At 36.0% G+C, this 63,105-nt stretch overlaps 3 protein-coding genes across 3 annotated transcripts; 2 read left to right on the top strand and 1 right to left on the bottom strand.

Moving 5' to 3' along the window:
- Positions 1–10,057: 10,057 nt before the first annotated feature.
- LOC127860073 (uncharacterized) lies at positions 10,058–11,564 on the bottom strand. Its single transcript, XM_052397867.1, has 2 exons — positions 11,473–11,564; positions 10,058–10,961 (listed from the first exon to the last, which is right to left on the bottom strand). Exons 1-2 carry the CDS (start codon positions 11,490–11,492, stop codon positions 10,145–10,147), a joined length of 837 nt encoding a protein of 278 aa, XP_052253827.1. The 5' UTR covers positions 11,493–11,564; the 3' UTR covers positions 10,058–10,144.
- Positions 11,565–16,169: 4,605 nt separating this feature from the next.
- LOC127859611 (coiled-coil domain-containing protein 13-like) lies at positions 16,170–62,752 on the top strand. Its single transcript, XM_052397113.1, has 18 exons — positions 16,170–16,271; positions 25,896–26,092; positions 26,448–26,516; positions 27,281–27,386; positions 28,982–29,135; positions 29,814–29,907; positions 30,492–30,611; positions 32,349–32,453; positions 33,559–33,717; positions 37,635–37,711; positions 38,445–38,544; positions 39,488–39,694; positions 44,268–44,443; positions 44,911–45,078; positions 49,137–49,262; positions 50,607–50,740; positions 57,115–57,229; positions 58,838–62,752. The coding sequence occupies exons 2-18, from the start codon at positions 25,910–25,912 to the stop codon at positions 59,001–59,003; spliced, it is 2,259 nt and encodes a 752-aa protein (XP_052253073.1). The 5' UTR covers positions 16,170–16,271; positions 25,896–25,909; the 3' UTR covers positions 59,004–62,752.
- LOC127860072 (uncharacterized) lies at positions 17,379–18,896 on the top strand. Its single transcript, XM_052397866.1, has one exon. It carries the CDS (start codon positions 17,416–17,418, stop codon positions 18,829–18,831), a length of 1,416 nt encoding a protein of 471 aa, XP_052253826.1. The 5' UTR covers positions 17,379–17,415; the 3' UTR covers positions 18,832–18,896.
- Positions 62,753–63,105: the final 353 nt, after the last annotated feature.

The raw sequence follows: 63,105 nt of genomic DNA, 5'->3' as shown, positions 1-63,105 counted from the left end.
CCCCTATTGATTTTCAGGTCACTAGGTCAAAGGTCAAGGTCACAGTGACAAAAAACGTATTCACACAATGGCTGCCACTACAACGGACAGCCCATATGGGTGGCATGCATGTTTTACATACAGCCCTTGTTACTATTTAGACGTGTAGGCGTAATAAAGATTTATATACTTAAACGTGTAGACGTACAGAGACTGTTTTTATTTTTATAATTACTTTTCCTGTAACTGAGTTATTTAAGAAAAAATACTAGGTCCGAATGTTCGTTTAATGCGATTTTCCTTATAACTTGCTTTTGCAGGGGAGGTAATTGTAACACGCCAAAATCTCAAAAACAGTCCTTTCCATACATATTTATGTTAGATATGAGTTGTTGTTTTTTGGTTTTTTATCGAGTGCACCGGGATTGTCTCCCATATGGCCATCGCCCCCAGAAAGACGTGTTGGTTACGGGGGATAGTGCAAGATACAGGAGACACCCCGTTCCAGAGGTGACCCTGGGTCTTTTAGTGCCCGGTGTATAGCACCTAGTACACTGCACATCGGTTTAACGTCTCATGCGAAAGACGAGTTAGTAGGTTAGGTACTGTTAGATATGATACGGCTATTATGCTGTTTATATACCATAGTCGCTACAACGTTTACAAATGGCAGGTTCGAAATAATTCGTTTTCTTTACACTCATGATCGCGTTGGAACTTAATTATACACGTTTTAATTCGCAATTTATTTACTGAATTACGACAAATGTCAAATATAATACAGAAAATGCATAGTTGTTTTATTGATCTATAAACATATAATGGATTGAATATAACTGATTTAAAATTAACGTTTTCAAACTATTATTAAATCTTTTCCCAGAATATGCTGTCCTATTTATAGGTGAGCTTCCTATACCTTTATCAATGATAATCAGCGAGGTATGCCGATTAGAAAAATCTCAATCGGACTGGCTCGGTCTTTTACATAGGTTGCCATTGTGAAGAATTTTTTCATAATATGATAACTTAGACGATGCTTCGCAGCATCGTCAAAAACGTGCGTTGACGTTCAATTAGTGATATATTATAGACATATCGATCATAATTGCACGCGGTCATTTAGCGAACAATTTTCATTTTTGCACCGAAAAGTAATTTAAAAAACAAAACAAAAAATGTACCAATACAAACTCTATGTGAAGTTAAATTGCGCATAAAATTTAAATTAATAAAGCAAAACTTACTGATACCTTTATTGAATCAAGGGGTTTATCTGTCTATTTTGGGAAAAGGAGTCTGACCAAATTGGGAATTTTTTCATCGACAAAATTGTCCATTTTGGGAATTGAATCGATGAAACGGCTCATTTAGGGAAAACATTGTGAATTTATCATGCTTAAATAAGTCAGTGGTTTAACAAATAAGTGTGTTTTTATTTGTTATTTTGTCTTTTTTACATAAACACATGCAACATTGGGCATGTTCAACGTTTATTTAAGTACTGCAATTTTGTCTTTCAGTGTCAGTTACACTCAGAGATAAGTACTGTACAGTCAAAAACTTATAGCAGATATTTTTTACCAAAACAAACACTGGTTAGTCACACAAGTTACAACATAATTTTTCTCTGCTTTCTCTTTTGAAAGCATCGCACAGCTCCAATGTTTTGTTATTCAGGTTTAGACCTTCAATGCAGGTACAATTAAAGTGCAAGCTTGCATCAGATGAGTAAGTTTGGTTTGTGTGGTAATGGGGAGCACAGCAGGTTAATAATAATCTAATAATCATAAGTCATAAGACACTTGTTTCTAAAAAAAAAAAAATTTTTTGGAAATTGGGATTAAAAAAAAATAATTTCGGTTTGGGATCGGGTCCGTTTGCTTTGGGAATGACTCCGTTTTCCGGAGGCGCAGACAGTATGCATACAGACAGTGCTGAAAACCACAGGTGGAAGTAACGTACCTTGGATAGTATTTTTTAGGAGCCCAATATATTCAAATAAATATATTAAATCATGTTTAATGAGAAAAAATTGACAAAGAGCCATGAAAAAAATACCCACCATCTGATATTGGAGTCATAATTATGATTCCAATATCAGAGGGTGGGTATTTTTTTTCATGACTCTTTGTCAATTTTTTTCTCATTAAACATGATTTTATATATTTATTTGAATATATTGGGCTCCTAAAAAATACTATCCAAGGTACGTTACTTTCACCTGTGCTGAAAACCCCTGGAATCCCACATCAATTCGAACAAAGATAAAGAAATACCGACCGTTACTTTGTGAAAGAGTTTCGAACATGCGTCCGAACTTCGTTGTGAAACTGTATCATTGACGTTAGACAATGAATCATAGGGTTAGAAGCAGTTATCACATATAACGTATTTTGAAGTTGACGAAGACCTTCCGCATTATAGCTTTAATGAATCGGGCTTTGTTTATAACATTTCCATCTAATAAATGCCACAGTAACAATGAAAGAACGGACCCGAGCTGGAAAAAATCAGAGGTGTCCGACAGGCATGCATGCACAGTTCTTATCCATGTATTTGGCTGCGATTATGCGCATCGAGCGTCGAATTTCGAAGTTTGACAAATACACGTTACAACAAAGATCTATATAAAAAATATTGATATATCTTTGTTTACAAGTTTACTGCGACCGATCGATTTGCTTTTGGACCAGAGAGTTCGAAAACACGTCGGTCTGTCCGCTTCCGATCGACGTAGGGCGTTTTTTTGCATCGGGTGGTGGCCATTTTACTTGTTTTCTTCGAAAACAAATTTCACTTCGGACATCCTTGCACTCGTAAAGGCACCGGTAATCTGCACTTATTGTTAGGGTCTCGGGCAGTGCATGAACGAACCTGCACCAAGCGCTTTCCGTTCTCTCGTTCGTCGGTAGGTCGATTTTAATAAACTCGATTACTTAATTGTTCAATGACTTTCAGTTGCAATACTGCACAATCTTCTGTACGACCGTTGAACGCAAAGTGTAACACATATTACCTGCGAATAAAACCAATAAAAGAAGAAGCTTAATATGTGCATATGGCCAGACTTGACTGTCTGATTCACTTTTCCATCGAAGAAGCACACCAGGCATTGACATACAAATTGATACATCTATATAAATTGTGCGGCTCCAGACATATAAGAAAAACCGCTGATCATTTTAAAACGGAGGACCATTGAAATCAGATAAGAGAGAAAAACTACCCCGAAGAAGTCCCAAACTAAACAATTTGCGATGCATAACGACGCATTTGAAAACTTACTGTGATATGCACATACGTTCCGCTGTACACCGTGACACGAAATAGGAAATTCGAGCCTCCCCTACCGCTTGACTACACACGCGGTTAAAACATGTTTTATGTTAGGAGTCGACAGAGAAATGTGTACATTAATATACATTTAAACACAAATATTCGAATTTGTTATCAAGCAATCACATTCGGTAAAATTGACGTTTAGAAAATTTGTTCACATCGGAACCTTTAACATTTCGCTAAGCTTTTTTAGAATCAAGTATAGTCGTTTGTAGCCGTTTCTTTAGCTCCGATTTTCTTTAGCTCAATTTTCTTACATCTCAATACCAGAATCTAACGGAATCTACCAAAATCTATCTAAATAACACCAAAATCCAGTAATAAAAGTTATATTTTACTCTGTCTGGAAATCGTTCCTGAAAAGCCAAATAGGCTACCGACAGTTTGCTTTAATAACACAGTCGGTCTTCAATTTTCTATCGAAAAGTATCGTGGTTATATGTTCTTTTCACAAGACGCCATTAGATTGTTAAAGACCGCGTCATGTGAAAATTGGTCTTATGCCATATTCGGCCAGCGTAGTTCGAGCCAAACCTGCGCATCCGCGTTAAAGTTGACAGCGATGCTCCTAAAGCTCCTGACATGATATAGATCCAGACACGTTACGTGTAACAAACATCAACAGCGTGTGACATAATGTGGTAAACCATGCTTTGTCTGGTACTAGCGTTCTTCAGGAGCCCGTCTTACTAAATATCGCCCGACAAATCCAATGCACGATACAAGTTTTGAAGATAAGTTGTTTTAAGTAATAAAAGCAATTAGTTTATTTCTGTTATTCTATTAATGCCCATGGTACCAGTAACACTAAAATGCAGTCGTGAATAATGTTTCTCGTCAGATAGTTGATATTACAGGGTCACGTAATCCAAGTCCGTAAGGTTTAATGTTATAGTTACTATTTGGTCTAGACCGGTTGTTTCCAATATATTATCATAAGAACTCACACAATTTCATTATAAAACAAACGAAATCGACTTTGTTCATGCAATGAATTTATTGCTATAAACAAAACTGTGAAAATTTGATTTCTCGAATAAAATATCATAGATTAATGCTAAAAAAAATCAACGCTTGCTTATACAGCAGGTAAACAAGCGCAGGAACCTCTCAAGTAAACTGGGCTGGTTGCTTGACATATCCGTCCGTCGCAATTTTGCCCAATAAATGCATCGGGCGCAGTAAAGTCTTCCTGTTGAGTTGTTGCATTTCGGATGGTATCATCATTGATGAAGCTGTCCAATGACATGTCGACACAGTCTAAACTGTGACCTCTCTTAATATGTTGACGGCACGCCGCGTGCTTGGCATCGGTTGGTCCACATACCATATCGGGCAAAGAAATAGAGCTGAGACTTCTATCTGCCATGGGAAACCTTTGCGGAGACAGACATCTGTAATTGAGAAGGGTCAGGCCAATGGAGCTCCTCTGATATGTATACTGGTGATCTGCATCCACAGAGGCGTCTGATGATGATGATGAAGCACTAAGTGACGCGCTGCACCAAATGTCGCCGCTTAATTTAGACGCCAGGTAATCAATGGCGGTGATGAAATTATTATTAGGACAAAATATTTAAACACAAAAAACTATTTCCAGATATATTACGCCTCAATATTTTTTCAAAACTTGGTTTTATAAATGGACTACCTTTTATGTTACTCAACAAAACAATTTTATATTGACACTAAAAAGCAAATAAACACAATAACATTTACCAGATGACAATATGGTGTTTACTGCTTTAGCTTGATTTCTACTTTGACGTTGTAACCAACGTTAACGAAGGGCCATTTAACGTCAGGTCATTTTACGTGATCGGTTTAAAGTTCGGTTGATGTGTTATGTGTATCTAATACTTTATCTATTTTCTTTAAATTATTGAGCAATAATTTTGCCAACATGACAGACTTTTAATGCAACATTAAGCCCCGTTTTCCCTGAAAGCAGCCCATATGTTCACATTTCAATGATAAACTGGCCAATGTCGTCGCACAAGCTTTTAAACCTATTGTTTGCATACAGGCTGTCTGCTGCAGTGTACCAGTGGTGAAGTATAAACAGGCAATGGTTATCGTTCCTAGCGTAGCTAATAGAAGACTGACTTGCAGTTATCGTTCCTAGCGTAGCTAACAGTAGACTAACTTGCAAAACTGCCTCTCTACATAAGTTGTGAGATAACGCTAACAACTAATAAACCACCCAATTACAGCTATGTAAGTCTTGGTGTTTAATTGAAAACAACAACAACAACAACAACGAAATACAGAGGCATTTCGATGAAACATTCAAGTCCAATAGAGGCACCTAGGCCGCTGCTTCCGGTTCAGTCTCGCCTTTATTGTGACATCAGTGACGTCGCACTGATGACAATGCTGTCCGACATGTTGGCATTCGGTGAAAATATAGAACTGTTACGCTAAGAACGGCGAAGGACTGTTTACCATCAAGATCATTGCCGTTTTTTAGATCCCACAGTCAAAAATCGTGTGCCGGGGTTGAAAGTTGCCGAAAGTACCGTTGGTCTGCATGAGTGAGAAAACTCGTATTCGCACTAAAACAAAATTAAGAAGACAACACAACTTTTACAGCTAGGATGCGGGCTTTTTCGCCTTAGTTATAAATAAGATATTGAGACATTTCGATGAAAATGTTCAGTCTTCTAGAGGCACTTGGGCCGCTGCTTCCAGTGCGGTCTTTCTTTCATGGTGACGTTTTGAAATCATTTTGCATTCTTCATCATATCACGTCGTACCTGTCTTCGTATGAGAATGGAATGAGACATCTCAAACATGCTTAGTTTTCAGCTATCATTTTGTCTTGGTCAAAGGTCAAGGTCAGACTTCAAGAACTGTACCAGAGATTTAAATAACAAATCTTACATTAAACATCGCCAATAATAACGATTATAATGCGAGCATGATCCGAATTTAAGAATCCGAAATTATGGCCTCTAAATAAGGACTTGGTGTTAAGTTAGTTTCTTATTCGAAAGCCTTTATTTCGGACTATCACTTTCGGATATGTTACATCTTAGATGTTGTGTGTGTTATTTAAGCTTAATTATATTATATGGACGTATAATATGTTCTCAATTGCTTAAACTAAAAAGTTTACCAAAATCATGGAAAATATATGTTGTTTGTGTCATTTGCGAAAAAAAACAGTACATGTATTTCCAATGTTTTTGGTCGGCTATCTTGGCGGCCATCTTGGATTTAGAACCCATGGGCAAAAAATTGTTCATGGGAAAAAATGTTCTTTTATCCAAGACAATGTAGAACATCATCAGCATATAAAAAAGGTTTCAATCATGCACCGTGGACCTCCGTTCCTACTAGACTAACTTGGTAGTAAACAAAATGCTAAAATGTTTGCATTTTTGGCTAACACTGTTTGCTTTGCAAAAGCTATGCAAACGTTATTTTTAAATTTGCATAAGCAAGTGGTAATAACTATTGTTATTGGCTTAATTACAACAGAAAGTCATCCTTATAGTAAATATAAATGTGTTTTAAAAGAAAAAAACACTAAAGAATATCTAAAAACACAACAACCAATTGTAAATGCACAAGCCATCTTTATAGGTAATACTTATGTGTAACATACAATTCCATATCAAAGTCTGATTTCCCCCTAGAGTTATCATCTCTGACTACAGCTATATAGTCAATTTCCAGTTTAAAGGGTCCAGGCACATCGTCTGCTATCGTGATGCCGATGTCGCGTATGTCACGTACCCCACGTAGTCCTACATATTCCTGTTTATTCTGCACACGCCCCGCAGCTGCCAGGACGAACTTTGAGAAAGGTATCTGCAATAAATTATCGGCATAAAAGAAAGTTGCAGTGGCAGATTTTTTTCATTTTCCTTTGAAACCACTACCACCACAAATTAAAACACAAATATTCATGACAGTAGTTCTTTTCATAAACAAATTATGTCATGTTTTACCCGAAACTTAAAATTTTTGCTTTTGATTTGCAAATATATGCTGCTAATGTTTAAGCTATATAATTTGACAAAAATGGCTGCATTTCATAAAAAAAGTAATAAAGGGTATAAAACGGCGAAAAATAACTGTCTCGACATAAACGTCGCCATCTCGACTATCACGAGATAACCCCTATGAGTAATGGCATGACAGACAACCATGAGAAATACGGACTTGTTCATGATTACATTGTATTTTACTTGGATATATACTTCAACTTAAAAAAACGGATTTTACCAATTAGTCGAACTTGCTATCTTTGCTAGTGACGCAACAAACTACAAGTGCGATTCTTAGAACCAGTCAAATTTTGTTTAGTGACGTAGGCGAAACGACACGTTTTTGATTGGTTGAAATGAACTTTACTTGTTTTAATCCTTGTGATTATCGTTAATCAGCAGCGGTAAACTACACGACCGTTACCGGTTCCGTGTCAAAATTTGATGCGAAAGTCAGCAGTACAAGGTCCGATAAAATCTGGTGAGGTCCGGTAATGTTTTCAAGTTATCGGACCTCATGCCCTGTAAGATTTTTATCGTTCGCCTGGGTTGGGAATAACATAGGGAATTTAGTTACCTGCTCCGTATCAGAAAGCGTTTATTACTTCACCAAAATCCCAGATATAAAACGCTATTTCAAATACACGTGGAAACAATGTTTTGTAAATATTTTCGTACATGACAACGGTGAATACCATTGAAGAGGGGTTATATATTTCTTAACACTACAATTGTATATTCAATTGTATTTCTGTGTCAGTTTACATTTAAAATCCCTACTGGATACGAAACTGAGTAATAGAAGTTAAATCAATCCAGCCGTTTTATGCGAATATTCGAATATTCGATTGAATGGATTTTGCGAATATTCGAATACCGATATAGGTATTCGATGCCATCCCTATTTATTACGTAAACCACTATTACACCTATTAACATGAATAATTTCGGAATGCGCGTAAGAGTTTGAGAGCGTGTTTAACTTACAGTAATACCCATTATAGATAGCTAATACTCTGTAATGTTTAACAACTATTAGTTTTTTGCATTTTCATAATACAAGCACTTTGAGCTGCGCGCACTGACTGCCTGAATATGCTGCATGCAGGACAGAGCCCGGCTACTGACACGCGGTCTCAAAGGTGGTGCTGGCGGGACATTAGCCGGCTTGTCATCATAAAGCATACGTGGCAGGACAAACATATGGGCAACAGCGCGTTTGGTCTCTCGTCTAAATACAATTAAGAATCTTAATTCAACCTTGCCACATAACGGTTTCACCAGTGCTATAGGGGATTTTAAAAAAAACGTCCATCAAAATAAATAAAATGTAAAATATCGCGTATTCTATTAGCATAGACGTCACTTTGGTGTTAGCTTTACTAGGTTTTCTAAACGCTAGGAAACGCGATTAAGTGGGCGAAGAGTGCGTCTTCAATGCGAGATTTCAATTCTTCTATACGAAAATTAATTGAATGCCCCCCTTGCAGCACAAAAGTAATGTTGATTAATCATTGTCACGCATTTACATTAATCAAGTATGTGTGTAAATACATATTTTATTTATCGCTTGCCTACGATCGATCGCATATTAATAGTTTTGGAGTTAAGATAAATATGAACAGAGGAATAAACTTATGTATTGAGAGTTTTTCGGCGTATCTGTCTTACCGAATTTTTCACCTTAAATGAACTTTATCAACAGCCTATAACATGGTGAGGAAATTTCTCGGCAGTAGACCCAAATGAATAAATCCGAATATTTCATCAGCTGATTTGACAGAAGTACCCCAAAACAATGGCCTCATCACTGCGTCTTTTTACAGCGTATAGGACGTAAAACTGTTAAGTATATGGAAATCCGGACTATTTTCTGCATGCTTATACGACACATAGAGACACATTTTGCCCAGTTACAATTATGCATTAATTTGCAGAATTTCAAGGTCAGTGTTCGGTCAGTAAACTGTCAGGAGAGGAACGAATGAACTATCGATACAGGCATTATGTTGCTTTCAACATATAAAAATCACTAATTTTAGGCAACTAACTATCGGTAAACGCCTCTAATCGGCATTGTGAGAATTCACTACCGAAAAGTATAGAGTCATGATAAGAGGGAAACCGCTTAGTTATCGTATCACACATGTGTGACATACACGGTCAGTCTGTCTGCAAATCATTCCAGAAAGCCAAAATAGGCTACCGATAGTTTGCTTTACTTACACAATCTGTCTTCAATTTTCTATCGAAAAGTATCGTGGTTATATGTTCTTTTCACAAGACGCCATAAGATTGTTAAAGACCGCGTCATGTGAAAATTGATTTTATGCCATATGCGGCCAGCGTAGCTCGAGCCAAGCCTGGGCATTCGGGTTATAGATGACAGCGATGCTCCTAAAGCTCCTTACACGATATACATTCAGACATGTTCCATGTAACAAACAACAACAACGTGCGTCATAATGTGGTAAACCATGTTTTGTCTGGTACGAGATTTTTTAGGAGCCCGTCTTACTAAATATAAATACTTTCGGTTATTCTATTAATGCTCATGGTATCTGTAACACTTTAATGCAGTCGTTAATTCTCGTTTCTCGTCAGATAGTTGATATTACAGGGCCACGTAATCCAAGTCCGCAAGGTTTAATGCTAGTGTTACTATTTGGTCGAGACCGGTTATTTTCAATATATAATAATAAGAACGCACACAATTTCATAATAAAACAAACGAAATTGACTGTGTTGATGCAATCAGTTTATTGCCATAAACAAATATGTGAAAATGTCATTTCTCGATTAAAATATCATATATTAATGCTAACAAGTCAGCGCTTGCTTATACAGCAGGTAAAGAAGCGAAGGAACCTCTCAAGTAAACTGGGCTGCTTGCTTGACATGTCCGTGCGTCGCTCGTCGGTTAGTTGCCCGCAATTTTGCGCAATATCTGTATCGGGCGCAGTTAAGTCTTCCTGTTGAATTGCTGCATTTAGGTTGGTATCATCATTGATGAAGCTGTCAAAAGACACGTAAACACAGTCCAAACTGGGACCTCTCTTAACATGCTGATGGCACGCCGCGTGCTTGGCATTGATTGATCCACATACCATATCGGGCAATGAAATAGAGCTGAAACTTCTATCTGCCGTGGGAAAAATTTGCGGAGGCAGACGTCTGTAATCATGTTTTGCATCCACAGAGGCGTCTGATAATGATGATGATGATGATGATGATGAAGTACTAAGTGCGCTGCACCAAATGTCGCCGCTTAATTTAGACGCCAGGTAATCAATGGCGGTGGTGAAATCATCCCATATAGCGGCGGCCTTGCTACTGCTGATTAACTGAAAGGAATTCTTGCCTTTGAGCGGACTGGAGATTGTAACAATTGTGCTGGCATTTTTGTACGTGACACCGGCCAGACCTACCGGAGTGAGAGACACCGGATTGTAGTCGATCTCCGGTCCACGGGGGTTGATGCCGGCGACGACTATAAACCTCTCACCAATCCCGATACTGAACAGACTATTTGCTTTCATGGTGCCGCCTTGACGGGCCACAAATATGCCCTCGGCGTGTAGCTCTTCATTGATGTTATACTTGCTGCGAAGTATGTTCTGTAGTGTGTGTGCATACATTGTGTACCTGTAATACACACATTTCTTATGAATTGGCTTACATTTACATTAACCTTATATTTTACGCAAACCTGAACTTATATCGGAATTGGAAATCTTTATAAACAGAAATGAAATGCTGTTTATTAACGGATTTCAAAATCGGGGCGGTCAATCGCTATTAATGATTGGCCCATGAACTTTTCTATAGCCGCGCATTTGTAAAAAGTAAGTCAGTTTTTATGCTGAAACAAATGTTCCATAAATATGTGTTCTTATTATTTTTAGCTTGAATATTTTAACAAACTTTCGGATAAAACAATGTATTTCAATAAAAAAATTTCAGCTTAATAATAAATAGAATTTACTTTCAACAATTTGTATTAGGAGAAAATATTTAAACAGAAAACTCTTTACATATATATTTAGCTTCACTATTTTTTTCAAAACTTGGTTTTATAATTGGACTACATTTTCTTAATGTTTCTCAACAAAACAATTGTATATTGATACTAAGAAGCAAAAACAATAATATTTACCAGTTGACAATATGGTGCATACTGCTTTATCTTGTACTTTGACGTTGTAACCAACGTGTACGAAAGGTCATTTAACGTCGCGTCATTTGACGTGATCGGTTTAAAAACAACTAACGTCATGACGTGTATGTCATTAATCAATATATTTATGAAAAGTGAAACTTGAGAAACATAATCAGGAGAGACATTTTAATTAACGATAGTATTTTGATATAATGGCAATCCATATAACCGGACATAAACATTAAAGTTATGAAATCTTATATCACCACTTTTGAACGGAATCTCCTTATCAAGTATATCGAGAATATAGCTGTAGTCGTTTGTTGCAACGATGTACATAATTATTTGTGGTTGTATGTTCATCCCTTTGACATATGTGATATGATATGGTATCATTTCATTACGCTTTACTCATTATTTACACGATTAAACAATCGCTTCACTTCCTCGTTGTGTTGCACTCGATTGGATATGTATTCCGCTTTCTGTGAAACTTTCGACTTATCGCCAAAACAAGTGCAAAAAGGGACACATATGTGAATGCACTTGAAAATTAAAATGAAAAACCTGTACATGTGCATATCTTCGAGATTATGGCTGGCTAGTTTGGCTTATGAGCCACCATTACTGGTAAACATCTTTACTGCCGAGCGATTGGCAGGAAGGCAATCTGTGCCGCTTGATTTGACTGACTGTTGGGTCTGTTTACGGCCGTGTCAGATGTGTTGCAGATACGGTATCCATGGAGGGGCGTTTGCCAGGGAAGGAGTCGAGTTGAGATCGAAACAACATCATACAATCAACGAACGTTAATCGCCAGGCGATCGCCCGATATCGGATTCATTGAAAGTGTAACGGCAAAAGGAAAGCTATTTCCTAGGGGCATATACATCGGTCGGCGACCGTCTGATCATGCCGGAGGGCCTCTGCACGATGCCCTTCGGACGCAGGACGGCTCTCGTTATGATCCATGTACAATTAATCCGATGTCGAGCGCACGCCGGGCAATAGCCGTGCGTTGATCGTCCGATCTTTTTTCGATCTCAAATCGATTCCTTTCAGCGCCGTTTGTCTGGTAATTTTTTTGTGTGAAATTAAAAATTAATCCGGAAGCCCGATAATCGGAAAAATACGTCGTCCGCTGATCGGACGGTGATCGGTGTATGTTTGTGACAGAGGTATTAAACTGTGTCACTCATCGGACGGCGGACGACTCGGACATGTCCAGTCCTCTCGTTGCCTGGAGGTCGGACACATCGGCCGGCGACCGGATTATTTCTGACAAAGGCATAAGCGGGCCAATATCATTTATATACATTGGTCAGGCTGTCTGTCCATCTGTTTTCCGTCTCTTGGTGTCCCTGTCCGTCTCTCGATCCGTATGCCCGACTATGTGTCTGCCCGTCACTGTTCTGTTTTTTCCGCCTCACGTATTTCTGTCCGTCTATCTATCTAGTACTTTTCACTGTTTTCTCCGTTTTTCTTACCGTCTCTTTGTCTGACCGTTTGTCATTCTATCGGTCTGTCTGTTGTTCATTGATATGTCTGTCTATCTATCAATCTTTCTGTCTGTCTATCCATCGGTGCATCTGTATGACTGTCGGCCTGTCTCTTAGTCCGTCTAATGGTCCATATGCCCCTGTGTCTGTCTTTCTGATATTTCAGACTACTAGTATCTGTCTGTGCGTATATCATTGTGTCTGTCTGTATGTCCGCCACTCCGTCTGTCTGTTTCGGTCCCTCTGTTTGTCGCTTTAACTATTTGTGTTTGCATGTCCGTCTCTCGGTCGGTCGAATATATTGCCGATAATGATGGATTAAATATTGTATTTATAGATGTTTTATTTGTTTTGTTTCGATAGATTTTGTGATAGGGTTTGACTATAATTCTTTATTAAAAGACTTAAAATTAGAATATGGTATTGTGCTGTGGAGGTGAACCATAGTACATAGAGGAAACTTCAGCCGTTCAGTGTTATGACCAGCAACCATTCGTGAAGTAGGGAGTGGGAATTGAACCCGGGTTTCTATGTGAATTCAAGAAATTTCGCTAACCAAAGAGCTAATATTTTAAAATACGTTATATCGAGCTAAGTCAAGTAGAATCGCACATTTTCTCAACAAACATTTGTAAAACTGTTTTTGATTGAAGAGTTTATAAATTATCATAAAGGATCTTATTGCATCGCAACAAAGCGCCACAAAAAGTATGGAATCGTACCTTTACAATGTTGTCATCGCGGCGTATCGCATTCCCGAGAAATATCACGTTCTATTAATATGTGTAAAGATCTCAAGAACAACGCTGGATCATGATCCGCTACCTGGCTAAGTCCATGTCCTATATATGCGATCTTATCGTGGTATTATCCGAACTTTTCTGATACTGAGTTCAATCTTGATAATCGTGTTTTATCCGGGATTTGTTGTCTGTTGTTTATGTGCTGACTTGATAATGCGTATGTGTTCGATTGCTTTATATACCAGTCATCTTTTGCGTCAAACGTTATGTCGAGGTGCCGATAAATAGGTGCTTCACACCGGACAATTTAAGACCCAATACGGAACGAACTTTCTCAAAATCTACACACGTGAGCTTATGCACGCACTACACACACACATACTGGACTTTAATAAGACCAGCTGCAGTAAAATTAGGGTTTAATATTTGGTGTGTAACATCGTAATGTGTTCCTCTATAAATTTTGTTCAGATTATGCCACTCGTGAAAATCCGGGGTTAGATCCTTATGTTTAATAAAATCTTGATTAGCAGAATAACTTTCAAAAGTAAATGTTGTCTTTCAATCCACTATTAATCAAATGAGAAATCTTACTATTTTTCCTCGTATGAGCAAAATTCATGTACCAGATACTAGATAACTGTTTATTTATGATGGTTTTTATATACGTTTTAAAAGTTAAAAAGAAAGATTGTAATTAATATATAGAGGATATTTGTTGGGTTCGGTGGAATATCGATTTTATTTCACGAGTGATCATAGAAAACAATATTTTCACGAGTGGCGCAGCCACGAGTGAAAATATATTTTTTCTATGATCTCGAGTGAAATAAAATCGAAATTCCATAGAATCCAACAAATTTTCTTTTTATTTTATGCTTTTTTCACCGTTTATTTGATACTTTCGCTGGATTTATGACGTCATTTCGTTGAAAAAATGACGTCATTTCACAGTAAAACAGTGACAAATATCGATATTTTTCACTGTTATTTTTCACTGTTTAAAACAGTGGAATGCCAGTTTTATTTCACTGATATTTCTCTATAAACCACCGGAAAGCATAAAATAAAGTAAAACACATAATTTTCATTGAATATAAAAATAAGCAAATTCGATTTCATAATTGACAATCGTCTTAAATAGATCTTTGATGCAAATTCTGTATCTGCTATATCGTATAGTGACTTCGGTATATTTTTAATACAATTTACTATATTTAATAATAACGATTTTTTTTATTTTCTTGTATAGAATTATGATTAATCTATAATTATTAAAGCTATTTTTCATTAAAATCAGTGTGAAGTGTACAAGTGCATTGTTAGCTGCAATTACTTTATAAAGAATTCGCATGTACATAAATGCCGCAAAATTGCGTAATATAAATTAACACTTATCATGAATGGTTAACATGATTTACGTTTCACTTACTTTGTCAATTTACCGGTTATCGTGCAAAACAGGAACATATAATAGAAAAATGAATGCAATAAACTAATGAGAGAAATCTGAGAATCTAAATAGTATGCGCATTATCGTTATTCACCGGCTCATAGACAGCTCCCTCGTGTTCTGATTTATTGCTTTTCAACAATTGGGACGAACGCCCTCGTGATAAAATGTCTACGTGCCATGATGCCAAAATGAATTAAATTCAAATCGTAATTTAATGACTTATAAGCACGCTAAGTAGAGAGTTATCTCGAAGGTGTGAAAAATGTTACATTGTTTATAGTTTGTGCATTATAAAACATGATATTTTCAGAATATGTGACAGTTCAACAAACGCCATAAATTTACATGTACTTGCAATTACCAGTAATACATGGGTGTCTTCCGTTACAATACGAAGTATCGCGCTTCGATTGTATACTTACCTAGCATTAATGGGTTTAATTTTTATGCATTTAAATACGACAAAATAGGCATCTGTAATCTTTGAAAATAGATAAAATATAGAACTTTTTATAATACACACAATAAACCTCAGACATGTTAAAATACCTTTTATTAAATATTAAATGCCTCCTTATACAATTGTACAAATGTATAACAACATTTTGCCTCTGAATAACACAATGAAATTACAAAGCGAGTCAAAATTAATAATTACATTGTTTATATGCGCATTATGCACACTCCAGTATACAAATATTGTATCAACTTCATTATACAATACATACAAGCAGTTTTCCGCGACGTTTGCATTTTAACAGTACATATCCAATATTGTTTTGTAATATCCTAACGAGGGAGTCTATTGGGAGTCTTGTAATGATTTTGGAAGGTCATATATTTAATAGGATTTCATAAGTTGTAATCAATTTGATGATAATTATCATCACATATACAAATTATAACGTTTAATTGTAGATTTTGGTAGATTTAGGCTAGATTCCGGTAAATTTTGGTAGATTCCGGTGAATCCGGTATATCCAGTAGCAGCATCTCAACCAATCAAATGCGCGAAAATTATAAACATCGGAACTACATTGTTGTCGCAACAAATTCCGGAAGCCGTGTTTTTATAATTTTTGGAAGGATTTAGAAAAGGTTTGAATGTATTAGAATAATATGTAATTTATTAAATATATGTGCCAGGTAAGTGCTTAGCTAGCATTCTTACGTCTTGATTAAATTGAACATAGTGCTGACATAACTGTTAAATTATAAGTGATCAGTTCGAGTTATGGACGTTTCATGCCACTACCAGTTCGTGCCACTGATAATTGTGTTGAAAAGGGGTAGACGTTTCGTCCCACTGATAATATATAGGCGGATACTAGGATTGAATAATGCCGTATATGTGTGAATAATATTGGGTGTGTATTAATGTAGAAAATTACAACAATGTTAACAATTATTATTATAAATAACAAAAATAAAATGATTTATTGTTATTGTTATCCTCGAGTGACCCGAAATGACGCTGCCCTATTTCGACGCCATTTTTGTTTTGCCTCTGTTTGATACATAAGCGACATCCGTTGACGTCATACACTATCAGACTTTACGCTACAACGATTTTGCTAGAGCTGTTCATAGTAATGTGGAAAATAGCTGGTTCAAAGGTTAGTTATGGTTGATTGGTTTAAAATTAATGTATTTTTGTGTATTTTACTTAATGCAAAACTTTTGAACAACTTACTACAAATTTTCTTTGCAAATAAGACCGTTGGAAAATGCATCCGTATCGTCTGCAAAAGCTCACTATTTTCATTCACAAGTCACGTGACTGTCATGTGACAGAACATCGTATAAATAGACTAATTTTCACTCTGGAAAAGGTGTACGCGTTAAATGCGATATGAAGTCCGGATATTTTTTTTTGTTATGCTAAATAAAATTGTAACTAGCAAGTGTTCATGTTGGTAATTGCATGTCAGGTTTATTACTTATTTTCATTTATTACTATTTGTAGGTCCCACAAAAGAAGTACAGGTGCTATTCACCTACTTCCATTAACACAGCCTATGAAAAGGTGTTGCTGACAGGGGCCCATATTAGAACCACTGCCAGAGAGTATGGCATCCCAGAAGCCTCACTGCGACACAGGTTGAATGGCAGAGTAAATCCGGAGGCAACACATTCTGGACCACCACCTACATTATCTCAGGAGGAAGAGGCACACTTGACAGACCATCTAACATTAATGGCAAGCTGTGGATATGGTTACAGTCGGGCAGAAGTTGTTGACATGGCCAGTGAATATGCGATATTTCTTGGAAAACGGGACAAGGAGCATCCGTTCACACTTAAGTGGTTCAGGCTGTTTATGAAACGATGGCCAGAGCTGAAAGTGTTGAAGCCTCGTGGGCTTGAGATTCAACGTGCCAAAGCCACCAACAAGGAATCCGTGTCAGTATATTATACTGAACTGGGCAACATCATGGACAAGTATGATCTAAAGCATAAGCCAGAACGGATATACAATGTTGATGAGAAAGGTTTGTCCACTTCCCATAAACCCCCTTCAGTGGTTGCAAGCTGCGAATCTCAGCCACAAGCAGTCACATCTGGTTCAAGAACCCTCATCACAGTCATTGGTTGCGGAAATGCCATGGGTAACAGTGTTCCACCATTCTTTGTATTTCCAGGGTTACGGATGAAGTCAGAATTATTAGATGGTGGTGGTCATGGAGTTGATGGTACAGTCACTGAGTCCGGGTGGAGTAATAGTGCTGTGTTCAAAAGGTACCTTGAGCAACACCTGCTAAAATACTTACCTGAACGTTGTCTGGACAATCCTGTTCTGATTCTCTATGATGGCCATAAATCTCACATTAATTTGGGGTTGATTGATTGGGCCAAGTCACAGAACATAATCCTGTTTGTTCTGCCAGCACACACGAGCCATGTTTTGCAGTCTCTAGATGTTGGTTGTTTTGGGCCATTCGAAAGGATCTACAGCTCTGTGTGTCACAAGTTCATGCGCGACAACTGTGGGCAAAGTATAACACGTTTCAATGTGTGTGCACTTGGAAGCAAGGCATATTCGCAAGCACTGTCACCAAATAATTTACAGGCATCCTTTCGCAGAACTGGCATCTACCCATATGATCCAAATGCTATAGATTCCTCAGTGTTCAAGCCATCAGAAGCCCTTCAACAAGAAACCAGTTCTCTTCAATCAATCATCCAACCCTCAGAAACGGAAGTCTCCCAATTTTTCTGCAATAAAGAAGCAAACATCATATCCAAGAAACAAGCAACAAAAAAGAGGAAATACCTAAGTTCAGTGGTCAGTGGAAAGCCAATTACTGAGGATGTAATTATTCAAAAAATTCAGGATCATGAAGAGGGAAGAAATAAAAAGACAAAGACCCAGAAGTTGACCGTACAACCTGGACCATCTGGAACAGTTAAGGCAGTGTCACCTGTCCCTGCTTTACCGGCAGATGAATCATCAGGGGATGAGGATGAAACAGAGGTGTGCTGTGTATGCAGCCTATTCACACCCAGTGCTGTACGGCAGAGTTCTTCACTGGTCTTTGTGAAATGGGTGCAGTGTTCTGCGTGTGGACACTGGGTTCATCTCATTTATTGTACTAAACTCCGGGTTGTAAGGAGAGGTGATATCTTCATGTGTCCTCACTGTGTTGGTGAAGAGTAACTTGAACTTGTTGAAAACTTGTTATAATTGACATGAATAAAATTCAATAAAATTAAAAACCTCAATTGATTTCATTAATTTCAGATCCAGGTTGCTTTAACAGTGAAACAAATGTAAGTACAACAATCCTGAGTTAATGTTTCATGCATTCAGTCTCCACAGGAGTGATGTTTACATTGAAATCAGATAACCAATCAGATGCGTCGTTACCGGGCACTCTCAACAAGATGGCCGCCGTTACAGTAGACTTAGCAGGTGTAATTTATCAACAAATTTTGGTTAATAACACAATCAATTGAAATTAAATTGTGTAAATAAAAGGTAAATTTGATATTAAATAACAATATTAATAACCTAATCCCTATTTTGAGCAACAAAACTTTAACCGACTGCTTAGATGCGTCGAAAGTGGGCACTCGAGGATAGTATAAAAATATGTGTGCATATTTCATTATGTTCAATAAATATAAAACATGAAGTGCTGTTATTTTTTATGCATCATGTGTATGTAATAATACAATTTATTCAATAAAAAACTAATAAAAAGAAGTTGGTCTTTTACTTTAAGGAAAAGCTTATGCTTCAGTATCGACTTACAAACTATCAATTAGCTGTATATGCCTGTAAGTAATAAGCAAACAATTTATGACTGACACAGGCCTTTAATGTTCAAGATGGGCCTTTAATGCCCTTTCCGTATTTGCCGTGCGAGCACATCATTCCCGCCTTTGAACAGCTGAAGCTGCAGGCTGAAGAGTAGCTGAAATAATTAGCGTTCAGAATAAATCTGAACGCTGAAACTCCGGTCTGTAAAAACCATAACGAAAAATGAATACAATGCTATTAAATCAATTTGCTTAAAATTGCAAAATAATATAACCAATTCATAAAGTTTTAGTTAAGAAGTCCATTTTTACCTCAAATAGCGTCGAATTGAAGTTAAAAGGCATAATTTGTTTCAGTTAAACATCTGCTCAAATCACAATACAATCACTGACCTCTCGTCATGTTTAAATATCAACCAATCAGAAGAAGGCATTACAGTGTAATAGGCTGCGGTATCGATTAAAATCTACCTGCGGTATACAGCGGGCAAAGCGATTGGAATGGAAAATGTTAGTAGTGTGTTGATTTAAATTGGTCAGGCGTGCAAAATTTAAAGATTCATAACATAATTCTTACAGAACATTATTGAGAAATGAATTATCTACACAGGTATGTAAATATTATTGCAATCCGTTGAATTTAACTGTCTGATATCGGGGCTTGAATGTTGCGCACCAAATTCCTTGCGCATCAATATAGACAAAGAAGGAAAACTTTCGCTATTAAAAAGATAGAGTGGACTGTTGACGCCAAGAGTCTGCCAAAGCAAAAATCATCAAAAGACTCTATGGCGGCAATTTATATTGACTAGCTGAAGAGGTATGTATATTGTTGTTTATAAATGTATTAATTCTACTAAAATATCGTTTAATTTATCCCGATTTACATTAACAAATGAAGGTCCTAATGTTGTTTCAAAATAACAAAAAATAACATTTAGGTCGGAGGTCCTAAACTGAATGTGGTTCTGCACATGGAGTGGACAAGGATCTGAGAATCAATGTGGCAACGGGAAAATTGGAGCGTATAGCACCAGACAGTAAGAACGAACAACGACATTGAAGGTATTTTTTACATATAAAGAACAACCTAGCAATTTATAATTTTCAAATGATAGTTATAATTTAAATATTATTATATAAAAACTAATATATATCATAGTTCACAACATATTTCTTTTTTCCAGGGTGGCATCGCTGAATCAACACTCGAGCAGGGCGTATCGACTTAGGATTTTACATGCTTGTCCCCCTGTTCCGCCGTGAGGCAGATACAGTGGACCTTACCATCCGCCTAGTGTTGAAACACACCCTGACTCGAGTGCACGGAAAAAATGCAAAGAAATGCGCGGGAAACAATTCTATATCTGGGAGAAATATGAAGATGACGAAATGATGACGACTCAACTGCCAAGAGCATGCAGTCATATCACCGGACTGGGACCAGACACAACCCATGACAACAGTCACAACATCCACGATGAAGAATTCTGAAATATAATATATCTGATTTGTATATATATAATATAGTATGCTGTTGTATTTTTATGCCCCTGAAGGAGGGCATATATAGTGATCGCACTGTCCGTCCGTCTGTCTGTCACACTTTGCGTTTAAGTTTCGAAAAATGCTCATTACTTCTATCTCCCTTGAGATGTAACCTTCATATTTGGTATGCATGTGTATAGTATAGTATGCTATTGTGTTTTTTGTATATATTTGTGTACTTTTGTATATGTGTCTTGAAACATTTACAAATATATATTATGTATGTATTCACTTTTGATATTGTTAATTTATAATATAAAAAAGGTAAAGTAAATCTTGTTTCGATTTTTGTGTGTGTCTTGTACTGACTATAATGTCAATTTATTGAAAATTTTGACTATATTTATTTATTTTATGCTTTCAGGTGGTTTATAAAGAAATATCAGAGAAGTAAAACTGATAATTTCACTGTTTCAAACAGTGAAAATTAACAGTGAAATTATTGATAATTTTCACTGTTAACTGTGAAATGACATCATTTTTTTACGAAATGACGTCATTATCCCAGTGAAATTCTTTAGTAAAACCATTTAACAATGTATATAAACGGTGAAAAAAAAGCATAAAATAAAAAGAAAATTTGTAAGATTAGGTGGAATATCGATTTTAATTTATATATATATATATTTTCTATGATCACTCGTGAATTAAAATCGATAATCCACAGAATCCAACAAATATCTTTTATGTAATCATTCTTGGTATTGTAAATTTATTATGTGAATCATGTAAATTGAATCTTAAACTGACATGAATATTGTTCATGTATTTTATTATGCCCATCCTCGAAGAAGAGGGGAAATATTGCTTTGCTCATGTCGGTCTGTCTGTCGGTCGGTCGGTCTGTCCACCAGGTGGTTGTCATACGATAACTCAAGAACGCTTGGGCCTAGGATCATGAAACTTCATAGGTACATTGATCATGACTCGCAGATGACCCCTATTGATTTTGAGGTCACTAGGTCAAAGGTCAAGGTCACGGTGACTCGAAATATTAAAATGGTTTTTGAATGATAACTCAAGAATGCATACGCGGCCAACAGGGCACACTCTGAACAATATTACTGAAGCAACTGGTCTGTAATCCTAAATCTATAATTATCAGTCCAATGAAACATCATCCTTTTAGTAAAACACAGTGGATCAGTAAAATTTTTATCAGAATATGAGATTTTTTGTATATATTTTGTATATTAAATATTGTGTTAATGTTTAATTTTGTTGATTAATATAAATATAAGCAGGACAGGGGAGGTAATTATTATAGGACACTATTATATCTTTCTTATATACAGGGGAAACTAATGCAATAAGTTTAAATTTATTGTTACAGCATTTGCCTCCCTTGTAATATATTTAAATTTTACCAAATGTAAGGCTAACTGCATTTTTGTAATGCATACTACTACTACTACTACTACTACTACTACTGCTGCTGCTGCTGCTGCTGCTACTGCTACTACTACTTACTACAACTACTACTACAACTACTACTACTACTACTACTACTACTACTACTACTCCACCACCACCACTCCCACCACCACCACCACCACCACCACAAAAAACGTATTCACACAATGGCTGCTACTACAACTTATAGCCCATATAGGGGGGCATGCATGTTTTACAAACAGCCCTTGTTAAAAATAAATCTTGAAATCGCAGAATACTTTTAGTCTGAATAAATAATCTTGAAATAAAACAATGTTGTTTTTACATTGAACAGATGTTATAATCAAAGGTGTGAAAGTTTCCCGTCATGATTCACACCTATACGGTATTATTCATCTCTATCCGCCTATATATTATCAGTGTGACGAAACGTCCAATGCCCTCCTAAACAAATATCAGTGGCACGGAACGTCCATCACCGGGACCCATCAGTTCAGTCTGAACTTGGCTGAACAGAATACTCATGTTAGTTGTTACAAATAACTCTTAGTTCTTCTCGAATGCTGTGAGCTTTTATGAGTAAATACGTTTAGCTCAGAGTTCTTCATGATAAAACAAAATTGCATGTAAAAAAAAATAGTCACGCGTTTGTCTATAAAATTTCAGTCTACCTTATACCTTGTAACAAACGCCTTAATTGTTACCAACTTCATCAATTTGCGTGTTTTTGTTGATAAATGCTCAAAACAAAAAGTTAATAAAAAAACGTAATCAAACCGAAAACTTAAATTTTAAATTGACAATTCAATCTATCTTTTGAAGGTTCCAGAGGTAGTTGGTTAACCTGATTGGTTGTTTAGACAAGAGATCTATCTTGTCATTAGGATTCCGAGGATAGTCAATCTGTACATAAGCATATTAATGCCCCCCTTCGAAGAAGAGGGGGTATATTGCTTTGCTCATGTCGGTCGGTCTGTCTGTCGGTCTGTCCACCAGGTGGTTTCCGGATGATAACTCAAGAATGCTTGGGCCTAGGATCATGAAACTTCATAGGTACATTGATCATGACTTGCAGATGACCTCTATTGATTTTGAGGTCACTAAGTCAAAGGTCAAGGTCACGGTGACCCGAAATAGTAAAATAGTTTTTGGATGATAACTCAAGAACGCATACGCGGCCAACAGGGCGAACTCTGAACAATATAACTGAAGCAACTGGTCTGTAATCCTAAATCTATAATTATCAGTCCAATGAAACATCATCCTTTGAGTAAAATAAAGTTGAACAGTAAAAATATTATCAGAATATGAGATTTTTTGTATATTTTGTATATTAAATTAATGTTTAATTTTGTTGATTAATATAAATATAAGCAGGACAGGGGAGGTAATACACTAGTATATCTTTCTTATATACAGGGGAAACAAATGCAATAAGTTTAAATTTCAAGTTTAATAAATAGAGGATATTTGTTCATGTCAGTGTGAGATCATTTGTTATTTTTTATGATCACATTTTATTATTACTTTGACAAAACAACACTTACCTGAATACCACAATGGATTTCACCCAACATACGCCCCTACCAGAATCCCCCTCCCCCCCCCCAACCTCGCCCCCCTCTTTTTTTTTTAAAACATCTAATAAATTACCACACCCCACATTATACCCCCCTCTTCACCCTCATCCCCCTCACCCCCCCATTTTTTTTAAACATCTATTAAATTATCACACACCCCATATTAGAACCCCCCTCTCACTCCCCCTTAACCCCCCCAACACCCCCCCCACCCCCCAATTTTTTTTTTTAAGACATCTTATAAATTTCCACACCCCACATTATACCCCCCTCTCACTCCCCCCTACCCCCCCCCCCACTCCCCCCCCCAAAAAAAAACATTTTTTACATCTAATAAATTACCCCACCCCACATTAATACCCCCCCCCCCTACCCCCCCCACCCCCCCACCCCCCAAAAAAAAAACAAACATTTTTTTTTAAACATCGTATAAATTACCACAACCCACATTATACCCCCCTCTCACCCCCCCACCACCCCTACCCCCCCCCCCCCCCCACCTCCCACCCCAATTTTTTTTTAAACATCTAATAAATTGCCATACAACATTATACCCCCTCTCAATCCCCCCCTTGGTCATGACTGGCAGATGACCCCTATTGATTTTCAGGTCACTAGGTCAAAGGTCAAGGTCACAGAGACTCGAAATAGTACAATGGTTTCCGGATGATAACTTACATTAGGTCAAAGGTCAAGGTCACAGTGACAAAAAACGTATTCACACAATGGCTGCCACTACAACTGACAGCCCATATGGGGGGCATGCATGTTTTACAAACAGCCCTTGTTTCAAAATGTAATACCCAATGTTTTCCATTGCTAAAACTTACACATTTTCATGAACTGTTGACATGTTTGAAACTTGGATTAATATCATTATTCTTCTAGCACACAGCATCAAGTAAGTTTTTTGTTTTAATTTGAGCATTAAGGATAAATTTATTATCTGTTTGTGTTTATAAATGCCAGAAAATAATTTAAATGTTGCTCATTTTATCTATTAAAGTGTTGTCTGGATTCCAGTCGGAAAACATGACATGTAAAAACTCCTTACTAGTTGCAATCCCAGCAACCTGGGGGGACCTTTGTTTATTAATAACATAATCAATATTTTTTAAACTGGTTTTCACTTATTAAGTTAAAGATTTTAAGGCCTATCCCAACCCTTTAATTGTGTGTTTGTTTGGAAATACCATTGAAATTCTCCCAGTGGTTACCTCCCGGTCATATAGGTGTCTCCTCATCAGATGGGTACTTTGGTCAAAATTTAAGGTAAATGTTTATGGTTAATCCAAAATGACAAGTTTTATGTAACATCCAAACTGCTTTCAACAAAGCTTTGATACTTGCAAGTTAGTTATAGACTTTTTATTAGTCTAACCTTCCCTATCAACCACGTTTGAATGGCGACAACCTGCCCATAACAACCACATTGATTTCCTCCCTAACAATTTCACTTTATATTTTACCTAAGAATAGCAGCACCCACCTGCAAACAATGAACAGCGACTGCCATTTTACGCTCCAAAAAGTCCATATTGATAGCTACAGACAACCATTACAACTATAACAATCAATGATTTCAAAACTTTCAATAAAACAAATGCCTCCATTGTTCTGTGTCACATGATAAACATCTTACCAGTGCACATGTCAGTTGCTATGGAGATATTGGCAAGTTACAGTTTACTCATCTTAATAGTAGTCCTTGATAAGACAGGTACAAATTATATATAAGTTTAAGTTAACCAAAATGTTTTCCAAGCGTAAGTTCTTGATGTTGGAAGAAGCGTGTTAAGATGATTAGTAACAGTATATTAGGCATAAGACACAGTTATAGACACAAAGCTTTGAAACCTGCATGGATGTTTTCGTTGAACTCTCTAAACACACCCACATCATATGACCTCATTTTAACCTTGTGTTAACCTTGCAGGTTCAAATGAAGTCATGGCAACAGCCGAGGACAATTTGCGGAACCAGTTTCAGCTCTTGCAGGACCAGCAACAACAAAAGTTGATGCGAAGGAAGCAGAGAAAAGAGGAGCAACAACGAGCAAAAACAGCATCTGTCATATCTATCACCACCCCAACAAACAATGCCTTTGGAGTTACAGATAATCTGGACCTTAAGGTTTTTTGTTTTTGTATATTATGTTATATGATCTCAATATAGTGGTTAAATTTTGGTTCCATTATTAATTTTAAACATATAAATTTGTTTTGTAAAGTAATGTCTGCAATTACCAGTATGATAAGTTTCATTTGGTTAGGCTTTGCAATTTTCTAGTACATCTAAATTAATATCATAATCATGTCTTATTTAATCAGCATTTTGACAAAGTAATATGTTATAATTGCGATTTATCAAAATTTTGTATATTAATTATTTAATCATGATGAATGTTGGCCTGTATATGAATTTTGCGATTATCCTATGCTGAATAAGATCAATAACAGACACAATATACTGTCTTGTTTTGTTCCAGCTTGCTCAGGCATCACAGAAAAGTTTTCTATCTGAGGAACTTGTAGACCATCTTCATGAACAAATTCGGGTAAATATTTATGTCCACCTTTGAAGAAGCAGTTGTATATTTTCTGCACCTGTTCATTGGTTAAGTCCGAAGTCCATTATTTCATGCTAAAAATCTAGAGAGCGCTTTGACCTACAATCTTGCACATTTTTATGATGGTTACTGTGGAGAAAAGGAAGTTGTCTTTTCCCTTTGGGTTCAAAAGGTCAAAGGTCAAGGTCACGTAGGATTTTCTTATTGAATTTGTTTTAGCATGTTATCTTGAGAATAATATGATTTGCGGTAGTGCAAATCGGACAGACTTTTTTTTTGTTACTTGGGAGAAAAGGAAGACGCATATTGAGTTTTAAGTCAACTTCAAGGCCACATGCTTATAACACAAAATGTAGTTTTGGCCCTTTATTTTGAGAACAATTTGGTCATGCAATATTGGAATAGTGTTACATGAGAGTAATTGTTTTTTGCTAGGGTTGGGATTCGTATCCGAAATCTTTAATTGGATAACTGTATCTAGTATTACAATATATAAGTAGTACCGCATACCTTTATAAGTAAACTGCAAAAGGCTACTTCTGATATTGCTCCCAACATTAAATCACTGTGAATACATTATTTAGTACTGTTAACTAAATAACAATCAAAAATATGATTCCCTTATTAAAATAATGTTTTTGCTAAGAAAAATATCAAAGTTGCAAAAGACGTAATTTATTTATAAAAGGCCAATTAAATTTTAAATGTGATTGGGCAAAGCACATGTTTTCAATCTTTTGGTCTTTTACCAGGAATTGAAAGATGAGAATGGGCGAGTGTACAAACTACTCAGTGAACGGGACTTTGAGTTGAGGAACCTGAAGAAGAAATGGGAGGAGGAGAAAGTAGCACTTGCAGGTAGACCATGTTGGCATCAGGTCAACTAACCTTACCGTGACATTTGATTGAAATGCAAGACACATGTCAACTGAAATTATCATGAGATTTTACAATAATAGGCATGGGGCTCATTGACTTTGTGAGAATCTGTTTTACACCTAATACAGATTTATCAGCTAACAGCGCATGTGTGCTAAGTACTACAGACTTTTAATTTTAGTATGAATGTTTTTGTTTAAGATCAGTTCTTTGTTGTACCCCTGCAAAGAAAGTTTGAAAGGGGATATGCAGAGTCACAATGTCAGTAGGTAGGTTGACCCTTTACCACTTAGATACATATTTTTACGCATCTGAAGTCCCTAAGAAAGTTAAATTTAATTAAAGACCTTTCTTACTAGAATCAAATTTAAAAGGCTTCATTTCCAACCCTTAGATACTGATGAGCAGCAAACAGCATAAAACCTGAACAGACTGCGAGTTACTCGCAGACTGTTCTGGTTTTATGCTGTTTGCACATTTTCACTTTGCTTCTGAGTGGAAAAGGGTCAAACAAGTGGTCAGTCTAACATGCATCAATCAAAACATGTACTTTAATAGCACTTGAGAGGTAAGAGGGAAATGCTCATGGTGCTAAGAAAATCAACATTAAGTTAAGATGTGTTATTGCATTGTATAAATTGAAAATGATTATTAATGAGTGGTGGAAACAGTATCTTGTAAACAGATTATCATGTAACACCTTTAGAAGAATATTTGCCTTTAATTCTCATAAATGCTTTAAAATAATATACGTTTCAAGAGTATTAAAACTATGTTACTTATAGGTAAGAACTCTTTATGCACAATGCAGAAATTCAGGGGAGGGGGGATGGTTGGTTAGTAAGATGGTAAAAGATACAGCATAATACAATTTATTGGGGGAAAAAACTTGTCATTAGTTTCTTGGTAAAAGTTATTATTAATTCCACACAGTATGTGTTACTTGAGTTGTTGTGACAGCAGAGGAATTGCATCCTCCTTTTTTGCCTTTCACCCTCATGGTGCTCCAAAGGTCTGCTTATAAGTTATAAATGCAACCTACTGTTGGTCTATTCCCCATTCCCATTACATATTGGAACTGGTAATTTAATAGTATTGGTATCTTTTTATGCCCCCGGTAGGGTAGCATATAGCAGTTGAAGTGTCCGTCAGTCTGTCCATCTGTCAGTCAGTCTGTCTGTCCATCCGAAAACTTTAACATTGCCCATAACTTTTGCAATATGGAAGATAGCAACTTGATATTTGGAACTTGATATTTGGCATGCATGTGTATCTCATTGAGCTGCACATTTTGAGTGGTAAAAGGTCAAGGTATCCTTCAAGGTCAAAGGTCAAATATGTGACTTCAAAGCGGCGCAGTAGGGGGCATTGTGTTTCTGACAAACACATCTTTTGTTTGATTATATTATGTTTTGAAAACGCATGCTGTTTAAACCATTGACTGGGCATCTTTAATCGTGCTGTAAATATTTTAGTATTTCGCAATCATAACAAGGATTCATGTTCATGCTAATTTTGGGGAACAAGTTTTATTAAAGATTTTTTGAATAATTTACTATTTTTGTTTCCTTCAGCCACTGGAGGGCCAGTTACAAACGAGACTGCAGGAACCAAAATAGTGGAGCTGTCAAAGCGGATAAGAGAAATGACTGCTGAGCTGGAGTCTGAGAAAACAAAGGGCAAACAACTCTCAAAGAAATGTCAGCAGTTGCAACAACAGGTCAACTTGTAAATTATACGTCATCAATACATACTATAGTCTGTAAGACTTACTGGTGATTGTTATAATGAACCTTAGTCTTAATTTTAATGAACGCAATAACGCATGTCTTGATGACTAATATGATTCTGCAATCTTTTGTTGAAGTTGTGTGATCACTCCATGTCACATAAAACCATAGTTGAAACTGTCGTTCACTCACTTGCTTGACTTTGGGAGAAAAGGTTAGAAAAATCTCAAATTTATCAATAAGGTTCTATGTAAAAGTCCCCACAGCAATTTATTAAAGTAAACAATGGGTCCTTAAAACAGTTACCTGCAGGGAGGTGTATCATTGTCATATTTACTATACACTGTTTGCATTTGTTGTTATTACCATAATCCTATCAAACAATTGTTGCCTTTAGGGCCTTCTTTGAAGAGTTTTTAAAAAATGAAGTAGAATTTTTATTGTTAATCAGTTGGCTCATCTGTATTTATGAAAACTTTTTTTATATTTAGTTCTACAATGATGTTTGATGTAGGTACAACAGAATATATACCATGGCTTCCTTTTGTTGAATTATTCAGGAATGCCATATTTCCACAAATGTACAGCATGTGCAAATTAATATAGCCTTTCATAGACTCATATTCAATATAATGTTTCATGGAATTTAAAAAATTGCGAGAATAGAATTTTGAAGGATGTTTTTTCAGGTAGCAGAATCAAATAAGAACTCTGACAACAAGTCAATAAGAGCTTCAACGATCAGTCTTAGATCAAGTATGGAAGAAAAGGTATATATGTTTTTATCTAGTGATTTCTGTTGATAACATTTAAGGTGGAAAGAAGATACCCCAACGACTAATAATACTCTAGACAAAAGATTGCCTTATAAGTGCATCAACTATTTAGAGGCAATATTTGTATTGCTTGAAATCTTAAAGTTTTAAGCTGTGTATACATTGAAGACTTAAAGATAAAATACAGTTTGGTCTATTGATTTTTGGCACAGTTATGGGCCTTTGACTTAACTGTTTATGCCTCCGAAGGGTGGCATATAATTTTTGAACAGTCCGTCCGTCTGTCTGTCTGTCAGTCAGTTTGTCGGTCTGTCCATCCGAAAACTTAACTCATGGAGCTGCACTTTTTGAGTTGTGAAAGGTCAAGGTCATCCTTCAAGGTCAAAGGTCAAATATATGGCTTCAAAGCGGCACAGAAAGGGGCATTGTGTTTCTGACAAACACATCTCTTGTTTTTCTAAAATTGCTGCTGTTTGGCTTCAAAGCGCAGTAGGGGAAATTGTGTTTCACAAACACAGGTCATGTTATTATTATAATAGATGGAAGAGATTGTTAATTTATTATTATTATTACTGTAGACAGAAGACCCAAATGAGATCAAGGTGCTACAAGACAAGCTGCGACAGATGGAGTCCAAGATGATAGACTACCGTAACAGCAACTCTACCCTCAAGCAGGAACTTCTAAAGGCCACAAAGGTATGTGGGCCGGTCTACAGAAATGTAAAGGCATTCTCTTTTCTATGACAAATCTATTGATGGCTGATTTCCTTCTCATGGCGTTTTGTATTTCCAAACGGGTTTTTTATATGTAAAGGGTGTGTGTTCAATTAATTATGTATCGTTGTTTGCTTTAATATGGTATAATGTCGGCATATTTCCAAATTGGGAAGATGATATAGAAGATATTTGTTGGTCTTAGTATAGTACGGAATTTAATCCAAGAGTGATAAGAGATTTATGTTTCCAAGTGTGTCATCTCAACAAGTGAAAATATTTATTTTTTCGCTGACCTTGAGTAGATAAAGAAGTTGATTATATAGTGATAAATAAAACACAATTTATTTATTATTTCACATGGAGTGGGAAGCATTAAACTTGCACTTGTTGGTCTGTACATATGTCCATCCTCAAGGTTGTGTTTTGAAGTCCTCTTTAAGTACTGGATAGATCTCGCTTAAACTTCTTCAGTTAATGTGAAGATGATGGTTAAGAAAGGAATTTTGGTTGCAACAAGTTTTGGCAGAATTATGACCCTCTGTCTGTTTTTCCATTATAGGATAATTAAACCCAATTTTTGTTGTTTTTAACTTTTCTGTAACAACTGGGTGAATTTTTCTCCAACTTTCACAGTTTAATGCGACCAATTTTAGTTGAATTAGGGCTTTTACTCTTTTTGTAGCCTGTAGAATATAGAAAGGGTTTGACTGTAACCAAACCCAGGATTTCCAGGTAGCAATGTTGGTGACACATTATTAGATTTTGCTTAGTTTATTTCACTGTCTGCCTAACTACAACAGTTTGTGTAAGACTAATTTCATGACAGTTAAATAATAATATTATTTCTCAAATTTGAGTACGGCATTTGAATAACTGCATGCATTTGGACCAGGAAAATGTGGTTACTAGTATTACCCTTATTCCCATGACAAACAACATTTATTGAAATGCCAACTGTGTAGTGGATATGATGTCTGGCTCGCCACCAGGAGTTCATGGGTTCGATCCCCACTGTGGGAGCAATCTTCATATCTCCCCATAGGTACTCAGTACTGATTCTACCCAGAAAACTTACTTGAGAGCATTTCAATAAGCTGTTGGCTTTTGAAAAAAAAGCTTAAATAAATAGGCTTTTGAGAGCATTTCAATAAGACGTTGGCTTTAAAAAAAAAAAAACTTAAATAAATAGGCTTTTAAGAGCATTTCAATAAGACGTTGGCTTTTGAAACAAAAAGCTTAAATAAATAGGCTTTTGAGAGCATTTCAATAAGACGTTGGCTTTTGAAAAAAAAAGCTTAAATAAATAGGCTTTTCAGAGCATTTCAATAAGACGTTGGCTTTTGAAAAAAAAAGCTTAAATAAATAGGTTTTTGAGAGCATTTCAATAAGACCTTGGCTTTTGAAAAAAAAAAGCTTAAATAAATAGGCTTTTGAGAGCATTTCAATAAGACGTTGGCTTTTGAAAAAAAAAGCTTAAATAAATAGGCTTTTCAGAGCATTTCAATAAGACGTTGGCTTTTGAAAAAAAAAGCTTAAATAAATAGGTTTTTGAGAGCATTTCAATAAGACGTTGGCTTTTGAAAAAAAAAAGCTTAAATAAACAGGCTTTTGAGAGCATTTCAATAAGTTGTTGGCTTTAGAAAAAAGAAAATCAAGCTCAAATAAATAGGTTTAAACTAAACAACATTTGTTGAAATTCTGTGTGTTGTATTCCAGGCTCTAGCCCAAGAGGTAGGAGATGGGATGAATGTTCAGGCCTGCCTCAACTCAAGCAGCAACTGGCGGGGCCGGGCACAGACCATACTGCAACTGCAACAAAAGGTATGCAGTAGTTTTCATTAGTTATCTCAAACGGAAAATTGACAAGTGCTTAACCCTTTCCCACTCAGAAGCAAAGTAAAAATGGCTATGTGCAAACGGCATAAAACCAGAACAGCCTGTGAGTATTTTGCAGTCTGTTCAGGTTTTATGCTGTTTACTACTCATCAGTATCTAAGGGTTGGAAATGAAGCCTTTAAAGCTTTATTCTAGTAAGAAATGTTTTTTAACCAGGTTTTCCGAAGGAAAAAACTGGTTATTAGATTGGCGAATGCGGGCGGGCTGGCTGGCTGGCTGGCTGGCTGGCTGGCTGGCTGGCTGGCTGGCTGGCTGGCTGGCTGGCTGGCGGGCTGGCTGGCGGGCGGGCGGAACAAGCTTGTCCGGGCCATAACTATGTCGTTCATTGTCATATTTTAAAATCATTTGGCACATTTGTTCACCATCATTGGACGGTGTGTCGCGCGAAATAATTACGTCCATATCTCCAAGGTCAAGGTCACACTTTGAGTTCAAAGGTCAAAATTGGCAATAAATGAGCTTGTCTGGGCCATAACTATGTCATTCATTGTGAGATTTTACAATTATTTGGCACATTTGTTCACCATCATGGGACGGTGTGTCGCACTTAAGAATCACGTCAATATCTCCAATGTCAAGGTCACCACAACTTAAAATAGATTTATTTTGAAACAAACTTACAAAGGGGGTTAATTTTGTTTGTTCATTTCAAAAGTTCAGTTTGAGTTGTCTCCCTTAATCAGATTTTTTTTCACAATGAAAACCTGGTTTTGTGACAATTTTGTCCCTTGTTATTAAATAAAACTTTCTGAGGGAGTACAAATGTGTCAAAATACGTTTAGTGGTAAAGGGTTCAACTGATTCAGCTTTTGCACTGGCATGATTAATTTGAGTCAATTACTAGTTTCCATGGAGAGGAATATAGGTGTCCTTATTCCTGTCCAAATCTTGTTCCCAAGACAATTAAAAATTAAAAAAGAACTTAACCCTTTACCACTTTGATACGTATTTTGACACACTTGCAGTACTTCCCCCCCCCCCCCCCCATGGCTGATGCACTCTATATCGTATACCTATATCATTACCCCAGAATGATGAGCTAAAGCAGGAGTTACAGCGACTGCAGGGTACCGGTGATGGTATAAACCTGGAAGCAGAGATGCTGGGAACCAAGAAGCGCAGCAGTGCGGTGGACCGTCACAAGGATCAGCTCAAGAAGCTGGACAAGGAGAAGAAGGAGGCTCAGGAGGTGGGAGAAAGGGGCCAAATTAAAATTAATTCTAGTCCTGTTTTCAGAATATGTATTGACAACATAAAACTGCCATGAAAACTGTTCCTAAAAATGCCAAAGATGGCACTATTTTCTCCAAATAATGGGCATCGAGCCCCATTTGTAATAGGTAACATCAGACTTGCAATTATATCTTTTATCCAACCAAAAAGCATGAAACGACAAAATAAACCATCATGGAATATTATTTTTACCCCATTCACAAACATTGCACACAGCACACAGTCATAATCTAAGGACAATATTTTTATGCCCCCCTTAGAAGAAGAGGGGGTATATTGTTTTGCTCAATTCGGTCCGTATGTCCGTCCGTCCACCAGATGGTTTCCAGATGATTACTCAAGAACGCATCAGCCTAGGATCATGAAACTTCATAGATACATTGATCATGACTCGCAGATGACCCTTATTGATTTTGAGGTCACTAGGTCAACGGGTCAAGGTCACGGTGACCCGAAATACTAAAATGGTTTCGGATGATAACTCAAGAACGCTTATGCCTAGGATCATGAAACTTCATAGGTACATTGATCATGACTCGCAGATGACCCCTATTGATTTTCAGGTCCCTAGGGCAAAGGTCAAGGTCACTGTGACCCGAAATAGTTAAATGGTTTCCGGATGATTACTCAAGAACGCTTATGCCTAGGATCATGAAACTTCATAGGTACATTGATCATGACTCGCAGATGTCCCCTATTGATTTTCAGGTCACTAGGTCAAAGGTCAAGGTCACGTTGATTCAACTTAGAAAAATGGTTTCCGGATGATACTGTAAAACCATTAAATTTCGTGTGGTACGAATTTTAGTGGATTTCGTTGTTCTGCTGAACCACAAATTAAAGTTTCAGGGCACTAGGTCAAAGGTCAAGGTCACAGTGCCAAAAAACGTATTCACACAATGGCTGCCACTACAACTGACAGCCCATTTGGGGGGCATGCATGTTTTACAAACAGCCCTTGTTTCAAAGACAAGATTGTACGTAGTTTGTAATATTCAGATGTGTTATGATCCCCCGCCATAGACGGAGGGATATTGTTTTGGTGTTGTCCGTCTGTTCGTCTTTCCGTCCTTTTGTCCTTGGAAGTGCTTTGGCGGATTTCATTGAATCTTGGTATGAGTATATAAATGGATAAGAGGATGATGCACGCCAAATGGAATTGTACACCATCTGTTAATAACGGAGTTATGGCCCTTTGTATCTTGAAAAAATGCTTTTTGTGTGTGTCCGGAGCCATATCTTGGAAGTGCTTTGACGGATTTCATTGAAAATAGGTAGGAGTATATATATATATATGAATAAGAGGATGATGCACGTTGGCATTGTCCATACGTCCAGACAACTTTTTGTGTCCAGAAGTATATTGGCAGGGGATATCAATTCAACGAATTTGCTTGTTAGCTCACCTGAGCGATAGCTCGAGGTGAGCTATTGTGATCACTCAGCGTCCGGCGTCCGTCCGGCCGTCTGTAAACAATTTGTAAACATCTTCTTCTACTAAACCATTGAGCCAATTTCAACTAAATTTCATGTGGAGCATCCCTAGGTCATGGGAAAAAAGAATTGTTAAAAAAAATTTGATTGCATAACCAAGATGGCCGCCATGACCATATATGGTAAAAACCTTAAAAAATCTTCTTGTCAGAAACCGCTCATCAGATTTTCAAAAAATTCCACAGGGATGACCTTTGAGGGCTCCCCTGAAAAAGTTGTTCAAAGAAATTTGATTCGTCAAAAAACATGGCCGCAGGAGCTCGTTGAACTTTGCATGTTTATTCGTTTTTGCCTATTTTGTGAAAACTTTCAAAAATCTTCCACATTTTTTGTCCGATCCTTTCCAAATTTGCACAGTGTCTTTATATCAATGAGGACACGAACCCTACAAAAAATAAGCATTATTGGTCCATGAAGTACAGAATTACCTCCCCTTGAATTGAGAAAATGGTGTTTATGCAATAAAGTACAAATTTTTCATCCAATTCTTTCCAAACTTGTAAGGATTTAGCATGGTTCAAACAAGGGAAACAACTACGGTTTATGCATGTTCTTTTATTACAGATTTGCCTCCCTTTAATTCATTCAAAATCTCATTTTACAGCAGAGATTCCAAATCTGACCTGTAAATGAGCCCCATATTTACTGCCGGTGCTATGTTACCTTTTCCCATTTGATCATTCTTAAGTGTTGGTCTTGTAATGCTGCTACTGCTACTGCTACTACTACTACTACTACTACTACTACTACTACTACTACTACTACTACTACTACTACTACTACTTCTACTACTACTACCACTACTACTACTACTACTACTACTACTACTACTACTACTACTACTACTACTACTACTACTACTACTACTACTACTACTACTACTACTACTAGTACTACTACTACTAGTACTACTACTAGTACTACTACCACCACCACCACCACCACCACGTCTACTATTACTACTTCTACTACTACTGCCACTACTACTACTACTTTTACCACTACTACTACTACTACTACTACTACTACCACTACTACTACTACTACTACTACTACTACTTCTACTACTACTTCTACTACTACTACTACTACTACTTCTACTACTACTACTACTACTACTACTACTACTACTACTACTACTACTACTACTACTACAACTACTACTACTACTACTACTACTACTACTACTACTACTACTACTACTACTACTACTACTACACCACCACCACCACCACCACCATTCACAGTGACAAAAAACGTATTCACACAATGGCTGCTACTACAACTTATAGCCCATATAGGGGGGCATGCATGTTTTACAAACAGCCCTTGTTTCTATGGGATTTTAACCAAAACTGTTCATGTTTATCTCCGACACATATTTTTAGGTCACCTGTCATGAAGTGACACGGTGAGCTTATGTGATCGTGTGATGTCCGGCGTCCGTTGTGCGTGCCTGCGTGTGTCCGTGCGTCCGTCCGTCAACAATTTGTTTGTGTAGACAGTAGAGGTCACAGTTTGCATCCAATCTTGATGAAATTTGGTCAAAATGTTTATCTTGATGAAATCCGGTTTGGGATTGTATTTGGGTCATCTGGGGTCAAAAACAAGGTCACTAGGTCAAATATTAGAACAACCTTCTGTAGACAATAGAGGTCACAGTTTTCATCCAATCTTTATGAAATTTGGTCAGAATGTTTATCTTGATGAAATCTGGGTTGGGATTTTATTTGGGTCATCTGGGGTCAAAAACTAGGTCACTAGGTCAAATCATAGAAAAACCTTGTGTAGACATTAGAGATCACAGCTTTCATCCAACCTTTATGAAATTTGGTCAGAATTCTTGATGAAATCTGGGTGGGATTGTATTTGGGTCATCTGGGGTAAAAATCTAGGTCAAATAAATAGAAAAACCTTGTGTTGACAATAGAGGTCACAGTTTTCATCCAATATTTATGAACTGTGGTCAGAATGTTTATCTTGATGAAATCTGGATTGGGATTGTTTTTGGGTCATCTTGAGTCAGGAACTAGGTCACTAGGTCAAATCATAGAAAAACATGTGTAGACAATAGAGGTCATAGTTTTCATCTGATCTTAATGAGTCAGGTGAGCGATTCAGGGCCATCATGGCCCTCTTGTTTTCATTAATATTTCTAATCAAATGAAAGACTGAAATCAATTTTTTTATAATACATGTATTACATAGAATGCATGGCATATGTTAAATATGGATTAGTGTATTTGCTCAGAATATAAACAGTACACCACATGTGGCCCTGGGTTAAAGTTTTCAAAGACTCACTTTATTTATTTAAAACTAATATTATTCTCAGTATTTACCAAATTAAATGCAACTCAGATGACATTATTTTTGAAGAAAATGGCTGCTGAAAAAGAAGCCCTGGAGGAAGAAAATTTTGCATTAAAGCACAAACTGGAGGTGTCCAAAACAAGGTAAATGTAATTCTAGCTTCCATGGTGATGAAAGTACTGACAGACATCACTTCAACTTATCTATAGTACCAATACAGAGTTTGCCTTGCTCAATGGAACCAATCAGTAAAGAAGGTTTTTCAAATCATGATAGAGTGGATTTAATTTGTATTGTAGAAGTAGAAGTTTTGAGCCAATTATTATCAAAATGCCCTTCTTGTTTATTTTCTCACATGAGTATAAAATACTTGGTTAAACTATTGTCCCACATCTTTTTCTTTAAATAATCTCTCTGAAATTAACTAATGGAATTTGCAGTGAGTAGGCAGGAATGTTCCTGGTTTGTCCATTTACGAAGTCCTACTTTTCAAAGGAATCGATTTAAAATTTGTTTCCTTTTTAAAAATAGCTATAAAAAACTACCATTATGCCTCAAGAATCTTCTTTGAGACTAATGGCTGGATTTCAAAATGGTAATGCCAATAGAAAGCGATACAGTTAACTCTTAGAAATTTAATTAAAAAAAAAACACGAAAAACTTTTTTCTTAATGATCGCTTATATGGTTCAGAGATAAATAAACATCAATATTTATTGGATGGCCCTTTATTTTGTAACACTATCTTTGTTTTGTATACAACATATCCTGTCTATTTGCTTGTCTTTGCAACAAGCCATATTCAGGTTGTTTGAGACCCACAACGGCCATTTGTGTCCAGCTCAGATTGATTGCAACATTTGTTGTCATATTTCAGAAACCAGGTTCTAAGCAATGAAATCAAGTCACTAAAGAAGGAAGTCCCTCAACTCTTGCAAAAAAATGAACATGACAATGAACTCATTGAAGCTTTAATGGTAAGAAACATCAAGTTCCACCTAGTTTCATTGCAAAAGTGTGTTTTGCCTTCAAAGTTATTTAGGCTGATTGGAAATTGTATAATAAATTGTTTGCTCTCCCTTTGTTCCAACTAGTTCTGGTAAGTAGACACTAAAAGGTTATTGCGCCAGTCCAAGTGTCTGAAACATCGTTCTGTATGTTGAAGTGTTTTGTGATGTGTGTTAAAGTGCATTGTTATGTGTTTTAAAGTGTTTTGCTATGAGTGGTTAAGATTAAAGTGCTTTGTTATGCGTGTAAAAGTTAAGGATGGGAATGAATACTGAAAATGAGATTTGAATATTCATTTTTTATTATTCGAATATATTAGATTTTTTAACGTAAGATTCAAATGTCTGAACTTATGAACGTCTGAAGTAAAGTAAATTTCCTATTTGGCACAAATACCATTAGTAATTTAAATTCAGCTTTTATAACGAAAATAGAGATATCATTTTTGAAAATGATAATTAATTATTATATTCTTCATTTTCACTTAATTCTTTAAAATATAAAGCATTTAATGACAAACGTCAATACATGCCAAAATCTGTGAAAAGGTCCCTCAAAATTAATACCTTAAATAAGATATTTCCAGTACACAGAATGTCGTTATCCTCATGTATTTCTCTGTACCATTTGAGCGTGTAAAATAAGTCTGAACAGGGAAGGGTGGCATTGTGAATTGATTTGAATTGCATTAACTCTATTGTAAATGTATCAAGAAAAAAAGCAAGTTTGAAATAAACACTCTGGAGTCTAAATAAATTGATACTTATTCCAAATAAAATTACCATAAGTGGTTGATATTTTAATAACTTAATTCTTATTACATAATAATGGATTTAATATATGAATATAGTTAGTAAAATTTCTGGTCATTTTAAGTGAACACATACCACTATCTGAAGTCCTGTGTTACAGAGAGAGCAGACCAAGCTCCGCCAACAGCTCGACGAGGCCCAGAGGAGCCAGCACAACATACGTCTGGAGCAGCAGAACAAACTGAACGAGATCCAGGCCAAACAGCAGCACGAGAACAACGTGGTGGAGCAACTCAAGGTCATTGTGTCCGACAGGGAGATGAAGGTGAAGGTGCTGGAGAACGAGATACAACAGCTGAAACTTGCGGTGAGTGTCGAATTATCTGTTGTACTTTGTGTGTGGTTTGTTAGGCCCCCTACGTGCTAAGAATTGTTAATGGACATTCTGTGTTGGATGATTTTTTAACTGTAACCCCTGATAGTGGATGTACATATGGCTCAAAAGTATTAAGTTGCGACTACTTTTTGGGGGGATTGAGGGTTTCATGCATTGATGACCTATTTCTAGGTTTTTCTTTTGATAAATTATGGTTGTTGGTTAAAAGAACCATACATATGTAGATTCATACAAGTAAAGATACCTCTACAAAAACAAAAAATTAAAACTTATAAATCTACTAAAATATTTAGGAATACAAAATGTTAAAAACCAGGTTATTTATAGATTTTATGGCCTTGATACTTTTGTCTTACAAGTTATAGAATAACTTGAATGAATATGACAATTTAAAAAAAATTTATAATGAAATAAGCAATAAAAGACAAGTGTCTGGATAGCAAAATAAAAAGCAATTAAGATATTTGAGTTTATTGATATCAGAAAAAAAAAACTTTTGGTATTTTCTGAAACAGTTTAAAAAAAATACAGAGATCATTTCTTGCTGACAGTAAGATAAAGTGAAAATTTATATTTTTTTTCTTTGCATTTATTCCAATATATATGTCATGATGAAATGTTTACTATATTTGTACATACACATCACTTTTGCATCGAACACCAAATCATGGAAAAATTCCATTGACCTATATCTTATAACAGAAATCAACTGGACATGTTTGAAAATAGAAACTAACTGGACAAGAACACACAAATTATCAGTAACATCACCCTCCACATTTTTAAATGATTAAATTATGCACTTTGAATGTAAAAGGGCTAAACAATAAAGATAAACGTATAAAAATCTTCAAATGGTTAGACGAAAAAAAATATAGCATATGCCTATTACAAGAAAGTCACTTGACACACACTTTAGCACAAACCTTAAAAGATGAATGGGACGGAGACATCTATCTCAGTGGACAACACACTAATAAACAAGGCATTGCCTTTCTGATAAAAAATACTATTGGGATGACAGTCGATAACTTTAATGAAATAATAGTTGGCAGACAAGCAAGTATAGATATCAAAATACACGAAACACAATTAACATTAATGAACGTTTACGGCCCTAACATAGATGATTCCTCTTTTTATGAAACATTACAATCCTTCATAATTAATAACCAAGATAAAAACATTATAGTCGGTGGTGATTTCAATACTGTTCTTAACCCATTATTAGATAAAAAGAAGGGAAACCTTTATACTCATCCTAAAAATAGAAACTTTTTGAATAACATAATTGATAATTACAATATGTTAGACATCTGGCGTACAATAAATCCAAACGAAAGCAAATTCACCTGGCACTCAAACACAAAACCAACAATATTTTGTAGATTAGACTACTTTTTAATATCTGAGTCACTTTGCAACATAATTGACACATGTAGCATAAAACCAGGATTTATGACTGATCACTCTCTAGTCGAACTTAAACTACACAAAATACAACCTGAGAGAGGCCCAGGATACTTTAAAATTAATACCAGCATCTTATTAGATACACAATATCAAGCGCAAATAAAACAAGAAATATTCAATACAGTTCAAGATAATAAAGATGCAAACCCAAACACCTTATGGGAAGTAATTAAAGGAAATATACGTAACACAACAATCAGATACACATCATTTAAACAAAAAGAAACACACAAACTTGAAGCTGAAACCATCAAAATCATTGAAACACTTGAAAAACAAATGCATGAAAAAACAAACGATACAACCGATATTGAAAATGAAATAACATCAAAAAAACAAGTATTAGAAGGAATTTATCATACACATCTGAATGGAGTAATACTACGAGCACGTGCTCAGCATGTTGAACACAATGAAAAAAATACAAAATACTTCGCAAACATTGAAAAACGTAGAAGTGAACAAAAAACGGTACACAAATTAGTAGTCAACGGCGAAGATATAACAAACAGAACTCAAATACTAGAAGAACAACGTCTATTTTTCGAAACCCTCTATAAACGAAAACATGTTGAAAATAACACCCTTTTTAAAAATACACATCATGCTTTAAATCAAGAGGAAAAACTATTGTGTGACGGATTACTCAATGAATATGAATGTGGATTAGCACTAAAAGAAATGCAAAACAACAAAAGTCCAGGATCTGATGGCATTACAATTGAGTTTTATAAAATATTCTGGAATGATATCAAAATACATTTAATTAATTCACTGAACTATTCATTTAACAACGAAAACTTAACAATGCTTCAAAAACAAGGTATAATATCACTCATTCCAAAACCTGAAAAAAACCTAGAATCCTTATCAAACTGGCGCCCGATTAGTTTACTAAACAATGATTATAAAATTGCAACTAAAAGTATATCAAACAGAATTAAAAAAGTATTACCATCAGTCATTTCAAGATCTCAATCTGGTTTTATTAAAGGACGATACATTGGTGAAAATGTACGTCTGATACAAGAATGCATAAATTACTTCAACCAACCAAACAATGCTGGCCTCATCTTCTTTGCAGACTTTGAAAAGGCTTTCGATTCACTAGACCATTCGTTCATGTTCTCTTGCTTAGAAAATATGAATTTCGGTGAAAGTCTAATTAAATGGGTAAAACTATTTTGTACCGATATTAACAGTATAATAATTAACAATGGCTTCTTCTCAAACAGTTTTAACATCGAACGAGGGGTACGACAAGGATGTCCCCTCTCATCCTCACTATTTATTATATGCATCGAGTATCTATCACACTATATCCAATCAAATGAACATATAAATGGAATATCGCTAGAACCTGACGAAGAAATTAAACAGTCCCTATTTGCTGACGACGCAACTTATTTTTTAAATGACAGTATTGACTCGTTCAATAATCTTATAGAATCACTTACCCTTTTTGGAATGGCATCGGGTCTTAAACTTAACAAAAGTAAATGCACTGTGCTACGAGTAGGTAAATTTAAACAAAGTAATATTCAACTTAAAAAAGAAATGAAATTCCACTGGACATCAGATGAAGCAACAACGTTAGGAATAACCTTTACAAACAATGAAAATGAAACCATTCTAAAAAACATACTGCCTAAATTACAAAAATTTAAAAATTGTTTAAAATCATGGCAGCATCGTAAACTTACGCTAATCGGAAAAAACACAGTGTTGAAAACGTTTGCACTCCCTAAATTAATTTATACACTAACAGTTCTCCCAAACCCACCAAATGATATTATTAAAGATATACAATCAGAAATATTTAATTTCATATGGGACGGTAAACCTGATAAAATTAAGCGAACTCAGTTAATTCAATCAGTAGAAAATGGAGGTATCCAATTAACGGACATCGACTCATTCTTGAATGCAATCAAATGCAGCTGGGTTAAAAGATATCTAGATAATACCAATACAAGTAAATGGAAATTATTCTACCAGGAAATCCTAAAAAAATATGGTGACTCCTTACTTTTTGAATGTAACATCAGCAATACCATTTTGCATGAAATTGCAAACGAAAACATATTTCTGTCTCATGTTTTATCAGCATGGACTAATGTTACTCATAATCTAGAAACCCAAATCACCAGTAAAACTATTTTATGGAACAATAAAGACATAACCTCAAACAATAAGACCTTTTTCTATAAACATTGGTTTGAAAAAAACATTGAATATGTCGACCAATTGTACGATTACAGAATAAAAGACTTCTACTCTTTTGAGAATATATGTTATATATACGGAATACCTTCGGGCAATTTCCTAATGTATTACACATTAATTAAAAGCATACCCATACATATTAAATCTACAATTAATACAAAAAACACACCATGTACTCAAACATCATTCACGGAAAACATACTTGCAAAACAAAACAAAACAAACAAAATATTTTACAAACTTCAAATTAAACACCCTGCAGAAAACTCCAAGATTCAAAATAAATGGCAAAGCCTTCTTCGAGAACAAGAATTTAATTGGAAACAAATATTTATCATGCCATATAAAACAACTATTGATAGCACACTGAGAAATTTTCAATATAAATATGTCCATAGAATCATAGCTACAAATAAATACCTTTAGCTTCAAATACAAAAAACAAATACCTACTTTCAACTGTTTTATAAACTATTTAAAACTAAAGATCCAAATTGAAAAACAAATAGCCCTCAACAACGATAAACTTCATATTTTTGAACAAAAATGGAAACGCATAAACTTTCATAACCCAGTCCAGTTGTCTTCTACCTAACTCTAGTAATAACAGCATACACCACATGCAACCAAAGCAAAACAAAACAGTATATCCTAGCATATCATGTACAATATGTGTTTGACATTATTACTGTTGTATTATACCACTTTTGTTCTTGCTTATGCACATATTTACATTGTATGTTTTATATTGAATAAAAAAAAAAAGATAAAGTGAAAATGTATCACCTTACTATAAGTGAAGTGAGGATCAATACAAAACTTGTTCAATTTCCTGTATTTTCAGCACATGCAAAGGGCACAGGCCAACCGGCTGTTCAACACCAGTCAGGATGTGTCCCAGCTGCAAGGTGTCACACCGGTTCCCATCCAGAACGTCACAATTGACAGTCGACCTTCCACAGGGTTTGAGACCATTGACCTTCAGTACCAGGTCGGGAATGAGACACCACCAGAATCCAGGTAGCCTAAATTTTGTATGTTTTATGTTTCATATGTTTGCCACAGATGTTTACACATGTTTACCAATAATATTAGTAATTGGTTTGTGCAATATACTATTTACTGCATCATCCGTAATGTACATTAATGAAAACTTCCATAAACTTGCAACAATGTCATTGTCACAAAGTCAGTTTATATGTAGATTGCAGAAAGTTTCACTCTAAGTTCATGTATCATCATAAAGACAACCTATTAGTTGTGATTATATATAGAATCTATACAATAAAAATAAAAGTGTTTTTATTTCCACCTTAACTGGTATAATACTGCTAATTTATTGTGATGATCAGTAGGAAAATGATAAAATATTTAATACCCTTATTTTCTCGAACAATCACCATCAATCCCTTATTTTGATAAGTGAGGAAATGTTTTATATTGTCTAATTTCATTTTTTTTTGTCATTAATTAAATCCTATTTCTAGAATCTCCCATGTGAATGGCATGGAGATGCCTGCCCCTCCGTCGCGCTCCAACACCCTAGGAGATCTCCATAAGCCTCCCTCCAGGGGCCAGTCTCGGGCCCATTCCCGTAGTAACAGACCCCCGTCTGGAAACCGGCCTCCATCAGCTGGCAGGTCTGCAGGGGACAGGTATACCTTATTGCATGAGCTTTTAAAGGAAGTCATTTATTAACAAAAATCCAATTTTGGCGAAAAGTGTCGTCCCTGATTAGCCTGTGCGGACTGCACAGTCAATCTGGGACAGCACTACGCACACAAATTAAGCCCTGTTTTCCCAATACAGTGCTCATAGGAGTTCTGTTGCTTTGTGGGTTGTTTATGTGATTGAATTTCTGTTAGTTAGCTAATAAAATGGCAAACAAGTAACAAAAACACTCATATAACTGTTTTTTAATACATATTGATTTGCTTTTCTTTTCTTTAGAAATCTTTTTAAAATTAATTGATGAGATATAGTTTTGCAAATAGTCATGCTTATCATTGATTGAAAAGCTCCAGGTATATGTCAATTGCTCAGGTGTAGTTCAAACTATTTAAAACTTTCTTAACATTAGGTTATTTAATACTTTCTAAACATAAGTTTAATTAATGCAAGCTGTCAGGGCTCAAAATTAAGCCTCGCACACTCTCAAAATGCGAGTGAAAAATACAGATTGCGAGTTAAGTTTAAAGCCACTAGTATTTTTTTGCGAGTAAAGAAATAGTTTAAAAAATTGTGATATTGCTAAATGCGCTCGACGTCCTAAACGCTAAACCGTAGGTCATAGAACGTCCGAATACCCGAATACGGAAGCCCACACCTTGTATGTATACTGGTATACTTATAGTACAGATACGCAAATGGTATTGGTACAAAGAACACGAAACAGTCGACTAATTCACACGTGTTCGTTGAACTTAAACAAACATGGCGTCGAAGCGAAAAATAACTAGTCTCTTTTTGCCCACAGATGGAAATAACTATACGAAAGATAAAGCAAAGTTAACCGTTGAGAAAAAAAAGAAACGAAATTAAATTATGTTTTCAGCAAAATTTGCGATAATGTTTTTGATTTTGCGAGTTGGTATTTAGTTTTAGATTCAATTTAGTACACAGAATTGCAATAAAAATAAGTTGTTGTTCAAAACAAAATTAAACTTATGATCTGTATGTGCTACCCTCCCCCCCTTTTAAATGGAAAATGGAAAAAAAAAAATCTTTCATCTCTGATTGCAGCAAGGTGTGGGCGGGCAGGATATATAATGATTATTATAAGGCAAGAGGTTACAAAAAACATAAACTGGTTAACCTTTTGCCATAACCGGTTACTAACAGGTAAACGGAAAAACCTTCATTAGTAGAAATGTTTAAGTACACATTAAACGGGTAAAACCGCTCGTACATGTACTCAACAGAAACAAAAGCTTTTTTCTTAATAAAAATACATTATGAAATTTTATTTTAATAATTTTGTAAATGAAAGCTTTATTTTGCTTTGTTTTTCCTGTGTAAAAGCACAAAAAGTCAAAAGTAATAAGAACTACGGAATGTTCATTGTCACGTGTCATTAATCTATTTTTGGTTGGGTCGATTATATTACATTGACATTGTATAGCTCACAATAATGTTGTGTTTCTTTGTTGATTCTGTTTTAAGTTTTTAAACTAAAATTAATTTAATATAAAAATGTTTTTAAATAATTTTTAAAGTAGTGTAACACTATCTCACAGTTGAAACAAATCAGCGAACATACATGTATATGCAGAACATGCACGAAACAACACTGTTAAATTGGTCAAAAAATCACTTTGTCCAGTAGCTTGTGGCTTATGTGGTTGCTAGCCTTGATAAAAAGATGACCTTTTTATGAGAACACTCGCTCCCATGGCACGGAAGTCGATGGCACGGACAAAAGCTTCCTGTCCCACATGCACAAGTGTGGGGAAACTTTGTTTATTTTAACACCACCTTGTCAACGGTCGCCATCAGTTTACAATTCACGCGCATGTTTGTTTACATACCGTACATCAACTTTTAAGCAATTACACAAATACTTTATTTAATGACCTATTTTTTAAATAGTTTTTAAATTGATGTTAATTAATTATATGACTTTAAAATTGCTTTCTTATATTAAACTTGCCTCAGAAAAATTGCTTTTTTAAATAAAACTTGCCTCAGACAGTAGTGTAGGCAATTACCACTAATTATATTAATTTCTGATAGAACAAATATGACGTTTACTCGAAGAGTTTTAAACTACAAATTCAATTCTTGATAAAAATTGTTTCTTATACACACTGTTTTTTCGTGAGCAATATGTGTAGGATATTGATTAACAAAACATCAAAATAAGCCGTTCAATGTCTAAACTGATTTTTCTCCCAAGTTAGCTAAATTTGTCAATTACATATTTGTTAATAGCCCCGACTCCTTGCAGTTCGCTAGTTAAATTTTGCGAGTAAAATAAAACAATAGCTCCAAAACTTGTGGGAGCAGTGGTCTAATGTTAGGACGCTAGCGTAGGGATCGAGAGGTCCCGGGTTCGAATCCCGCCCCGACCACTGGAATTTCCTTGAGCAAGAAATTTATCCCATATCTGCTCCTCTCCACTCAGGTGTATAAATGGGTACCTGTGAGGGAAATAAGCCAATGTGCCGTGGCTGCATACTGCGCCAAGATGTTAATGGACGACTTATGACCCAGTGATCAGGGAAAAACTGTAAAGCGCCTTTGAACGCACATCTGGAGTATGAAAAGGGCGCTATATAAATGTGGTAAAAAAAACAAAAAAAAACGTACCCATTATTTGTAACCAGTAAGGTACTGATTTATTGCTTTTTTACCTTGTTTGTTGACACTTTTTAAATTACCGTTGTTTGTACGGAATGATGTTCTAAATAGTCGCCAGCCCAAGTTGGCAGTATATTGCACGCAAAACGTAAAATCGTACAAATTATTCCATGAGAAAGCATTATCCTTTTTAGCTCGACTATTATATATGAAGTATATATAGTGGAGCTATCCTACTCACCCCGGCGTTGGCATTTCCGTGAGCATGCAAATGTTAAAGTTTGCCTACTACCCCAATTATATTCATTGTCCCTTGACATATTGCTTTCATATTCTGCATAATTGTTTACCATCATGTCCCCAACCTATACACAAGAGTAGACAACTGTATCAAGCATTTTGACAGAATTATTGCCCCTTCTTTACTTAGAATATGCATATTATTGATAAATCTATGTTAAAGTTTGTGTAGTACCCCAAATATATCCTATGTCCTTTGACATATTGCTTTTATATTTTGCATACTTGTTTACCAACATGACCCCAACCTATAAACAAGAGCAGACAACTGTATCAAGCATTTTGACAGCTTAGAATATGCATATTATTGATAAATCTATGTTAAAATTTGACAAAACAACATTTACCTGACATACCACAATGCACTCCACCCAAACCATCCCCCACCCCCCCCCCCAAAACCCTCCACCCCCCAATTTGTTTTTTCTTATTTTTGAAAGATCATCTATTAAATGATCACACACCCACATTATACCCCCCTCTCCCCCCCCACCCCCCCCCCTTTTTTTTTCTTATTTTGAAATATCATCTATTTAATGATCACACACCCACATTATACCCCCCCCCCCCCCCTCTCCATGATGGCTTACGTTATACTGTCAAGCACTCGAATAGTCGAGAGCGCTGTCCTCTGACACCTCTTGTTTTGTTCAGGTTAACCTTTTCCCGAAAATGTTACCGATTAATTGATCGTTACGGTAGGTTAACCATTTAACCTAATTATTATATATGAACAATGTTTCTTGCATATGATCCCAGGTACACATTCCCCGCCCCATATATATTACAGCAAGGGCATTGACCTTCAAGCTATTCAATGATCTTATGTGATACATGTACACACATTCCCTGCCTTGGGTTTCTGGTCCTATTACACACAGTTCTCGCCTCCTTTATTTACAGCAAGGGGATGGACTTGCAGACTATAAACATTTTAATACTAACATGTACAATATTTATGGAGTACTGGGGCTGTTACACACATTGCTCTCCCTCTATATATACAACAAGGACATTTACCAGTAGGCTATTCAATGATAATTATTTATGTACAATTTTGCTCAAATATTACCCATGTTACAATACACACATTCCCTGTCCACTATATCTAAAGCAAGGGCATGGACGCGCAGGCTATGGCCCAGTTGCAGTACCAGTGCCAGGAGTACCGCACGGTCGCCCAGGTTGCTGAGGTCGAGAAGGACAAGCTGGCTGAACTCACTAAAGTGCTGCAGAAAAGGTGCTTATAAGTTTGAGTTGGTTTGTGTCGCTTAATTTCAACATGAATGTTAAGTACTGCTGAAAATATAGATGCTTTAAAGTGTGTCACTTTTTGTAGCCAAATTGACAAAGAGATGTTTGTTTTGTGTTGGGTTGCATTGTGTTGCCAAAATTACAAAAGTGATGCAGTAAAGGTATGAATTATTTAAAGATGCTTTTTGTTTGAATTATCAAAGTGTTCCAGAAAACATTAATACGAGTTACTTTATATCAGAGAATGCAAAGTAAATTGAAGTGATGTTCAAAATATTGATGCTGATTTTCAAAGTTTATCTAAAATGTATACAATATGCTTGTCTGTTTTTAAGTGCACACTTGTCAGTAACTTACAGCATCCGTACTTGAATCAGAGGTAGGTTATAATGACAGTGACATAGAGAATAAAGCGAGCCCTATTTTTCTTTTTCGGGCCGAAACGGATAAACTTTCTCCATCTCGGCACCAACCATGTAATCGATTTATCCTGCTTCATGTCGTTGACACATTTTATCAAAGACAATTGATAAATTGACATAACAATATAATTATTCTTGTCGAGCCTCCTACATGTACATGTACACAACATTCCTTACGACCGAATAACTACCGATTGTGTCACATAAACAATAGTTCCACTTTAAACTGGTCCTTTTAATACATTCCTATTGAAAATATGAGAAGAAATAAAAAACGAATTGAGAATGTGATATTTTTCTTGGTCTACAGTTAAGATAGCATCCGATATTGGTAAAATACTACACCCTTGTCTAGTGTATTGGAAAGGTTACACTCAACTATGTGTCACAGCTTGTGTAGCAATACACTACTTCCTGTTGACCGGAGATAGGAAAATTTATTCGACCCTGCTTTATTAGGTCAATGTTTGCAACAGAGGCAGGATAAAATCATTTCATTATCAATCCCAATACAAGAAGGCTGGGCTTGGGAATCAAAACCTGCAATACTCTGATGCGAAGTCACAAACTCTGAGCTTTGTGACCCTGCTGTTAAACTTGCATAAAATGACCCAAGGCTTATATATATTCCCGGAATTCCCATCAGAAAAAATCATTTCATATAAATTTGGTTTCACTATTGAATGGTAATTCGTAGTTTTGTGTCATGGTGTAGTTGATATTGTGTCTGCTTAGTGAACAGAAAGTTCCAGATTGCATGACCACTTTGAGCTCAATCTTAAGTCACCAAATTCTGATTCTACCCAGACAACGGGCTCTAGGGCGTTTTAATAAGCATGAGGTTTTTGATGCAGTCCATTAAATAGATAGGCTTATACTAATCGGTTATTACTGAAATCTTTGGCCAGGTGTGATGAGGCCAATATGCGGCTGCAAGATGTCCAGAGAGAGCTTGTGGAGCAGAGGAGACGCAATGCCATGTTGGAGAAGCAGATCGGCAAGGTGAACATTGCCAGCGCCTCTGCCTCTGCCACAAGATCAGGTGAGAATCGTTATCACATTATTTGTTATTGTCCCCTACCGGTGAAACAGGAGGGGACTTATGGTTTGCGCTCTGTCTGTCTGTGAGTCTGTCTGTCTGTCACACTTTTCTGGATCCTGCGATAACTTTAAAAGTTCTTTATATTTTTTCATGAAACTTTAAATGTGGATAGATGGCAATATGGACATTATGCACGTCATTTCATTTTGTTCCTACGTCATAAAGTCTGGTTGCTATGGCAACAAATAGAATAGAAATACTGCTGAAAATGGTGGTTTTCTGGATCCTGCGATAACTTTAAAAGGTCTTCATATTTTCTCATGAAATTTGAAACATGAATGGATGGCAATATGGACATTATGCACGTCATTTCATTTTGTTTTTACGTCAAAAATTCTGGTTGCTATGGCAACAAATAAAAAAATAATTCTGACAATGGTGGAATTTCTGACAATGGTGGAGCCGGTAGGGGACATATATTGCTTGGCAATAGTCTTGTTGTTTCTGAGTTTGAGTCCTTCATCACTTTAGGCTGCACATGTTAGGACTTTATTTTTGTCCCATGAACCGCTGCATTGAAGAAATAAAAAACCTGCTCTTATAACCAAGCTGTATTTCAACCCTGTATTTCAACACTGTATTTCAACCCTGTATTTCAACACTGTATTTCAACCCTGTATTTCAACACTATATTGAAAACAGTCAAGAGCTGCAGTTCTGTGACAGATTTTGTTCACATGTTTTTTTCATCACAACATTTTATTTGTTTGTGTGTTGATTTTAATCAGCTGCTTTGTTTTTTTAGCTCACTTGAGCACAACCTGCTCATGGTGAGCTTTTGTGATGGCCTTTTGTCCGTCGTCCGTCGTGCGTTGTGCGGCGTCAACATTTAACTTGTTAACTCTCTAGAGGCCACATTTATTGTCCAATCTTCATGAAATTTGGTCAGAAGATTGGTCTCAATGATATCTTGAATGAGTTCGAAAATGGTTTCATTTGCTTGAAAAACATGGCTGCCAAGGGGCGGGCATTTTTCCTTATATGGCTATAGTAAAATCTTGTTAACACTCTAGAGGCCACATTTATTATCCGATCCTCATGAAACTTTGTCAGAAGATTCATCCCAATGATATCTTGGATGAGTTCGAAAATGATGTCGGTTGGTTGAAAAACATGGCCGCCAGGGGGCGGGGCTTTTTTCCTTATATGGCTATAGTAAAACCTTGTTAACACTCTAAAGGCCACATTTATTTTCCGATCTTCATGAAACTTGCTTAGATGATTTGTCCCAATGATATCTTGGATGAGTTCAAAAATGGTAACATTGGCTTGAAAAACATGGCTGCCAAGGGGCAGGGCATTTTTCCTTATATGGCTATATATGGCTATAGTCAAATCTTGTTAACTTTCTAGTTTGCTCAATCTTCATGAAATTTGGTCAGAACATTGGTTTCCTGTGTAGTAAAGTTTGGTTTTATTATGTCAATATTATGTGACATTAACTGTATTATGTAATTTTTCTTAACACAGAATGTTCATAGTTAACATAACTGTTTTAGTCATTAACACTTATGATAAACCTTTCAACTAAGAGATAACTGAAAAAAAGACAACATGTACATGATTGTGCAGTATTTATGCAGTATTTACCTCCCTTGATTAACCTGGTTCGGTAATCTAATTTTAGTTCTGCTCTGGAATTTGGGAAGATATTGATCATTGATAAATGCACTGTTCTGAGGGAAAATTGATTACTCTGTCATTGATCTCTTCTGAACTGTATAAAATAAGCTGTTTTGGCTGATTTAAACACCTCTTGGTGCTTTCTTGAAAAGTTAACAGCTCTTGAAAAAGGTTGGAATTTTGAAATAATTAAACTCTAAATTATTTTTAACACCAGCATCAAGACATTTTGGCATTATTTTCTAAATTATTAGCCGGATTTTTTTCGAAAAAATCTCGGCTTATAGATTGATGTTGTCGGGCGGGCGGGGGGGCGGGCGGGCGGGCGGGGTGGCGGCGTGCTCGAAAATGTTAAAGTTCTTATTTCATGGTATAACTTTGGTATGCTTGGACCTAGAGTCTTCAAACTTGACATGAAGGTTGGCCAGGATTAACAGATGACCACTGGTCATTTCAAGGTCATTCATTTGAAGGTCAAGGTCACTGTGACCTTCAATATAAAAAATGTTAAAGTTGTTATAACTTTGGTATGCTTGGACCTAGAGTCTTGAAACTTGACATGAAGGTTGGCCATAACTAGTTAGTAACCACTGGTCATTTCAAGGTCATTCATTTGAAGGTCAAGGTCACTGTGACCTTGAATGTAAAAATGTTAAAGTTCTTATTTCATGGTATAACTTTGGTATGCTTGGACCTAGAGTCTTCAAACTTGACATGAAGGTTGGCCAGGATTAACAGATGACCACTGGTCATTTCAAGGTCATTCATTTGAAGGTGAAGGTCACTGTGACCTTCAATATAAAAAATGTTAAAGTTGTTATAACTTTGGTATGCTTGGACCTAGAGTCTTGAAACTTGACATGAAGGTTGGCCATAACTAGTTAGTAACCACTGGTCATTTCAAAGTCATTCATTTGAAGGTCAAGGTCACTGTGACCTTGAATGTAAAAATGTTAAAGTTCTTATTTCATGGTATAACTTTGGTATGCTTGGACCTAGAGTCTTCAAACTTGACATGAAGGTTGGCCAGGATTAACAGATGACCACTGGTCATTTCAAGGTCATTCATTTGAAGGTGAAGGTCACTGTGACCTTCAATATAAAAATGTTAAAGTTGTTATAACTTTGGTATGCTTGGACCTAGAGTCTTGAAACTTGACATGAAGGTTGGCCAGAACTAGTAAGTAACCACTGGACATTTCAAGGTCATTCATTTGAAGGTCAAGGTCACTGTGACCTTGAATGTAAAAATGTTAAAGTTGTTATAACTTTGGTATGCTTGGACCTAGAGTCTTGAAACTTGACATGAAGGTTGGCCAGAACTAGTAAGTAACCACTGGACATTTCAAGGTCATTCATTTGAAGGTCAAGGTCACTGTGACCTTGAATGTAAAAATGTTAAAGTTCTTATTTCATGTTATAACTTTGGTATGCTTGTACCTAGAGTCTTCAAACTTGAAATAAAGATTGGCCAGTACTAGAAGATGACCACTGGTCATTTCAATGTCATTCATTTGAAGGTCAAGGTCACTGTGACCTTAAATGTTAAAATGTTAAAATTGTTATAACTTTGGTATGCTTGGACATAGAGTCTTCAAACTTGACATGAAGGTTTGCAAGCACACTTAGATGACCACTGGTCATTTCAAGGTCATTCATTCTAAGGTCAAGGTCACTGTGACCTTGAATGTAAAAATGTTAAAGTTCTTATAACTTTGGTAGGTAAAAATGTTAAAGTTCTTATTCCATGTTATAACTTTGGTATGCATGCATTCAAAACATAACACAAGGTTTGCTCATGCCTTGAAAAGTACTTACATTTCATTTTGACCTTTGAACAATATTTCAGTAATTTAAGTATTGCATTGACAAAAACACGAAAGGTACTTTCCTGTCATTTAAATCAAAAATCCGGCTTCAATGCGGTCATCTCCGACCGCGGAACTCTTGTTCTTATTTAGATTATTTCTATTTGGCATTTTCTAAATTAGAAAGACTCTATTATATTTCAATAACTTAAGTAATTTTTTCTTATTTTTACATTTGATTTACTGAAGTTTCCTAATCTCCATAAATATTGTTCTTTAGATTAAATAAGACCTTTTTTGTAAACTAGATTTTTGAAGCACTTTCTAGACTAACAGTAACTTATATTTATATCAGTTTTTTGACAGATTTTGAACTTCTTTTTACATTCATTAAGGTATTTGCTGTACGTTGTTCATTTTTGTAATGATACTTAGATTCTTTAGACTTGGCTTGTACCTGTTCTAAATTTTCTGTCATTGTTCTTCATTTTCCTAGTTCTTGGAATAAAAATTAGTTATTTTTGTTAAAGCTGCCTTGGTTTTCACTTATAAATAAATTCTTTCAGTGTATTTAGGCGTCCCTGACTGAACGCCTTTAGTTAATTGAATTACAACCAGTCAGTATAGTCATCCTGACAGGAAATAAGAGTTTGTCAAATTAATATTTCCGCATTACATAAGTGCTCACAAAGTTACATAACTTGTAACCGTCTTGTGACTGGTTCATTTTTGTAAGCGAAGGAGACCGCACTACCACACCTGGATAGGACAGTTGAGTTTGATAATGGTTTGGATCGGTAAAAAAAACATGGCCGCCAGAGGGGGGGGGTCTTTTTCCTTATATTTATATAGTAAAAAAGCTTGTGAACACTCTAGAAGTCAAATTGTTTTGCCTAATCATCATAAAATTTTGTCAAAACATTAGTTATGTGGATGTCTCGGACGAGTTTGAAAATGGTCATGATCAGTGAATAAACATGGCCGCCAGGGAGTGGGGCAGTTTTCTTTATATGTATATAGTGACAACATGTGAACAGTCTAGAAGACACATTTATTTCCCAATCTTCATGAAATTTGAACATAGCTTGGAAGAGTTAAAAAATGGTTCAGGTCTTTTAAAAAAACATGGCCGCCAAAGGGCCATTTGTTGTTCATTCTTCATGATACTTGGTAAAAACATTTGTTCCATTGATATCTTGGGCAGCAAAGAACAGGTCATTTCTTTTTATCTCAGGTGAGCGACTTTGGGCCTTTCAGGCCCTCTTGTCTTTTCTTTTTTGCAAAATGAAGAAAGCTAATTGGTAGACAGCATATGTTGGAATTAAGACAGTCGGCCAACTGTTATTGCATTTTTGTGAAAGATTTTGTTCACATGTTCTTTCATGACAACATTTTTAGCTCACCTGAGCACAACGTGCTCATGGTGTGCTTTTGTGATCGCTTTTTGTCCGTCGTCCGTTGTCCATTGTGTGGCGTCAACATTTGCCTTGATAACTCTCTAGAGGCCACATTTATTGTCCAATCTTCATGAAATTTGGTCAGAAGATTGGTTTCAATGATATCTTGGATGAGTTCGAAAATGGTTACGTTTGCTTGAAAAACATGGCTGCCAAGGGGCGGGTTTTTTTTCCTTATATGGCTATATATGGCTATAGTAAAATCTTGTTAACACTCTAGAGGCCACATTTATTGTCTGATCTTTATATAACTTGGTCAGAAGATTCATCCCAATAATATCTTGGACGAGTTCGAAAATGATGCCGGTTGGTTGAAAAACATGGCCGCCAGGGGGCGGGGCATTTTTTATGCTGGCTGAAAATTTTCGGGTAGCATAAAGTTGCCGCTTTGTCCTTCTTTCCTTCCTTACTTCCTTCCGTCAAACTTTTGTTACAGTTTCTCATAGCACCTTCAATACTTTACCGATCTCTTTCATATTTGGCATGTAGGTACCTTGCATGGACCTCTACATTTTGATGAGGTTTGAGGTCACTGGGGTCAAGGTCATGGTCACCGAGGCTAATAATAGATTTTTCCGTCACACTTTTGTTACAGTTTCTCATAGCACCTTCAATACTTTACCAATCTCTTTCATATTTGGCATGTAGGTACCTTGCATGGACCTCTACATTTTGATGAGGTTTGAGGTCACTGGGGTCAAGGTCACTGAGGCTAATAAAAGATTTTTTTAGGTGGTTATTAACACATAGATTGACAAAGCACATCATCTGGGAGCATCCATTGGTTTCACTGATATTCTTGTCCTTATATGGCTATAGTAAAACCTTGTTCACACTGTAGAGGCCACATTTATTTTCCGATCTTCATGAAACTTTCTCAGAAGATTTGTCCCACTGATATCTTGAATGAGTTCAAAAATAGTAACCTTTGCTTGAAAAACATGGCTGCCAAGGGGCGGGGCATTTTTCCTTATATGGCTATAGTAAAATCTTGTTAACACTCTAGAGGCCACATTTATTGTCCGATCCTCATGAAACTTGGTCAGAAGATTCATCCCAATTATATCTTGGACGAGCTCGAAAATGATGCCGGTTGGTTGAAAAACATGGCCACCAGGGGGCGGGGCATTTTTCCTTATATGGCTATAGTAAAACCTTGTTAACACTCTAGAGGCCACATTTATTGTCCAATCTTGATGAAATATGGTCAGAAGATAATATCTTGTTATCTCAGGTGAGCGACTTTGGGCCTTTCAGGCCCTCTTGTATTTGTTTGTGTGTTGATTTTAATCAGCTGCTTTGTTTTTCTTTTTTTGCACAATGAAGACAGCATATGTTGGCAGGAAGACAATGGGCCAACTGTTATTGCCATCATTTGGGGTGAATGCAATTTATCAACTGTAAACCTACGGTGGTACTATTTCAGCTGGAGGTATGTCTGCCAGGAAGAAGTCCAGTCTGACGGGCAGTGGAAGCAACATGCCTGTGATGCCTGAGGAGGAGGAACCCAGCAAAATGTCCACGGAAGAGCTCATTGTCAAGTAGGAGAAGGAATTTGAGTATTGCTCTGAGAAAACGGGGTTAAATGCATGTGTGTCAAGTTTTGTCCCAGATCAGCCTGTGTAATCAGCACAGGCTAATCAGGACGACACTTTCGGCCTCAATTTGATTTTCATCAAGATGAGTCTTCCTTTAAATGAAAAATACAATGAAAGGGGAAATTGTTTTTCCTGATAAGTTTGTGTGGACGAAACAGGTTCATCTAGGACGACACTTTACTCGCATGCATTAAACCCTCTGTACATAGCGAGGCTCATGTGTTAATGTTGGGGTGATAATTATTAATTGTATGCGCTCTGTGTGTGAAAGGAAAATAATGATTTATTTAACCCATTAAAGCCTAGTGGACTCTCCCATCCTTCTAAATTGGATCAATGTATTTCCAAAATTAGGGATGTCTAGTATATTTATTTCTATATTTCGAATATTTCTTACAGAAGTTTCTTTAAGCAAACAGCGCAGACCCTGATGAGACGCCGCATCATGCGGCGTCTCATCTGGGTCTACGCTGTTTGCAAAGTCCTTTTTTCAGGACGCTAGGCATAAATGGGTTAAAATTGGTTATGTACTTTTTTCAAATAGTGAAAAACAGGAGTGAAAAGTATCATGAAATGTTGTACAGTTAAGATATTAGTTTCTATTGTCACTTGTAAAGAAACTACCGGTATTTTGATCTACCTTAACCAAAAAGGCCTGTATGAGTGCTTGATGAAATAAGCGTTAAGGCTAACATAACACCATTTATGTTTTGCTCCCTTTAAAAGAATAGTGTTAATCATGCCCCTGAAGTCAAAACTGATATCTTTCAAACTAACTTAAAATAAGCAAAAACTCTTAAGTTGTTGTTGTTGTTTTTTAAATGAAAAATACTTTATGATTTAGGTGATTAAAAGAATGACATTACCATCCATAAAAACACGTGGGATAAAGTTATTATGAACCTTACAAATATACTAATATACTAATATAATATTCAAAATTTCTATGGAATACATGAAGCATTGTTCCATATTAAAAATAAAAATACTTAAAGCGAGATTATACTATTTTGTCAAATATTTATGAATTTATATGAAATGTGTAAAAAAAACTTCTTATACATATATTTCAATATAAATAAAAATAAAAGTTATGAAGAACATGTGTCAAAAAATGCGAAATAAGTCAGATATTTAATTCTGAAATCAAAAATGTCTGCACAGTTGAATTCGCCAGCATGTATATCATGCATGTACGATGTGAATCTAAACTAAGTTTTAACGGTTCATTTTAAATTCCTGCAACGCTATATATTCATACGACACACGAACACTAACTCTGATCCTAATAAAAAGAGGAATGCTTCAGTTATTGTAGGAAAATATGTACGAAATATCTTCGTCACAATCAGCTCGGGGCGCTAATTTGTCTTTGCTGCATTTTATGAAATTCGTCTTCAATGTATAATTTTTCTTGCCTATTTTGTGTTATTGTAACATATTTTATCAATATATTACAATTTAACACATATGAAAAATCATATAATCTCGCTTTAACATAAACTTAAATCTAAATATGTTCTTTATCTAAAAGGTCTTATCTCATTGCAGCCTTGAAATACAGAGAGACGAGAACGAGGCTCTGAAAACTGCCCTGAAAACTACACTGAAGGCGAAAGAGGAAGATATGCGAGTGTACAGTGACACTATTGAAGAAACTAAAAAGGTTTTCTTGCAGGCATTAAGGCAATACAAGCAGACTGTGCATGGAACTTAGCTGTACTGGTATATCAAAAATGTGCCTTTAAACCATAAGGTATTCAATGAGTACATGTAGATGTATGCATGGTCTTGTAAAACCCTTTCCCCCGTAAGAAGCAAAGTGAAAATGTCTTTTGAAACCAGCATAAAACCAGAACAGTCTGCGAGTAACTCGCAGTCTGTTCAGGTTTTATGCTGTTTGCTGCTCATCAGTATCTAAGGGTTGGAAATAAAGCCTTAAAAATTGGAATCTAGTAAGAAAGGTCTCTAATTAAATATTATTTTCTGAGGGACTACAAAGGCGTGAAAATAGGTATCTAAGTGGTAAAGGGATAAGTGCAAGAGAGCCATAAGGGTTATAATCCACTGAGACCAGTACCAATTATAAAGCATGGATCATGCAGGTGATTTCTGTACATTTGTAATTCAAAGAAATGCACTCATACTAGATAGGCAAAAAATAGTTTTCTTGAAATTAAGTCTACTCAGGGCTCTTGCTGGGTTGAAATTTTTCTTTTGCCACCGGTTTTGCCATTTTAATTTATTTCCCGCCATGTAAAAAAATAAGCTATATTGTAGCCATTCTTAAATCATGCCATTTGTTCAAAGAGTATAGTTGAAAATCCATTTTTGCCACTTGTTTTCGCTAATTGAAACATGTTATCGCCACTTTTCTTAAATTTTCGCATTTGGCGACAATTGTGAATGGTAGGGGGAGCCCTGCCTTCTCTATTTGTATAATATAAATGTAACTATTTATTTGTGAATTAGTCCTCCGCTTAGAATTGATACTATGTAAGCATAATGTTGGTTGCTGTTTGTTCAAAATTACACAATGTGTTGTAATCTTCAAATTAATGTTATTTTAGTGTAATAAGTTTTTGAAAATATCAACCTTGCTCTGATCTTTGTGAAGGAAAGTATTGCAATACCATAACAAACAATATATTATTCCATATCGGAAGTGATTTAAATTGATTGAAGCCTACTTCACTTATTACACAGTTATGACCTCATTAACCCTTCTCCACTCAGAAGCAAAGTGAAAATGGCTATGTGCAAACAACATAAAACCAGAACAGCCAGCGAGTAACTCGCATTCTGTTCAGGTTTTATGCTGTTTGCTGCTCATCAGTATGTAAGGGTTGGAAATGAAGCCTTTAAAACCTGAATATAGCAAGAAAGGTCTTAAGTTATATATTTAACTTTCTAAGGGACTACAAAGGAATAAAAATATGTATCTAAGTGGGAAAGGGTTAAAGTTGTGCAAAATCTGCACACGCAAATACAGTACACAATCCATGGGTAAAATGAATGCTAATGTAGTGTTTTTCCCAGGAGGGCAAAGGGGCATGGCGCATTACTTTCAAAAAGGGCATTTTAGCGCGCAGTTTAGGCAAAAAAGGGCAAAAACGTTCCATGTTATTTGCTCCACGAAGCAGTTGTGGATAAAATTACATATAAACAAGCACATTTAATGGTAATAGATGTATTTAACTTACTATGATTTATATTAATATATTTACCTTGCAATGAACATTTAAGTTCCATGCTGTTTCAATAAACTGTACAGCACGACAAACATAATAAAGCAATATATGCATATGAATCTGATTATACACAGATCCACTAACATATAAATGAAACCATGTTTGTCTTATCCCATTTTCTAACAATAATCTCGACAGATGTTTAAAATAACATTGCGAGTAAATTGATCTCTAACAATATGCAAACACTCGTTTCCGTGACATACATCCACCGAGTAGATTACAAATAAATAAATTATGTTGTTGCTATCTAAAACATTTTTATGCATCGTTGATTATGACAGACATTTCATTTATTCCTTCTTAATGTATAATCTCCATCGTTAGTTCGATCGTTTACAACGTTATTTGCCATTTTTGCCGAGTCACAATTTAATTCTGTATAGTCCGCCATGTTGATAAAATGTCAAATGATGTAAGCGACAGGTGCGCATAGCAACGTTAAATCGTATACGCGATTAGTATTTTGTTAAATTGGTATACGTCTCGGTAATTATTTCAATAATTAGATCTAATTATCTTAAAGACGAAATCGATAAAGAATAAATTTGTTTGTGAATTTAAAAGTAATTATGCGTAAAAAAATATGTTTTGATATAACTGAATAATGCATGCAAAGCACAATTGCCACAAGAATAACATCGAGTTTTTCATCAAATGTCTCCGAAGTAATGATTATATCGTGGAGGAGTACACATTGCCGAGCGAAAAGTGCGCTTGGTATAACATAGCCTCCGGCATTATCGATTGATACTGACACGGGGTTATTCACGCATGACTAATTCACAGCTTTGGGGCAGCCAGTAAGACCTAATCGAGCACTGTTATAGATTAAATCTGCTCAATTAAATATAGTCGATTAGACGTTGACGCCTCTCGAGTAAATCAAGCACAGTCGGAGCGTCACAGACAATCAAGGAAGCTGATTTTGCGGACCAAGTTAGATCGTAAGGCAAATTTCGCCTTTCGTGGCGAAATTTGCCTTTGAAAAAAAGGGCGCGTGGCGAAATTTGCCCTTAAAAAGGGCAGCGTGGCGATCCGGGAGGGCGGCGTGGCTTTTCGCCACGCTAAAATGGCCTGGGAAAAACACTACTAATGGAGTCCAAGGTGCCAGGTTACCAGTTATAATCTCAAGCCATAGCCATAGTAAAATAAGATGATTGTTTTACATGATGACTCTGCGTTATCAAGCATAGTGTGTAATGCTATGTATACATAGTACACAGGGAGGGAATCAAATGAAGGGCTTAAATGTCTTATTTCACAAATTATGTGCATTTCTTTTGAATTTAATTGTGTGATATGATAGAAGTGCTTTTCTATTTGATGTTTAAATGGATATAGTTTATGTGAGTGTCATGGTTGCTTGGTTTTGCTAGTTACAATAAAATTGTATATGGTTTGAATGCAGAATATTCTCAGTTAGGTTACTGAAGACTTAGTCCATTTTGATTTATTACAAATTAGGTGTGCTGTAATTTTTTCACACACCAATGTCATGCCGAGCAATACTTTTCTGTTCTTTAAACTACTGTCTTTATTGAATACCCTTTATTACTGAAAAATTAGAGATTTGCTTTACCAACCAGTGAAATACACGATTACAGATCAAACTTGTATTTGTGAGTATGTGCCGCACTATTTCTTCCTGAATTACCCTAACATACAAGCAGTTTTCCCATACTACTGTAACATACTAGCATGACTTTTTCTGCGTATGATGTGATTATACAGCTCAAATATTATTTTATTTTAGATAGAATAGTCAAGTCTCTATTCAATTATTTGTATGATAATATGATATGTATTTTTTATCATCTACTGCACCACACTTGACATCAATGTATTTTCAGAAATAAAGTGTGTTAATGAATATAATAAAAGGGGAAAAATGGTAGTCGAGTATGCATTGGTCTCGTGGCTATTGCTATTTAGCAATACACTTGAGGCAAAGTTCCGTGTATAGTGCATCACTGCACTAGCCTCTTTAGTAGAAATACCGGTATGCCTAATCTTCATATAATTTAAAAACTAATCAAAACAATACAATGCACACATTCCAATAGTATTCCTTTGTTAGATAATTGTGTCATGTAATGCAGAAATGTCTGTCCGTCCATCTGTATTGTTTTATTTGCACATGTTAACTTGTTTGTTTTTATTAATTATTTATGTGAATTATTTCAAATTTGAAATAAAGTTAAAAAACTTCAAATTTTGATTTCTGTTTATCCCATTTATTATGCCCCCCTTCGAAGAAGAGGGGGTATATTGCTTTGCTCTATCGGTCTGTCTGTCTGTCGGTCGGTCGGTCCGTCCACAAGGTGGTTGTCAGATGATAACTCAAGAACGCTTAGGCCTAGGATCATGAAACTTAATAAGTACATTGATCATGACTCGCAGATGACCCCTATTGATTTTGAGGTCACTAGGTCAAAGGTCAAGGTCACGGTGACCCGAAATAGTAAAATGGTTTCCGGATGATAACTCAAGAACGCATACGCCTAGGATCATGAAATTTCATGGGTAGATTGATCATGACTCGCAGATGACCCCTATTGATTTTGA

The sequence above is a fragment of the Dreissena polymorpha genome, chromosome 15, assembly GCF_020536995.1.
Source record: "Dreissena polymorpha isolate Duluth1 chromosome 15, UMN_Dpol_1.0, whole genome shotgun sequence".
Lineage (NCBI taxonomy): Eukaryota > Metazoa > Mollusca > Bivalvia > Myida > Dreissenidae > Dreissena > Dreissena polymorpha.
The sequence above is the reverse complement of the archived record's forward strand: the minus strand, read 5'-3'. Positions and strand labels throughout refer to the sequence as shown.

What these genes read in the sequence shown, in the direction of transcription:
- LOC127860073 (XM_052397867.1), bottom strand. Translation starts at nt 11,492, where the DNA reads ATGCACCATATTGTCAACTG. An exon ending in ATGCACCATATTGTCAACTG is followed by an intron (nt 10,962 to 11,472) that starts GTAAATATTATT and finishes TGTGTATTACAG; the next exon opens with GTACACAATGTATGCACACA.
- LOC127860072 (XM_052397866.1), top strand. Translation starts at nt 17,416, where the DNA reads ATGGCCAGTGAATATGCGATATTTCTTGGAAAACGGGACAAGGAGCAT.
- LOC127859611 (XM_052397113.1), top strand. Translation starts at nt 25,910, where the DNA reads ATGGCAACAGCCGAGGACAATTTGCGGAACCAGTTTCAGCTCTTGCAG. An exon ending in GAGACACCACCAGAATCCAG is followed by an intron (nt 44,444 to 44,910) that starts GTAGCCTAAATT and finishes TCCTATTTCTAG; the next exon opens with AATCTCCCATGTGAATGGCA. An exon ending in TGCCTCTGCCACAAGATCAG is followed by an intron (nt 50,741 to 57,114) that starts GTGAGAATCGTT and finishes GTACTATTTCAG; the next exon opens with CTGGAGGTATGTCTGCCAGG.